Below are 72,089 nucleotides of genomic sequence, written 5' to 3' on the forward strand. Positions count from 1 at the left end.
CAGATATTTGAAAGGTACCACAAATCAAGCATTATGCTTTGGTGGTGCAAACATTTCTCTACAGGGATATGTTGATGCAGATATGGCAAGTGACAGGGATAACAGGAGGAGCACTACAGGATATGTATCTACTGTTGGTGGAACAACTGTCAGTTGGATTTCAAAAATCCAAAGTGTTGTTGCACTTTCAACAACAGAAGCAGAGTATGTTGCTGCTATAGAGGCTAGTAAAGAAATGATTTGGTTACAAAGGTTTATGGGTGAATTGGGTAAGGAGCATGATATGGGCATGTTATACAGTGATAGCCAAAGTGCCATTCATCTTTCAAAGATCTCAGCATTTCATTCCAGGACTAAACACATACAGCTCAAGTACCATTTCATACGATCAGTGTTGGAAGATGGAGAGTTGAAGCTGGAAAAGATACACACTAGCCAGAATCCTGCAGATATGCTAACAAAAGTTGTAACCAAGGAGAAACTGAGAATATGCTCAGTTTCAGTTGGTCTTCAAGGATGACGATGAAGATGAGAAACAACCAGGTCCAAAGTGGAGTCATTGTCCAGCAAATGGAGCAGCGGTGGAGTTGCTACAATCAGTATCCAAGTGGGAGATTGTTGGGTGTGGAGCCTGATTATCTTCTATATTCAAAGGTATCGCCACATAGGACCCCAGTTCGAAATGGCGTTTCCGCCCGTAAAATATTCGTTGCAGGGGGGGGTCCAGGGGGGGGCGACTGTGACCTTTGGGAGCCCCCCCCTGGCGGGGGGTTTCGGGGGTAGCGCCCCCGAAGCTAAAAACAACTGTAAAATTGCCTTGTAAAAGTAGAGTAATTTCTAGTCAATCTGGGCCGTTCATTAGGCGGATGATCTCACAGTAGAACTTGTGTTTAGTTTAGGGTTTTTTGCCCTAGAAGGCAACCCCTCTCTTTGTATGAGGGTATTGTATTTGAGGCTGTGTGATAGATGTGTATTCGGTGAGTGAGAAACAGAGAGGTGAGACTGTGAGAGAAAACAGAGGATATTACAGCGGATTTGCTGTAGGTTGTGTCTCTTCATTTTGCTGGATAATAGAAAGGAAGGACTGGCTGTTCGGGGTGGACGTAGCCCAAACTGGGTGAACCACGTATATCTGTGTCTCTCTTGTTTTGTGCGTTTTCTGTGTTTATATTTCTGCAATATTTTATGTGTTCCATTGCTCCGTAATATATAATTTTCTAACATCATCTGATTCACAGAATTACCTAGCTCCCTTACAAAGGGGAGGATCCAATGAATATCTCAGAGGGTAAGAGTGACGATTTGGCCATCGCGGAGGCCATGAAGGATAAATTCAAGCTGGAGAAGAATAAAAGAGGGTACGCGATCTCCAGCACCAACAATGTGGTGGTCAAAATTGCGACGCAAATACTGGCTAGGAAGGTTATGCGGAAGTGCCGCGTGGATGAGGTGCCCGTGCTAGTGGTTGCACTTGCCGCGCAATTCGTAGAAGGGGTCCAGTTTAACTGGGAGGATTACTTGTGTAGAGAGTTCCTAGAAATCTACCGTGAGGCACAGGAGCAAGGGAAGACTTTCCACTATGCATGGATTCTGCTATCCATAGTGCTAGTGGCTTTGGAATTTCCTGAGGATAGCCAGTTCCCAACAATTGCGTAGGATCTTCTGGAAGCAGCAAAGTATGCTTCCTGTGGGCAACCAGAGATGTGCAGAGGACTAGAGACAACAAGGTATTCTGGGTGTTCATGGAGATGAACATCAAAATGAGGATTACCGTAAGCCGTGGTTATTGCCCATGGTTTATAATAGTCTGCAGTGCTTTGCGAAGTTCAAGGTGGACTTCCATCACGTGTACATCAGGGCGAGGAAGGACCCCACGAAGGCATGGAAGGAGCTACCTTATCTGGCGACGGATGATGTCATATTCGACGTCCTTGAGTCGTGGCCACCAGAGTGGTGCACTCTAGCCAGCTCCGTGATGGAAGTGGAGAAGTCCGCTGCACAAAGGAAAAAGGAGGAGGAAAAATTGCGGATGGCGCAGTTGGCAGAGAAGAGAAGGAACGAAGCAGTAGGAGCCAACGCGCAGGAAGCATGGGACACCGCGAAGGCAGTAGAAGAGCAGCAGAAGGCAACAGAGAAGGAGCATGAAGGCCAGAAGTCGCCTTCACCCGAACAAGAAACAGATCCAGAGGAGGTGGCACAGACTCGTAGCTAGCATCCACACAGATGAAATGACAATTCCCAAGAGAGCAGGTGGGGCCGAAAAAGAAGTTTAAGGCCTCAAAAACTTCTTTTGACCTGATCACGCTCACTGAGGGGGATCTACATGACATTGGGGAAACAATGAGGGACGTCACTGTGGAGGCCCTCCAGTAGTTTGCGTAGGAACGCTAGACGGTGTTGGGGGCCCTCTAAGCGTAGATACATGAGTTGCAGGTGCGCACTCCACCGGTTGGTACTGTGTCAACCAGGCTCGCACTAGGCACGACAGTGACTGAGGAAATGTTGTGCGTCGCATGACCAACACTATAGTGCTATTAGAGGGAGCACTCGTGATATAAAATGAGCCCGATAGGCCTATGGTCAGCGGATTAAAGGGGATCAGGATAAACATGGCTCCGCTCCCTCGGGAGACACTCTATGTTTTGCAAGATGGAGTTACTGCAGAACTGCAAGCTAGGGAGGGTTGCATGCTCCAGGCCATGAGCGAGTAGCGCATCAACATTGAACATTTGAGCTTGCAGCACGACGAGGTAGTGGCGCAGAATCGATAGATTGTATAGGTGGTCGACGAAGCTTTCCAGATGGTTCTTGAGTTCGCCATCCAAGCAGAGCAACCAGTGAAGGCGTGCATCCAGAAACTAGCAGCAGGGATGCACAAGGTTAAGGAAGAGATGGCCAAGGTTCTGCTGGCGCTGAACCTTCAGATAACTGAGATACAATTGAAGGCGCAACCTTCAATGCCGCCAGAGGTTAAGGAATAGCGTGCCAACGCGATTACAACGGCCATAGTAGAGGTCAACAATGTAGTGAAACACTGCACCAGGCTATTTGAAGAGTCGTTCGAGGTTCTCACCACTCTGCAGGAGGAACCGAACATACAATGCTTAGAAACAGAGGTGCCCAAGCTGCAACAAAAATATGATGAGATAAAAGGGATCGCGCAGATGGTTGCCCTTACATACAGGTTGGCGTGAATGCAGCAGGCAAAAGCGCTCAAGGAGCAGGTGGATGCTGCTTGACACAAGGAAGCCATTTTGAAGGCGCGCATACAACCATGGTTTGATGAGGCATTCATCATTACAACCTCTATTGAAGCAAAGCTCGCGTAGATGCAGGGCACACAGGAATAGGTTCAGGGAAGAAGTTCAACTACAACTGTTTCTGAACAATGCGTCCAGGAAGTGTAGCAGGCAGCTGCTCAGTGCGCTGCCGATCTTGCAACAGTCCAGACAGAGTTGGGAGGTCTTTGTGCAAAGATCTCCGCACTGACAGAGTGACTCAAGGGCGAGTCACGATGTTTGTGTTGGGGGCCTGTTGGGCACGAGATCCCCCAAGGGAAGTTTTGGGGCTAAAAGCCTAGATTTTGGTCACAAATTATAACTTCGATGTAAAAGCTCTGCATTTTGTGGGTGTAGAGCATGTAGCTTGTAAATGAGTCATAGGGTTGTCCACCCTTAATTTTGTAATGTAAGGTCGGATATAGAGATTTACCCATGGTCCGCGGGCCATGGGATTGTATAAGTAGAGTGAGGCTGTAAGTTGTAAAAGAATCAATCTAAGAAGTCTAATGATGAAGAGTTGAGTCATGTCTAAAGTGTAAAGTCTAGTTTTGGTTCGTAGAGTAGGAGAAGGCTCTGTAGCTGAGTGCGCAGAGGCCTAGTAGTCCGCAGTTGAGTGCGCGGACCCCTGCAGCTGAGTGCGCAGGGCAGGTTGAGTCTGTAACCGTTGAAGCATTAATAAAGAGAAGTTTTATATCATTCCCGTGTATTTATCTCCTATTTTCTGCTTTGAATGTATTGGGTATAAATTACATTCCTGCTATTTATATGGTGCATGAACATGTATGAATATGTTGAATAAGTGAATGAAAGATCAAATATCTGTTTATGCGAAGTTAACTAACATTAGGAAGAAGATAAGTAAGATCTGTGGTATAATTTAGGGAAATAGTTCAGATCACCTTAGCCCCTGGTTAGGGCTGTGCAAAGGTGATTATAACAGATTGCGAAGGTCTTGCAGGTCATCACAGCGTACGAAGTGACCAGCGTGAAGGCAAGAATAGTTAGACTAAATCAACCCCTCAAACATCTCAAGGGTGAAAAAACTTGGTTCCAGCATCCCCCCATACTGCTTTGGGTGAGACTTCAGTCCGCGCTTTGCGCCCTGATGCCGAAAGGGATAGTAGTGTAGGGATTTTTTTGGCTAAATAACTCAGAACCTAGGTCAGGCCCCATCAAACCAACACAAGCCAAACTTAACAAGATCTCCTTTCCTCTCTCACCAAAATGGCAACATCTAAGCACAATTGAGCAGAAGAATGGAAACCAACAATGACCAACCCATTGAGGAAAGTGAAGAACAAATTTATAGTGAGGGAGAGGGAGTTAGAGATCCACCAAAGGGGGAAGAATGTCCTTCTCCCAAGGGTAAGATCCTTAAGGGAAGGATCAAAGTCTCTAAATGGTACTACTCGACCATATCTTCATCCAACAACTACCAGCTCACCGTTCTCGAGGCTTCTATTAAGAGAAGCTTCTGCACCATTTTTGGAGAAACTACCTAAAGAGAATTAGCACATATTTTCCTATCAATACCTGCACTAGTAGTTCTAGGTCAACAAGGTGCAACCTTCCATCAACACAGGCCAACAATGGAGCAAAGCACGCTGATCCTGAAAACTAGGGTTTCAGGCAAACTTCTCCAGAATTGAATGAGGGTAGTTTTTCTTCCATTCTTCAGGGATGTTTCTGTATGTGTTTCATGGTGAGTACACTTCATAGTTTTCATCATTTTGGTGCTCTAGGATGTGGAACAGGAAGTGTGATAAAATATTGTGTAACATATGCCCCCTAAAGCATGAAGGCAAAACAAGGAGTGATGGGTGAAATGCTTTACAAGTCAAGGCAAGGACCCAGAAAAACACTGTTAGGAGATCTGCAAATTAAACATGAGACAATATACATATCTGACATCTTTGGTATAAATATGCCTAATGGTACATCTTAGAATAGGCATATAACAATACATGAAACCATGACTTGGATGCAACCATCCGAATAAAGGGGATCATGTGTATGGATCGATGACATGGACACAACCATCCAAATAGAAAGAATCATATATATGGACCCACGATATGGTCACAACCATCTGTATAGAGGGAAACATGTGTACAATCATGAATAGCTCATAACTCCATGCAACCTGGATTTATCAGATGAAACCCAGGGTCTTCATCTCTGTCTCGATCTGATCAATGTACGAATTCTATCATGTGAATAGATGTGTCAGGGTCGAACATGATATAAAACCACCTGATTACTAGTCAATGATGTAAACCATTATTAGGAACGAGAGAAACCACCAATAATGAAAATGGTTCTCAAGGTACAACAACACAATCCATGAGTGTGAATAATTAAGTTGAAGTCGAACACTCACAGAATCATTCTATCAAAGGTCAATGATGTGAACCTATCGTTGAATGCGAATAACTTTCCATTGAGGCATGCAAGCTCCAGGGTACTGGAAGGGAGTTTCCAAATCATCTTCCTGGATAATGAGCTGAAGTCGACATGAAGTGATCCGTCGAAGGAGGACCATAATGTATCCCACATTATTGACAGAAAACAAAAGATATAGTAGAGTAGGTAAGTTTGATTCAAGATTGTGGAAGAAAGGTTAGACAATGTATAAGTGGTAAAAAATGCAAATGGGACTTCTCTTGAACATACCGACGACACGACTCCAAAGTTTGGAAGCATTTGACTCAACATAGGATCAGAGGTCATGATGAGAAGGAAATATAATTAGATGAGAGGCAAAATTGATTCCCAAAACCCAGGAAGACAACTGATGAAGTGAGGATAACCCAAACCCAACATGAGCAACAAATAAATGTCATGTTCAAGAGAAACCTGCTGCCTTTACACAAAATACAAGAGATGTTCAATTTCATTTCCCCCCATTATTTCTAGTGAGTACCTATTTATTTTTAATCACAAGCTTGAAGAAGATACCATATGTTTGTCGTATTAGTTCATCCTTCGGATGAATCCATCCTAGTAAGTTTAACGAGCCCTAGGAAGGAGTAGCTCGGTCTCGTCATGGTGACAAGTCCTGTGTCATTTAAGTTTTATGAGTTCTACGATGGGTTAAATTGACAACTTTTTCATGTTTAGAGAGTTTGAAAAAGAGGCAGAAAAGAAAACTCCAAAGGTCCCTTTTTGTAAATAGTCTCTTGAATCCGAAAAGGTAGAAAACGATATCCAATATAACCTCTTACCCATGTTCGACTAAGGTGTTATCTTTTCGTACAATAGTCTATCTCAGTCCAGAAAAGGGTTAAAATTATACTGAGTAGACATCTTTTCATTTACTTTTAGGAGATCGAAAATACAAGTGCTCGACAATCTTTTCATATTTCGAGATTTAGAAAAGAACCTAAAGATGACTCTGCTTGGAAGAATGAGTGGTATAAAATGATAGCAACTAGTGTTGGTCATGATGGAACTGCTAAAAAAATGTAAAGGTCAAGAGGCTGGCTAATAATACCACTCATTGCAGATGTTCCTCAGGCAAGGGTAAAACAACCAAGTGAAAGCATATGATCTGTCAAAGAGATGGTGACGATGGAATGGACAAACCAAGGCTCATATGGAAAAACAAGCTTATAAAGATGGCAATCACAAGAGGTAAAGTGGGAATGGTTTCAATTTTACACAAGCTTGAAACATGGGAAACTATGCTTGAGTATACTTGAAGATGGTTTCATTTTTTCACAAGCTTGAAACATGGGAAAAAACTATGCTTGGATTTGGTTTCATTTTTACACAAGCTTGAAAAAAAGATAAACTATGCTTGAGATAAGTTTGCATGTTGTTGGGAAAAATATTGAGAGGGGGGGTGAATCAGTATTTTCAAATAAATAAAATTTTCCATTTCATATTCAGATTTTGTACGTGACTTTACTAATTGAACCTGCGTGTAATAAATAGACCATCACACATAAGTAACACACATGAACACCAATATTTAAGGTGGAAACCCTATGGGGGAGAAAAATCACCTGTTGCTATTGTCTTTATCTTCTTTTTAATATAAAGAATAATTTGTTTACAATCTTGTACGGGTGCAAACTCATACTAGTATGCAGGAACCCACTCGCAGAAGGCTACAACCTTCTCTCGTTCTCTAGCTTCTACTGGAAGGGAGCTACAACCTCCTAGCTCTTGCACTAGCTGATATTATCAATAGTACGTAGGCACAAGACTACAGAAGACAACCACCTTCACTCATTCTCTAGCTACTACTGGAAGGGATCTCCAACCCCCTGATCTAATCACCAGCCACTACTGGCATGAAGCTTCAACTTCCTCACTGAAGGCTCCAACCCTCAGTATCCTTTAGGGACCATGTTTCATAAATTTTCAGACTGGATACTCCTTGTACACGTCAATACAAGATGAAGGCCACATTTCATCAATTTTTCATATTGGACCCATCAGTAACATTGAAGCTCAAAATCAATCATCACTACAATACAACCATCAAATACATCTGCATCAACCAATCACTAAAACTCAATCATCAATATCTGATATAACTGAAACCCAGTCACCAATCTCTGAATCAACCACAACTAAATCAATCCATCACTGAAACTCATCAACTTTGAAACTCAATCATCAATCTCTAAATCAACCACAACTGAATCAATCAATCACTGAAAACTCAATCAACCGACACTTAATCAAAATTCAACCAATCAACTAGAATAGACAGATCACTGTAACCAGTACACAGATCTGAACCTAGAACACTGCATCAACAACCAGAACCAACTGCAACCTCAGAAGTCATGTCAGAATATATACGCTACTTCAATTAAGCCAACCTGCGTCTATACACTACTTCCTTTAACCCAACCTGCATATACCTCTAAAGATACTGAATCATAAAACTTATGAACCATAAACTGTACTAATCAGTGACATTCTGAAGATCTACTGTCAAATTACAGAGTTCTAAACAGATAACTGTAAAGATCACCCTTCTTACTCAATCAATCAATCAACCAGACTCAATCTCCTTATACAATCAATTTTACTTTCAGATTGAAAGAATACATCATTGACAAACAACAATAAAATAACAACACTGATAAGATAGATTAGTCATCTCTGAACAACAAATTTTTCTTTTGCATACACTACTTGGAAGAGCTGAACCAACATGTATACGTGCCTTCATCAAGACGAACTAGCGTATAGATCTACAAATAATAACTTATAACTTCACGGCTATTCCAGACTTCAGTCATGCCGAGATAAAAACATTTATAGGATAAAACATGCGTTAGAATTCAGATCTAGCCCAGTAATTATCAGATCATACAATGATAAGTCATTTTAGGTTTCATGATCCCGATCCAACATTGTATCCAAGGGTGCACAAGATATTTCAGATCATATCATAACCATATCCCTTACAACATAAAATATTCTTCAGATAGAAGTATTCATGAAAGACCCTTTCACTTGCACACTTAGCCCTTTGATCTTCTCCTCCTTATATAGTTTTAGCCTTTCTCAATACCTCAGACCAAAACAACACATAGAACCTGTGGTATTCTTAGACGGGATCAAATAATTGTTATTCCACTCAATATTGTGGGTTAATACCATGGTATGGACCCTTGGTATTCATTTATCTTAATTTCCTTAATTTTTCATCTCATACGCACTTTTACTCTTGTGAAAGTGCATGCATACATATACACGCTTTTTGTTTAGTGAACTCGCTTGTATATGATACTTAGGCTAGGTGAACCAGCGTATACAACTTAATACAACTGAGAACATTATTTTTCTTCAATTTCTTGATTCTGATTTGTATTCCTTTGTTCCAACATCCTGTTCTTCTGTACCATTTCCCTGTTACCTTTGAATTTACCTGTTATAATGTGAGCCGCCCTTTATCAAATCTGAACTGACCTGTGAGTGGGTTGCCATCAAGGACAACACATTTACCATAATTCCAATACATGCCCCCAACAGAATGACTCAATTCAAGGTACATTACCCCAAAGCTTCATTTCATTCACCTAAGTAGACTACTGGGTAGTAATAAGTCGATGGATTGAAGGTTCATTTACAACATCAAGTGAAAGACTCGACTGGGAATTTACGAGATATAATCAAAGACTCGAATTGGAAGGGGATCTGTTTCATTTTTTAACGAGCTTGACACATGAAAAGAACCATGCTCATGACACCTTGTTTCATTTTTTACCGAGCTTGACACAAGTAAAGGAACTCTGCTCTGGAGACCTATTTCATTTTTTAATGAGGTTGACATAGTAAAAAAACTATCCTCATGGGAACCTATTTCATTTTTTAATGAGGTTGACATTGTAAAAGAACTATCCTCATGGGAACCTATTTTTTTTTTTAATGAGATTGATGATGAGCCCCAGTATTGCAACAAGGATACTGCAACTCCTAGGGTGACCAACTTATTTTATCAACTCGGGGTTCGTACAAACTTGGAGGTGACAATACTGATATGCACAACATATGCAACAATATACTCTTGTCTCTTCTCAATTGGGGTGATATACCACTAGGGTTTCTCAAACCAGTATTCTATTGTACAGAAGGAGGCTAACAACTAACAGTGAATGTAAAGCTATCCTTAATGCAGAAATTAAATGCTTTCCTATTTTAAGGAAATGAAAGTGCTCAATAGAAAGTGCTATGGAATGACATGAAATTACCTAGTTGTTGACGGTGTTGGACCCGCCAAAATGTAAGGGGATCTCCCCAGTAAGAAGTCCCAATTAGATCTCAGACCATTTGGTGTGGGAGTTCCAGCAGTGGGTCATACAGTAATGCCTTGACCGTGATTTTGTGCAGAGGCAAGTAAGATGTCCCTGTTGGTAGTAAGGGTGTGACAGCTGCAGTAAGTCAAGGAAGGTGCATGAGAGGTTCTAATGCACTGAGGGCGAAGTGAGTGTGCCCCTTGGAAACCTGTAATAATATGCAGCTTGGAAGGGAACACACAAGCGAAGATGCATCACAAGCTGGAAAGCAGGTTAGCAAGCAATCAAAAGTGATGGTTAAACAAACATCACATTTCAGAAAGATTCATACATACTTATACAGAATAGTCCATACATGCAGCGTAAGCAAGCCAATACATATATCATTTAGAGTAAACCAGATAGCATAAAATACAATTTAACATATGCATGAAACATAATGGCTTTGCTATATTAAGAAGTGTAAGTTCCATTCATACAATACATCCATGTCCAACCACTAGTTCTGACAGCGGAACGTTACAACCACAACCGCCTGCTCCTCCAAAGAGATGTACTAGCTCTGTGTTGTGGAGAAGCTGAGGCTCATTACAATACTGTCCAAGCTTTCTCTAAGATAGTCCTATCGGAAGCTTGGCTGACCAAAATCCTTTACAATGAGTTATGAGGTTATATTTATAGCAAAGGGTGGGGTGACCCTTGACATTCCCCTTTGTGACAGTTCATCTACTCTATGACTGTTACATCCAACTATCGACACTTGAAATTCCACTTGACAAGACATTACATTACAATGCACATGTGCCCATGTGAGATAAAATGGCTTGAGCAAGCCACGCAAGACATCATTGACATTCAGTCCGTTGTGAAGAGACCAAATTTTTGACATGCTTGTGATGGTGAAGGTGGTGAACTAATGCCAAGCTTGGTCTTCTGTGATGGTGTGCATGCGCTCCATGGTGACATCTTGCTAAAGCGAACTCTTGTCTCCGTTGCATCTCGGTGCATTGGTGTGGCTCCTCCATCCAACTCGTCTCCTAACATGCACTGGTCTTCTTAGGTGTGGCCAAGCTGGCAACACACTAATGCATAGTGTCTGTGCTAATATTCCAGTGTGTGATGGTGGCCATGCACATCAACTGTCAACTGCATGTTCAACTCCAGTCAATTGCTTCTTGTATTTTCCTTGGTGAGTGTTCCAAATGGGTTAGATCACATGCGTGCACACAATGACATGCATGCTACTGAATTCCCTTGCACGTGATTAACAACACTGCTCACCATGTCTGCTCTGTGTCAGCTGCTATGATGGATCTATAACTTGTACGGGCACAATTTCATCTGTGAGTGCATGTTGTGCCCATTGTTGTACCTGTTCCTGCTGCAACTCATTCTCTCGTCTATGCAACTCTTGTTCTTCCTTGAGTTGCTGCTTCAGCACATGTAACTCCTTCTCTATTCTGTTCTCTGTCTTCACACGATCTTCATGTCGCACCATCACCTCATAGGCTAAGCCTCCAAAGTTTCTTTTATCACAAGTGGATATGGCTGAGCTTGCGACTTTGTTCTACCTCTACGTTGTTAACAACCTTCCTCTTGCGTTTGTTACATTCGGTATGCTTCCTTCAGCTGATTTTGATGGTGCTTCTTACTGTGATGTTGCTGCCATCATATCTTGATGTCCTTGTCTATGAACAACTTGATGTCTTCGTGGGTAGGGAAGTTCATAGACACTTGATCGACTACATCCCCAAGTGTGCTCTAAATAGTGTCTTCGACTATGCTCTCCTGGAAACCATTGTACCTGTGCTGCTGAGAGGCAGATGAACACATGCGATACCTAGAGACATTGCAACACTCATGGAAAGCAATTTGAGTCGAAAGCCAAAACAAACTTGAGAACTAACTTGCAACATACTAGTGTGAATGATCATGAAGGTCGCACAATTTCCATCGGGAGGTCGGGAGACTGACTGCCAAAATTGTGCAAGGCACAGTCCAGGTTATCTGGAGGTTGACTGACTATTGGAACTACAAAATGCATAGTCCATATTGGCCTACTGAGGACTGAAACTACGCAATGCGCAATTTCAATCAGCAGTGACGTGGAACCAGAAAACTGCATTGCGAAGTTTCTGGGGCCAACAGGACACTGCCTCCAAGAATTGCACAATGCAAGCCTGGAGGTCAGTGCTTGGCTAGACTTGTGTAATTTCTGGTGGGAAGGCAAAGAATTTTCTTCTGGAAATGTGCAATACTAGTTAGGCAAGGCACGGTCTGGGCCAAGGCAGCCCATTCCGATAGACGGGTGACTGAAAACATGAGAAGTGCGAAATCATGATGAGATGAGTTAAACCAAGAGTGAATGATCATTCATGCAAACAAGAAGTGCAGGATTTGGAAAATGGGAAAGGATGCATGTGTGTGAAGTGAGTCGCTGCAATGGCGACCGTCTGTGCAAAATAGTGTCATGCATGCAACAACAGTGAGATGTTAACGAAAACTAAAACAGTGCTAGTACAAGCTAGTATGTATGAAAATGATAGCAAGCGCCAGAAACGCAGCACAAGACATGAAAAGCGGGCTTACCCCAAAAAAAATGAACTGAATGTGCTGACGACTCTTAGATGTAATGTGGGATGTCATAAATACAAGATCGATGCGAGAAATGAGCTCTACAGAGTTTAGTTGATGACTTTCGATAAAATAAAGGTTGCGACGCGCATGCCACAAATCTAGGGAAAGATACACTTGGTGGGAGGTTTCTAAAATGATCCTTGCATGTAACCTCCAACTGCTAAAAATAGATCCTTGAAACAAGAGATTCCTTTACATGATGCCTTGGGAGGAGAATCCCATGCATGAAAATCAGTTTTTCTCGGCCCCAGAGGGAACCAGTCAACTCAACTGCACATGCAATAGTCTGCTCAGCTGGGAGGAAAAAAATGTGCATTTCTGGGAGGGAGCTGGGCTGGCTGCCCAGAGGGATTGTGTAATTTTTGGGCAGAGCAGCTGACTGCTGCCCAAAGTTGCGCATTTTCTAGGTTGAGCAGCCCTGCTAGGAGGAATTGTGTAATTTTCTCAGTGAATAGTGATAGGTAGATTGGTGCAACTCTAGAGCCCAGCAAGCTTCCAGATAGAATTGCACAATTTCTGGAAGAAAGGTTGGTTGCCCTCCAAAATTGTGCAATTTCTTGAGGGAGCTGCTCAGCCTCCAGCTGGACTAAGTCTGGTGAAACAACCCGTGATGGTGATGCAACAAGCTTTGATGGACAAGCTATCATTCTGTAAGAAAATCACTGAATCTTGTGTACTTGACAAGATAAGACATGCTGTTGTGAAAGGTTGGTAGGGAGGCTCCAAAACGAAGCTAAGGAAAAATTTTGGAGGGTAGTTGTAGCCACTACAACACTAGCTAAGAATTATCACATATTACTTGTAGAAAAAACCTAATTTATCCTTGCATTCTATCATCTAGCTATTTGGACTAAGTAGGCATGGAAATTATCCTAACATTTCTATGACTGATGTATGCATGCACTAGCTAAACATTGTAGAAAAGATACTTTTGGTTTGCAATTTAGAAATGTAAATGCTAAGCTAATAATCCAATCTTTTGCAGAGGAGGAAGGTATGGGAAAGCTGGTCCAAAATGGCATTGAGGGGTATGGATGTCAAGTTGAAGGCCTACCCTAGACTTTGATCATCATTTATGCCCAAAATAGTCTAAAACAGGTTGCTACAGGGTTTCCTGTAGTTGTTACAAGATTTCCTGTAGTTACTACACGATGTCCTAATTTACTATAAGAAACTTAGCTGAAAGATGTAGGAAGGTAGGGAAGGTGAAAGAAAGTGTCGAGAGGATGTATGATGGTGGAATAAGGTATGGGGAAGGTGCACGCCACCCAAGGATCATCCCAAATCTCTAGGATGGTTAGATTCGCTCAAGGTGGCTAGCCACGGTGGCTACAAAATAGAAATCTGAATTAATTGTTGGTAGGATTGAGCAAGAGTTGGAGAATACTTAGATGAGGCTGGTGGAATGAGTTCCTCCCTGCAGATCAACAATTCCTGCAACAACACATATTCTCTTCTTGAATGAGTTCCTCCCTGCAGATCAACAACTCCTGCAACAACACATATTCTCTTCTTCATTCATGCACAAATTTATGTAAATGTGGAAAATATGAGTTGAATTTGAGAAACTAATTTATTTATGGCTAATCACTTAAATCTATGGAATGGAATGCTTTCTAGTCTACAAAAAACTCAAGAAACAAAAATGACAATTGCAGGTGCTTCGAAGGAATCATAAACAATGATCTACTCTACAAGAAATCCTAAGCTATGCAATGATCAAAAGATAAATTTGTTTTTGGGGCTATGAGAGTGGGGCTTTCAAACCATGATCCCATGAGGGAGATGAGGAAGAGGCCACTGTCACAAGATTTTCTGAAGCATTTTCTTTCATTACTGTCACACTGATCTACTTCTCCAACTAATGGAAGAAAAACTAACCAATCATTCAAAGACTTGTAAATCAAATAAAGTAGAGATAACTTTAGCAACTAATCTATGATTCTAATCTAAGAATACACGTACAAAAAGAGGAACTCTGCTGCTAGGGTTGGGACCTAAACCAAGATATTCAGCCCTTTGATTCAACTCAGTGATGGATCAAAGAAACCATTTTAATTATCATCAAAATGTCAAAAATAACATGAGAATAACAATCACAATATCTTAGCTCGAAATTGCCTCTTGGCTACATTAAAAATTTGAATCATAATGAGGCTCTAGGCCTTATTATTTATACAACTGAAGCTACCAACAACTTCCTAAAAATTAGGGAGGCTTGGCTCCCAAACTCGAGGAACCTGAGAAGGAGGCAGTTGTTTCCTTGACTGCCATAAGCACACCTGTCAAGTCAAAAGGGAAAAGACAAAGGAAGACTCCCCTGTATTTCAAAACAAGGAGGAGCACCAGGATCAAACAAGGACTAGGACTCCAATCATAATCGAGGATTCACAAAAAGAGCAAGAAAAGCTAGTTTCCCTAGACATGAAAGGTTAAGAGGGCACATCAAAACAATATTTAGCACATCCTCTGGGTTTTCTTCTTCCTTCTATTCTTCCTCCTCACTTTTCTCTTCTCCTTCTTATTATTTTGTTTCTTCTTCCTCTGTTTTATCTATTTCTGCTTCCTCTTCTTCCTCTAGTTCTTCTTCTTCCTCTTCAAGTTCTTCTTCATCTTCTTCTGCCTCCTCCTCACCACTAGAGATATTTTCCCTACCATATTCAAGGGCTTGTATTTAAATTACAACCTCTCTGTCCATGTCTCTAAATGTGGACCATTGAATAGGGATTCTTAGCCGGCCTCTAGTATTAGTTTAATAAGTCCATGGTGTGCCAATTGCTAATGTTTTCCCAGTGGACCTTTAGGCTCATGTTTATTATCGATTGCAACAAGAAGTAGGGTGTACTAAGTCTTCTGTCAATGGGTATCTCCTCTCCAAATATTAACTCATGGAGGAGTCTAAATTGGTAGCCATAGATTATATTGAGCCTCCCTTCACAAGAAATATATTTGAGAATATGATATCTCAACTCATTCCAAGGATAGGGAAGGATTTCCATTCTTATCCCATTTTTGTCCTCAATTGGCTCTTCATCCCTTAAGAAAAAGTTTTTCTTAGCAAAACTACTTGCAACCTTATCCTCTTTTCTCCATTGCATTCCCTAAGGAAGTGTAGTGATTCTTCTAATTACTTCCAGAGTAATTGTAATTGGCAGTCCTCTTACCATAGTAGTAGCATTGGTTCTATCTTGAGGGTTGAGTACCATCGAAAATTATTGAGCTACGCCATCATCATAGCCTCTAAGAAGCTCAAAGAATCCCAAACAGTTATGCCTTCTAAATATTTCTACCACAGGCAGATGGAGGTGTATCCCGGATGTCTTTGTGGGTTCCCTTCTGTTAAATCCTCTTGAGATGTCTCTTTTCTGGTTTGCTGACTGTAGGGAGGTTGGTATACTAAACTTAATGTTTCTAGGGCACCTAAGAGTTTATAATATTGGTGGATGATTTCAATTTCTTTCTATCTCCACACAAATTTTAAACTTCGTACAATTCAGTCTAAAACCCCAGGCCCACTGTAATCACTTAGAAAACTTAGTTTTTTTTTTTTTTTTTTTTTTTTTAGCTAGCAATTTCAAACATAGGAGATATGGACCACCTACCTTTCACTGTGATGCTTTGGATGAGGAGAATTGCTGAACCGCTGGACCCTAGGCACCCCCTTGGAGAGTTCTTTATGAATTTCCAATGCTTCCTGTAGCTCACTACGTTTCTTGTATTTTTTCATGTAGTTATGTTTCCTGTAGGGTGGCTAAAATAGGTTTGCTTCCTTGATGGATTTCCAAGGTAGTCCCGGTATTCTCTGATATCAAAATGAACAAATGGTGCATGCAAGTTTGGAATGTTTGCTTTTTTATGGTCAATTCCTTGGAGCGCTGAATTGGCTGACAGTGTATGCGATTTCTTATTTAGGATCATTGGCCCATCGTTGGTTATCATGTAACATACCCTCATAATCATCACCGACTCTCACAACTTAAATCGACCACCTTTTCGACCCATTCTCCTTGATGTGACATTGCAACGTGGCAGGCTGACTAGGAGTTCAATTTTTGTTTTCGAGCTGAGGGTGGCCAAGTTAACTGGCCACCTCCAGCTTATAAAATCAAAATTTTTCATACTCCTACACTTTTATCATATCGTACATAGGGAATAATTTGGGTGAGGTGCCATACCTGTGCCTTCCTTCGCTTGGTGGATGCATGATGGAGGGTGACTTTGCTGTGCTTCTTTTTTGTTTAGGTAAGTGCTTTTCCTTGGTCCCTTTTTTGTTGATTCTTCTAGCTGATGTAGTTGTCTTCTTTGTTGTTGTGTGTAGGTGCTTGGTCCCTGCTACTATTTTTGAGCTATGGATAGGTGTCATAATGTCTGCAGGGGTGTTGGAGCTCTTTACTTGCATGGATGGTGAAGGAGAATGCATGGAGAAACTAATATTGTGATAACACAGGTTGCTACAGGGTTTCCTGTAGTTACTACAGGAAATCCTGTAGCTGCCTTTTTTCATCATTTTTTTTCACTTGGAGGAGGGATGGGTGGTGATGTAGGAGTGAAATGATGGCAATGTAGGAGACGCAGTGGTAGGTGAGTGAGGCCAGTGATGGCATGTCCCTTGGACTTTTTTTTTTTTTTTTCTCTTTTTTTTGTGTGTGTATTTTTTCATTTTTTTTGAGTGGTTTTTGATGGACACAAAGGTTGGTATGGTCATGAGTTAGTGTTGGGTGAGAGGTGGGAGGTGTATGGGCCCCTCTTTCAACCTAGAATAGGCCCACATCATAATTTTCCAATTGGGACTTCATTCCTGTCGTGTTTCAAGGCATCATGTAGTACTATAGGAAACTCCTATAGTAACTACATGAAACCTTGTAGAAGTCAAAAAACTGCATAAAAAATGGTTTTTGGTGCCTAGAAGTGAGGATCGATGAAGGAGACATAGTAGGCATGGAAGATATAAGGTGAATGAAGGAATAATGGGGTGATTCTTGGCTTGATTTCCCTTGAAATATGAGTCCTTTGTTTCCTTTAAAAACTTGTAGAAATCATAGAATTTTATTAGTGGGCAGGTTTGAGGTCCCTGCCACGCATTTTGTTTTGTCTTTTCTCTATTTTATTTTGAAAGACACACAGGTTGCCTCAAAGGAGGTTTTCAACCTGTTTTCTTGCCCTGGGTGCCTCTTGGGAGGTTTTCACCCAAGGATATTTTTATTTCCTTTTTTTTCACTCTTGGGCTACCTCAAGGAGGTTTTCAACCCAAAAGTTGGCCTCAGGTGCCTCATAGAGGTTTTCACGTAGATCACTTATTGTTTTTTTCATTTTTTACAAAAGTAAAAAATTGTCTTCAAGAATTTGGTGAGATGGAAGATGAGACACTTCCAAGCACATTCACTTCCTTACTGATGAACTCATCCCTTGATAGAGGTCTTTTCTAGGCTTTCAATATGTATCCATTGACAAGCAAGGAGATACCTTCTTCATCAATGGTCCTTGTTTTCACATCCCATTGTCATGGAACTTTTCTATCATATATGGGCCCAACCACGTAGTCATTAATTTTCCTTTGAATTCCTTGAATCTAGAGTCATAGAGAAAAGCCCAATATCCTTCTTGAAAAACTTTGTCTTTGATGTTTTTTTTTCATGCCAAACCTTTCTTTGTACTTGAATAATTTCTGTGTAGAAGGGCCTACATATTGAATTCATCCAAACCATTGAGCTGGAGTAGCCTCTCTTGATGTGCCTTTGTAACATCCAAATCCAACTGTGATGCGATTCTCAAGGTGTTGTATTCAAAGTCAATGGAGAGTAGAGCCTTCTTTCCATAGACCAAGTCATAAGGGGTGAAGCTAGTGGTTGTCTTCCAGGTTGTATTGTAGGCCCAAGTGGCCTCCACTAGGCTGTTAGCCCAATATTTTTGTTGCTTCTCATAACCTTGGTGAGAATGCCTTCTAATGCTCTGTTAGTAACCTCTACTTGTCCATTGGCCTGAGGATGATAAGTAGTTGACTTCCTGTGTTTGATCTTATGTTGCCTCAACAAATTCTCAATCAGGTGTGATGTGAATTGAGCTCCCTGATCAGTGACTAGCTCTCTAGGGTACCCAAATTTGTAAAATACATTCTCCTTTAATAACTCATCCACTTTCTCTTATGTTTCTACCTTGACAACCTTGGTTTCAATCCACTTTTTCAAATAATCAGTGCATACAATTATGTACTTTTCTGCCCTAATGGTGGATCAAAGGGCCCAATGAAATCCATGCCCAACTTGTTAAATGGCACAATAGTCACTTGAGGTTGCAAAGGCATTTCATCCTTGGGAGTAGGTTTCCCCATTCTTTGGCACTGATCACATTAACTGGTGTATCTTCTTGCATCTTGGTGGAGATTGGGCCAGTAGTAGCCAACTTGCAGTACCTTGAAGGCTGTCCTCTTGGCTGTAAAGTGACCTCCACAAGGCCCATCATGACAGGTCAGAAGGATGTCAAATAATTCCTCATCCCTGACATATCTCCTCAAAGTTTGATTTGGGCCTTGAAGATATTTCCCCCAATCCAAGTGAATGGGGTGCTCTTTCTTATAAGTCTGCTTTTTTCCTTAGAGGACAGATTTGGAGGGAACTGTGAAACCACTAGGTAGTTGGCTATGTCAGCAAAACATAGAGAGAGAATTGAAATAGAAAATAAATTCTCATATTGCAGCTGATCATCAACCATTCCTTCCTCACCTATAGGAAAAACAAGTTTAGACAAAAAATTTGCAACTACATTTTCTCCACTAGGCTTATCAATGATAGTAAGGTCCAACTGTTGTAATAAAAGCAACCATCTAATGATTTTGGCATTCACACCAGGCTTGTTCATAAAATATTTAATAGCAGCATGGTTAATATCTAAAAAGGTCTGGTAACAAGTGACGTAGTGTCTAAATTTATTCAAGGAATGGACAACAGCTAGCAACTCTTTTCAGTCACAGTATAGTTCAACTCAGCCTTGGAATTTTTTTTTCTAATGAAGTAAATGGCATAAGGAAACTTCTCATCTATCTGGCGTAGAGATGCTCCTATAGCTTTGTCAAAGGCATCAACATGTATGTGGAAAAGAAGAGCCCAATTTTGGCCTCGAAGTATGGGTGCAGTAGTCAATTTGTACTTTTCAGTTTCCAGGGCCTCTTGGCAGCTTTCTGACCAACAAAATTCAGAGTCCTTGGCCAATAGTCCAAACAAAGGTGAGGCTAATTTTCTGAAGTCCTTTATGAATCTCCTATAGTATCTAGCTAAGCCCAAGAAACTTTTGACGTCCCTTTACTTCTAAGGAGTAGGGACCCTCTTTATGATAGAAATTTTATTTGGGTCCACTTGTAGTCCTTCCTGGGATATTGAGTGACCTAGAATAGTCCCTACATTCATCAAGAACTCACACTTCTCAGGACTAAGGGATAGGTTCATTTTAATGCACTTATTTAACACTTTCCCCAAGTTAGAGAGAGCCTCTAGGAAATCACACCCATAGGGAGTGAAATCATACATATAGATTTCTACAGAGTCATGGAATAGCTCTACAAAGATGCTCAGAACAACCCTATGAAAAGTGGAAAGGGCATTACATAACCCAAAGGGAAGGACCCTATAAGAAAAGGTACCCCAAGGACAAGTGAAGGTGGTTTTATCTTGGTCCTCTGGGCTGATCTAGATCTGATTATAACCACTGAATCCATCCAAGAAAGAGAAGAACTTCTTTCCTACAAGACCATCCAAGACTTGATCAATGAAAGGTAGAGGGAAATAGTCTTTCTTGGTGGCTTGTTTCACTCTCTATAGTCCGCACAGATCCTCCATTTTCCATTCTTTTTTGGGACCAGAACTAGAGGAAACACCTATTTACTATTTGAGATGGGATAAATGAACCGTGCATCCAACAACTTCTATAGTTCTTCTTTAACTATGTCTTTGAGGGAAGGGTTCATTCTCCTTTGAGGTTGGCACACTGACTTTCAGCCTTCCTTGATGTAAATGTGGTGAGTTCCGCTTTTTCTCAGTCAAATGCAACTGCTGGAGCAACTAGGTCAACAGCTACCAAAGCTACTAGTTCATATGGTATTGATGGTGGTGCGACTTCAATTTGTGTTGGTGATGCTTCCTAAACTTGGTCACACACCGAAGGGTGAAATCCATTAATTTCCTTATAATTCATGGCAAATGAATCCAGATGCTCTATTAGCATGCCACATAACTCCTTTTCCTGATGTGTAGAGAGAGAGGGGTTGATTTTCAATATTTTAGATAGACCAAATTATATCATCTTGACATGAGTAGGACTTGAGTCAGCTAGGCACAAATCAATCCAAGGGTTATCTTAAGATTTCTTTACTAACTCATCAAGAGATATGGTGTTGGGGGGTTGATTATGGAGGATTTGATCAATTAGGTTGTCTTCATCACGTTGCCCCCCTCCTATAGTAGCATATAGGGTATATATTGGGTAAGATGTGGCATATAAACTTCATATTCCTCCTCCTCTTCCAACTGTAAGGGTAAGTCATGTTCTAGAGATGGCTGAGTAGGAGGGTACAAGACCAATTGCTTGGACAAATGACCATTTTTAATGGTCATATTCCTGACCCAGCTACTTATGTAAGTATCATTAGTGGCTAGCCATGGCCTTCCAAGGATGAGACGATAACCATTAAATTTGGTCTTAGGTTGGAGAAATAAGAAGTCAGCAGGTTATTCCTAGAAATCAATGCAGACCATCACATCCTCAACAACTCCCTCAGGAGCTACTGTGGATCTGTCTACAAGCTGTAAGACTGTTGTGGTGTTCTTTAATGATTTTTGGAGATTCAGTTTAAGCATGGTATCCTTAGTCATCACATTGATGGCATACCCAAGATCAATCAAGGTATGGGGGAGAATGATACCGTCAATGTGCACATCTACCACAAGACTTCTAGGGTCTAGATACTTCAGGAAAATCACTCTCCCCAACATTAAGTCAAATAAATGTCCAATGACATTAATAGTAGGGGCGTATTTATTTATCCTCTCAGGATGTTTGAAGCATTTATCTGTGATTAACTTGTTGTATATGGGGACATCCTTGATAGCTTGGAGGAGTGGGATTTTAACACACAAAATTTTCAATTCACCCAGAAGTTCAGCCTCTTTTAGGGTGTGCTAGCTAGGATTGATTAGTCTTTTAGGAAAATGAAGTGGATTGGATTGGGGCACACTCTCTTCATTTTCCTCTTCAAGCTCCTCGAGTGGAGATGGAGGTTGGTTATATGGAAGCACTCTTCTAGACCCGAGGTTGATTTCTTGAATTTACACAACATAGGCAGGGTAGGATGTCTCTCCACTGTAAACCTATTGTGCCTGGTGTTATTCAAGTTCATATTTGGCTGAGCAGGAATATGAGGTTGCGTAGGTGAAGTAGGGTGAAGGAGATGTGGTTGAGATGGAGGTGGAGGTAGTAAGGCTGAAGATTGGTTGTATCGAGGCCTTGACCCCTATGATGGTGTATTCCACTGAGGTTGTGGGGGAGCATATGGCCGAAATGATTGATTGGCAGGTTGGGAATGGTATTGAGGTGCATAAGACCAGGGAGAAGGTATGGACCATGAAGGATGAGAAGGATGACACCAAGGATGAATGGATGAATTCTGGTTGGGGTTGTAATATGAATAGGATGCCCCTTGCATTCCAATTGGTATGGTTGAGGTCCTTGAGGCCTCCTTTGGTGGATATAGCAGAGTTGTTCAGTCACACTTTCAGTTCCTTGATACACAACTTTCAATCTAGGCAGAGAAGGGAACTTGTCTCGAGAGTGGTTTTCCCACAAACCGAGCAGATATCTATAATATTCAATGGAAATTCATTTCTAGGGTGCCTCATGGTGAAACTAGGGAAAACGATAGCTAAGGCTCTTTCTGCTTCCTCCTGCTTCTTCTTGATCTACATGGTGTCCATTTGCAGAGCAAGGGTATGAAACATTTCACTCTTAAAGTCTTCCAACATGTTTCCAATTTCACTTTTGATGGATGTGTTGGAGGAGGATGATCTGGCCAAAGCTTGACTAGCCCCTCCCTTCTTTCTGGCTGCCCTAGAATGATTTTTGAAAACTGTCTTGATATCATCAAAAGATAACTGGTGGATGTCCCCTCTCGACAACATGTTTAGGGTTTCTAGGAGATCTTCCTTGATCCATCTAAGAAGGAATAACTTGAGTGATTCAGGATCGAGGGTGCATTTGGCCCTTTTGTAGCTGAGTTGGAACCTTTCCTCATAATCTTCCAAAGATTCATCACGTCCCAAGGTCATTCTAAAGATGTCCTCTTTGGTGTCTTTGGACCTACAATAATCCTTGTACTTGTTATTGAAAACTTGCTGCATTTGAGCCTAGGTAGTGATGTTGTCCCCAAGTAAACCCATGAACCAGTGCAAGGCTACATCCTTAAGGGTGGATGGGAGCAATTTCAACTTCTGGTCATCAGATGTATAATTATAAGTTCTGTAGATGACAACAAACTCAAACAAAAGGGTATCAGGGTCCTCTGAGGTTGAGTCATGGAAGTGATGAAGGGCATAGGGGCTTATGTTTTTCATCCTAGCATCTCCATTAGTTTCTCTAATGGGAAAAGTACCCTCAGTTCTGTTTTCAGATCCATTTCTATTTTTAATCCCATTTATATTTTCAGCCATTGTGTAGGTTGGTGGAATGGTTTCTTCTTCTTCTTCCCCAATAGGCTCTTCAAAGATTTCAAGTTGTTTTCCTAATGGGTCCTCTAGCTCATAGCCACCGAAGAAGAGGGAAGGTTGGTTGTTTGATGGTGTGGGGGTATTTGGAAATTTTTTTCCGAAGTTTTCTCTACTCCTAGGAGGCATGGAATAAATTTGTTTTTTCTTTTAGGGTTTTCTTCATAACTACTTGCAGAATGGAAAGAAAGAAGAAATTGAATCTATTGGCTGAATGGAATTACTTGCATAATGGAAAGAAAGAAGAAATTGTAACTATCTATTGAATGAAAAACAAAAGGAAAGTAGAAATTACATCTATTTACTGAATGTCAAATAGAAAGGAAAGAAAAAATTACATCTATTTACCGAATGTCAAATAGAAAGGAAAGAAGAAATTACATCTACCTAGAAGCCAAAAAAGTGATGAGCCCTAGTATTGCAGCAAGGATGCTGCAACTCCTAGGGCGACCAACTTTACTTTATCAACCCGGGGTTCGTACAAACTTGGAGGTGACAATGCTATATGCACAGTAGATGCAACAATCTACTCTTATCACTTCCCAACTGGGGCGATAGACCACTAGGGTTTCTCAAACCAATCTTCTATTGAATAGAAGGAGGTTGACTACTGGCAGTGAATGTAAAGTTATCCTTAATGCAGAAAGTAAATTCTTACCTATTTTAAGGAAATGAAAGTGTTGAATAGAAAGTGCTATGGAATGACATGAAATTACCTAGCTAAGAATTAACACACATTACTTGTAGAAAAGACCTAATTTTAACCATGCATTCTATCATCTAGCTATCTTAACTAAGTAGGGAATGAAATTATCCTAGCATTGTTATGACTGATGTATGCATGCACTAGCTAAACATTGCAGAAAATAGTATTTTGGTTTTCAATTTGGAAATGTAAATACTAAGCTAATAATCCGATCTTTTGCAGAGGAGGAATGTATGGGAAAGTTGGTCCATAATGGCATTGAGGGGTATGGAAGTCAATTTGAAGGCCTACCCTAGGATCTAATCATCATTTCTACCCAAAACAATCTAAAATAGGTTGCTACATGGTTTCTTGTAGTTGTTACATGAATTCCTGTAGTTACTAAAAGATGTCCTGATTTACTATAGGAAACTTAGCTGAAAGTTGTAAGAAAGTAGGGAAGGTTAAAGAAAGTGTTGGGAGGATGTATGATGGTGGAATAAGGTATGGGGAAGGTGCACACCATCCAAGGACCAACCCAACTCTCCAAGATGGTTGGATTCGCTCAAGGTGGCTGTCCATGGTGGCTACAAAATATAAATTTGAATTAGTGGTTGGTAGTATTGGGTGAGAGGTGGGGAAGACTTAGATGAGGCTGGTGGAATGAGTTCCTCCCTACAGATTAGCAACTTCTTCAACAATACATATTCTCTTCTTCATTCATGCACAACTTCATGTAAATGTGGAAAAGATGAGTTGAATTTGAGAAACCGATTTATTGATGGCTAATGGCTTAAATCTATGGAATGGAATGCTTTCTAATCTAAAACAAACTCAAGAAAACAAAATAACAATTGCAGGTGCTTATAAGGAATCATAAACAATGATCTACTCTACAAGAAATCTTAAGCTATGTAATGATCAAAAGATAAATATGTTTTTGGGGTTGTGAGAGTGGGGCCCTCAAACCATGATCCCATGAGGGAGATGAGGAAGAGGCCAATGTCACAATATTTTCTAAATTATTTTACTTCACTATTGTCAAAATGATCTACTTCTCCAACTAATGGAAGGAAAACTAACCAATCATTCAAAGACTTGTAAATCAAGCAAAGAAGAGATAACTTCAGCAGCTAATCTATGATTCTAATATAAGAATACATGTACAAAAAGAGGAACCTCTGCTGCTAGGGCTAGGCCCTAACCCAAGAGCTTCAACCCTCTGAGTCAACTCAGTGCTAGATCAAAGAAACCCTTTTCATTATCATAAAAAGGCCAAAAATAACATGAGACTAACATTCACAGTATCTTAGCTCCAAATTGCCTCTTGGCTACATTAAAAATTCAAATCATAATAAGGCCCTAGGCCTTCTTATTTATGCAACTGAAGCTACCAACAAATTCCTAAAAATTTGGGATGCTTGGCTCCCAAACTTGAGGTTGACTTGTTTTCAACTATCACTAGCTTGGTTGCCAATGAACTCGGCTGGCTTGGCTTCTTGTAACTCCGAGCTGATGAGATCTAGTGGAGGAATCTTCGAGTGATTGAGGAGTTATGGAGGGAGACAAAATCTCCTAGAATCCCTCTTTCTTGTCCACTTTGAGTTCCTACACTTAAATTAGCCAAAAACTGCTCCAAATCCTATAATTAATTCACATTAGGCCACATGACATAACATCTCACCTTTACCCTTCTCACTAAGAAAAATATAATAAAATATATAAATAAATGTGAGAAAAGTTGATTTTAATAAGCTGGAGAGTGGCATTAAGGCCCATATAATTTACCTATTGATGAGCCTCATAAGTTGACATGGTAAAAGAACTATCCTCATGGGAACCTATTTCATTTTTAAATGAGGTTGACATGGTAAAAGAACTATCCTCATGACACCTTGATCATGGCCTATAAGAGGTCATAACTTCCAAGAGGTTCTCATCAGATGGGAGAACAACACTCTGGAAGGGATACATGTCAAGGGATCTAATGGAAAGATCAAGCTCCAATGCCCTCAGTACATGGTGTACTATATCACTGACTAGATCATTAGTAAACGTGGGCATGGAATAGGTGGCCACATAATTAACCTATGGCGGGGGTGATACCACTTGCATACAAGGACCATTTAGAGAATATGGTTGATCGGGAGTTAAATTAGGACCGACGAAAAAAATCTGAGCAATGGTCACAAGTCTTCCTTCATGCAGGAAACATATAACACAAAAGAGAGAAGAGACAAGAGCTCTTATGACATAAACATAGTCATGACCGAGGAGGAAATTAAAATCCAAATGGCCTTGAACAATCATCACATCGAGATAGATGATTTTTCCTCCCAAATTAATAGACAACTTAGGAATGATCCCTAACGGTTGACTGGTTCCTCTGTTAAAAGCTAACAGATTTTAGGTAATGGGCACAAGCTGCGAATAACGTAAAGCTTTCCAATTAGTTGAATATAGAATACTAACAAATGCGACTTCATCTATGATTGTGCCTGGTATGGGTATATTATAAGCGTGTAATGTGATCTAAAAAGGAACGTAAGAAGGAAGATGATATCCTGCCAACGACTCTAATAAAAAAAAGTGACTAAACTACTTGGAGAGGGTGCCATCGGAATGGGAGGACTGCCCACTTGCATTACGGGAACGAGAGGATCACCCCCCTATACTGTGGGAATAGGAATATCACCCCCCTGTACCATGGGAATAGGAGGATCGCCCCCTAACTATTTGGAATCTGAAGAAACTGAAAGAACTTGAGTGGTACAAACTTCACTCTCTACATGATAGACACGATCAACTGAAGGTGGAATCTAGTTGGCCATTTTCTTAATCAATGGTTGGTTGGGAATAAACTCATGGGATTCACTTTCAGAGAGAGTGGGATTTATTAGAGATGAACTTTGATCAATCAATTGATCAACTAGTGGAGGATCAGGGGAAAGCTTCTGATAAACAGTCGAAATATGAGATTGAGAAGCGGAAAGGTTATCCAATACTTTAGAGGTTTCATCCATATAAGGAAAAAGGTCAATAAGATGATTCCCTTCACATAACCTACAGGGAAGTTTGACCTTTCGCTTTTTCCCATGGGTTTTACTATCACTAGTTGAAGGTTTATCACCAGCATGATCTCCAAAGGTTGATGACAAAGGTTGATGTGAACCTATGGAGCACACTTCTAAGACCTTGGAAATACCAATACAATATCTAAGAAGGTGGTGACCCTTACATAACATGCAAGGGAATTTCACTTTCTGAGGCTGATTGGAAGATTTTTCAACATCAGCTGCATCGGTAGCAATGACTGCTTGGTTGGACTTTTTCTTATTTTTCTTCTTCTTAACCTTCCTTTTCTTATTCTTCTTATCCACTTGGTTAGTAACTTGCATGTTTCCACCAGACGAAGAAGAAGAAGAGGAGGAAGACTGAACGAGAGAAGAAGGAAACAGGTCAAACTTAAGATCAATTGGAGGAGAGCCTGGTTGAGAAGAAGTTTGGACATTTGGAACCATAGGGGTTGAAAATAACCAAACTGAGAAATCGATGGTAAATCTAGGAAGGGACAACATTGCCATATAGGGAGCACCAACATTTCCAAAAGAAGGAAAAGGACTAGTATTCCCATTAGAGGGGTTTCCTTGGTTGGTAGACTCAGGAAATATTGCCATTAGTCTCAACCTAAGATATACTAAGGAGTATTTCCATAGGAAGGATATTATTTCGCAGTCAATTGATTTTAGAAATTAACAACAAATAAATTAAAAAAGGGTAACTAAGCATGATGGTTTACCAAGCAACCATGAATTGCAATATACACCTTGGAAGAACCAAGAACTTAACTTACGTCAACCAATCTCTCCGAATTCTATGTTCAGTGTTGTAGGTTTTAACTCTGTACAGAAATTACTTGCATACTAATTCTAAAAAATAGAAAATAAACAAAGGCGAGAGCAGAACACATAAAACAAATATACACAGAGATTTTTCCCTGGATCCCAAAACCGGGACTACTAGCTTGATTTTTCATTATATTCTTTTCAATGTTACAATACATATATATACATGGTGAAGCATCCAATACCATGGACCGAAAACCATCACGTCCAAAACCATGTGCGAAAACCATGCACAAAACCATACGTAGGTCTGCCCAACCTAATATAGGGTCCACTTTCTTTTCCCCAGGGCATTGCCCCAGACCCCATAGAGGGGGGCTACCTACCCCCCCTCAAACCCCCTAGACAAGGGGGGCTGCCACCCCTTGTGACCCCCCACTGCGCAATTGGAACAACGAAGAGGGGGCTCCGCCGCCCCTCTAATCCCTCGGTTAACTAGGGTTGCTAGTCATGGAAAGAATATAACACAACCCAACATTCTCCCACTTGTTGTTTTCTTTCCACGGGGGGCCACAGGAAATCTTAGTTATTTATCCAGCCCTGCAATGCCCATTGTTTCTCTACACCAAGAGAACTTCTCAGAGCTCACATATTTTTTCAATGCATCTGTAGTATTCTTCAAAGTGTCCACCTTTACCAGCAACACTTTTTTGTCTTCTATCATATCCCTCACAAAGTGATACTGAACATCAATGTGCTTTGTCTTTGAATGGTAACCATGGTTCTTTGCCAAGAAAATTACACTTTGGCTATCACAGTCTATCCTTATAGCTCCCTGTACTAACCCCATACTTGAACACAATCTATGCAACCAAACTGCTTCCTTGCTTGCATGAGTGGCTGCCATGTATTCTGCCTCTGTAGTTGATATTTCCACTACAGATTGTTTCTTACTCATCCAACTGACTACACCTCCAAATAGGTTAAACACATACCCACTTGTAGATATTCTCTCATCCAGATCTCCAACCCAGTCTACATAAAAAAAGCCACGAATATCCAAAACTTTGTCCAATCTTGGTCTTCCTTGGTAGCACAAACCATAATCACTAATGCCACACAAATACCTGAAAACCCGCTTCACTGTTGTCCAATGCTACTTCCCTAATTTTGACATAAACTTGCTCAATACTCCCACTGCATGTGCAATGTTTGGTCTAGTACAAACCATCACATACATCAGTTTACCGACTGCACTTACATATGGAACATGGGACATGTGCTCTTACTCTTCCTGTGTCTTGGGACACTGTTTAGTAGATAATTTTACACCTATAGGAATAGGAACCTTCACCAGTTTACTATCCTGCATATTAAACCTCTACAATATTGTCTCAACATACTTCCTCTGGTTTTACCATAGCTTCCTCTTTGCCCGATCTCTTTTAATTTCCATGCCCAAAATATAGTTTGCAGCACCAAGATCTTTCATGTCGAATTTGGAGGACAATTGGGTCTTCAAATCCTGGATAATTTCTTTGTCATTTCCAACCAACAACATGTCATCCACATACAAGATCAGATAAATAACATGGTCACCAATTAATTTAAAATACACACAATGATCTGCTTTGCTTCTGGTGAAGCCAAGTCCCCGTATAAATGTATCAAATTTCTGATACCACATCCTTGGTGACTATTTTAGCCCATACAAAGACTTCTTTAACTTGCATACCAGTTATTTCTTACCCTTCACTGCAAAACCTTCAGGTTGCTTCGTGTAGATCTCCTCTTCCAAATCCTTGTGAAGAAATGTTGTCTTCACATTCATTTGTTCTACCTCAAAATCAAAAGCAACAACAACAAATAAAAATAATCTAATAGAAGCTACCTTGTCAACAGGAGAAAAAATATAACCAAAATCAATTCTTGGCACCTGGGAATAACCTTTTGCTACCAACCGAGCTTTTTATTTCTCCACCTCTCCTTCTGCATTTGTCTTCTTCTTGAACACCCATTTTTTGCCAATGGGTTTCCTTCCAGCTGGAAACTCCACAAGATCCCAAGCCTCATTTTTGTGCAAAGATGCCATTTCATCAACCATGGCCTTTTTTCAGAGTTTTCCATCCTCTGAATCTACTGCTTCCTTCACAGTTTTGGGATCATCATTAGTAATAGATAAAGAAAAATTTAAACAGAAAGCAAATAGATTATACCTTTCTGGCTACCTTCTTTCTTGAATTGATCTTCTCACAATTGGAGTTTGTGGCTTTTCATCTTCTGATTCCTCTTCTGCTGTAGAGTTTGATTCTTCCTCCTTTAACTCAAGCTCTATCTTCTCAGATTCTTTTGATAGGAATTCATGTTTAATAACATTTTTCACCTCTCTGAACACCACATCTCAGCTGTACACAACCTTCCTTGTTACTGGGTTCCAAAGCTTATAACCCTTTAAACCATCCTTATACCTAATAAAGATGCACTTTTTAGATTTGCTATCCAACTTTGTTCTTTTCTCCTTTGGAACATGTACATATGCATCACATCAAAATACCCTCAGATGTGGAAGAGAGGGTTTCTTACAAGTCCATACCTCTTGTGGAGTCTTATCCTCCAACACTGATGAAGGTGATCTGTTGACCAGGTAACATGCTATCTCCATTGCCTCTGCCTAGAATTCCTGTCCTAACGCGACACCATTGAGCATGCTTCTTTCCCTTTCCATCAATGTCTTGTTCATTCTTTCCGCAACTCCATTTTTCTTAGGTGTGTATGGAGTAGTATTATGTCATGCTATACCACACTTCTTACAGAATTCTTCAAATTCCTTGCTGCAAAACTTTCCACCGTTATCTATCCTCAGCACCTTTATCTTCTTCTTTGTCTGGTTTTCCACCAGTGCCTTAAATTCTTTAAACCTGTCAAAGACTTCAGATTTCTTCTTGAGGAAATATATCCATGTATTCCTTGAGAACTCATCTATAAATGATACATAGCACATAGACTTACCCAGTGATGGAACCTTCACAGGTCCAAACACATCATTGTGCACAAGCTCTAATATCTGTTTCACCTTTTTACCACTAGAGGGGAAACTCGCCCAATTTTTCTTCCCATATACACAATTTTCACAGAAATCAAAATGCAGAGAGCTATTAGTCATACCTTCTACCATACCTTTACCATGAAGTGTTCAAAGGACCTGTTAGGATATTCCGACACATAGGAAATAGTTAAGTTCAACTTGGTCTAGTATAGAGTTAGGTAAAGTGTGTTTCTTTACCGTTGTACATTTTGTAACTTACAATCCGACGGTCACGATATGTAGTGATCCGACGGTTCATTCTCTCCTCGGTATTACCGACACTTGATCCGTGGCTTGACACCCGATTGGTCCATGAGTTCTATTTAAAGCGCATGGAGGGTCATTGTTCGGGTAATCCGTGCATGAGAGAAGCTTATGTAAATTTTCATTCTTTGATTAATAAATTGCCTGTAGTACCCACGTTGGGACAGGCCGTGGACTGTTTCCCTCTTTGAGGGTTTTAACCACGTCAAAAATACTGGTGTATTGATCTGTGATCTGGTTGTGAGCGGTGTCCTTTTGGTATTCTTTCTGAGGAACTTACCCTGTAAATTCCTACATGGTATCAGAGCTATTTGAGGGCCGCGTCCATTGGTGATCCAAATCTGAAGCCGGTAGAATTGCATGCGGTTGTCGTTTCCTAGATCTGCTGTTTCTGACTACTTTCGGGCCGAGAGGACTGCTCTGTTGCGTTCAGAGCATTTGTTCCAGTGAGGAACCCCTTTCGTTTCACACGAAAAGGTTTCCGGTAGCCCTAGCTGCGTCATTTTTCAGATCGAGAGGTATACAGTGTTTTTTGCAGTTTACTGTTATTTTCACTCTGCTTATTTCGGTTTCGGTTTATTTAGCCTTTTTTTTTAAACGGATCTATACCTTTCATTTCTGCGCATGCTCTTTGCCCTGCGACTCTGTGCGATCTGGGCAAATCAGAAATAGAAAGGAAGGATTTTTCTCATGCGTATGCTCTTTTCCCTGCACCTTTAGTGTGATCTCGGAAAATCAGAAACATTGAGAAAAATATTTAGTTTTTCGGCTAAAGCTAACTTTGAGATTTTTTTTAAAAATTTCTAGTTTTTTGGCTAAAGCTAACTTCGAGCCGCAAGGTTCTTTTTTCTTTGCATATTCGTGTTGGGTTTTGTGTTTTGTGTTTTGTAGGGAAAAAGAGCTTTCTCAAGGCAAGCACGCAAACCAAGGCTCCCCCCCTCTCTCTCTCTCTCTCTCTCTCTCTCAAATTTTTTGTATAGATCAATTGGTTCAAAGCTATTTTAAGAGAGTAGAGGTCTTGGGTTCAAGTCTCCATTTTGTGGGGGCGGATTTTTTCATTCCCGCACATTCGCGCACTTTGCCGGCAACGTCAACAATTTTTTTTCAAAAAGCCATAACTTCTTTATCCGGAAGCCTTTTTCAGAGGTTTTTTTTTTTAAAACTGCCTATTTTTTCGAGATCTATCCATTGGAACACTTACTTTCAGCATCTTCAGCTTCAGTTTTTTAAAAAAAAATGGGAAGTCCATGCCAAGTCATTCTTGACAGCACTAACTACTTCCAATGGGTAGCCTACATGGAAGATTTACTTAGAAGTAAAGGTCTCTTCAGAATAGCCACAGACCAAGAGAAGAAACCAAAAGATGAAGACAAGGCTGCAAAATGGGAAAATAGACAAGATCAAGCACGTGGTTTGATAGGGATGTCTATTTCTCCTGATCTTAGATTCCACATTGCAGAACTTGAGACTCCTCATGAAGCATTAGAAAAACTCGCTAAAGTTTTTGGGATTAAAAATGAAATTAGAGCCCATCAACTTGAAAATGAGTTGCTTACTTTGGATCCTAATAATTTTTCTTGCATTGAAGATTTCTTGTCCAAATTCAAGACCCTTAGATATCTCTTGGAAGGTGTTAAAGTTAAGAAAGAAGATGGTAACCTTATTTATTCCATCCTTACTAAGTTGGGACCAGCCTACTCTGTATTTGTTTCCACTTTCCATTCTACAAGGGAAGCTTTCATTTGTCAAGGAAAAGACTACAAGGCCCCTTCCTTTGACTCCTTTTGTGATTCCTTAATAAGAGAACAAGAAAAACTCTTACACCTTGGTCTTCTTAATCTTGGAAACTCTTCCACGAAAGTGTTAGCCGCCCAGCAGCAACCAAATTCAAAGAATCCTAAGAAGTCATATACTCAAAAGAATGGTCCTAAACCAACTCAGCCTCAAAATGAAAGATCATTTCAGCAAAATGATAAGACCAATAAAAACAAATGGAAAAAGACTGATAGACATTGTAACTTTTGTAATCGAGATGGCCACTTAGAATCTAAATGCTTTAAGAAGCTGGAAGGCTTGGAAGCCGCAATGAAGAAACATAACATCCATGTGGAGCCTACTTCAACTTCAACTTCCAGAATGGCACTTTCTGCATGTCGTTGTCAATCATCTCAGTCTGGTTATGCATTAAATGTATCCTCTCCTTCTTCTCATTCTCATGAGTGGCTCATTGATTCAGGAGCCTCTTATCACATGGCCAAAAACCAAGCCATGTTTTCTTCTTTAAATGATTGTAACACCAAAAATATATATGTTGGTGATGATAGATCTCTTAATGTTGTAGGGACTGGAACTGTTCATCTAGACAATGGTTAGTTTAATGATGTATTATGTGTTCCAACCTTATCCTGCAACCTTCTATCTGTCTATCAGATAACTCATTCAGGTGAAGGTAAAATTGTTGAATTTTCACCTCATGATGTTGTAATCAAGGATCTAAAAGATCCTAAACAGATTCTAGCTACTGGTCTTGCTGATGATTCCACAAGGTTGTATACGTTTCACAACTTTGGGTCATCAAATCTTCCCTCAGTATTTGTTGCTCATAATGATGAAGTGAGCAAACTTTGGCATGAGCGATTTGGTCACTTAAACTATCGCTCCCTTCAGCATCTATGTAAAGAAAATATGGTGACAGGTCTTCCTATGGTATCTTGCAGAGATGGTGTTTGTTCCGGATGTGTACTCGGAAAACATCATCGGGACAGTTTTGACAAACGTGCCTCTTGGCACGCCTCAGCCCCTTTACAGCTTGTGCACAGTGATTTATGTGGTCCTCTTCCTATTGCTTCATTCTCTAGCTGCAAGTACTTCTTAACTTTCATTGATGATTTCTCCAGACGCACTTGGGTATACTTCTTAAAACTCAAGAGCGAAGTATTTAACACATTTTTGGCCTTCAAAGCCTTTGTTGAAAAACAATCTGGACATCAAATTCTTAAGCTAAGAACTGATAATGGTGGAGAATATGTTAAAAACACATTCATCAACTTTTGCACCGAAAATGGAATTCAAATGCAACATACTGTTCCATACACTCCACAACAAAATGGTGTAGCTGAAAGGAAAAATCGCACCTTAAAGGAAATGGCAAATTGTATGCTGCAATCTAAAGGACTCAGTCTTAGTTTTTGGGCCGAAGCAATTAATTGTGCAAATTATATAATCAATCGCACTCCTACTAAGGTTCTAGAGAATATCACTCCAGAAGAAGCTTGGAGTTCCATTAAACCAGATGTAAGTCACTTTCGTGTGTTTGGAAGTGAAGCATGGGCCCATATTCCAGATGAAAAGCATAAAGCTTTAGAACCTAAGAGTGAGAAATGTACTTTTGTTGGATATTCTGAAGATGTAAAAGGTTATAGACTTATTCCATTTAAGTCCAAAAATGTTATCATTAGAAGAGATGTAAAATTTGATGAAAATAAATCGGCCTGCGAGCCTAGTCCGGCGGATGTGCCACCTCTTCCTATCTCTTCTACTTTTGAAAACATTTCTTCTTCAGATGATGAAAGCGAGGATGATAATCCTCCCCCACCTTCTCAGGATCCTCAACTTCCAATATGGGTCCGTGCTACTCAGGATGCAGCAGGTGATCTTGCCGGTGATCCTACAGATCAGCGACGTACACGTTCTCAGTTTGAAAGAGCCTCTTCTTTACTGGCTCAAGCTCCAGTAAATCATGATCCTGACACTTTTGCAGAAGCTTCAGGCCATCCACATTGGGAAGCAGCTATGAATGAAGAATATCATTCATTGATGACAAATGATACATGGGATCTTGTTCCTCTACCAAAGGGACGCAAACTTGTTAGATGTAAATGGGTTTACAGAACCAAGTATGGACCAGATGGGAAAGTTGATAAACATAAAGCTCGTCTCGTTGCTAAGGGCTTTTCACAGATTGAAGGCATTGACTACACTGAAACCTTCTCCCCTGTTGCCAAAATGAACTCTATCCGCCTTGTTCTTTCCCTTGCTACCTCTTTAAAATGGGAAGTCCATCAGATGGATGTTAAATCTGCCTTCTTGCATGGGGACTTGCAGGAAGAAATCTATATGGAACAACCCATTGGCTTCATACAAACAGACTCTAGCCTTGTTTGTCGACTTAAGAAATCCGTTTATGGCCTCAAGCAAGCTCCTCGGGCTTGGTATGCCAAAATGGATAGGTTTCTTTTAGAATCCGGCTTTTCTAGGTGTCATTCTGACAATACTGTCTACACCAAGAAAGTGGGCAACTCTCTTATCATCCTTGTTCTTTATGTTGATGATCTTATTCTTACTGGTAGTGATCCCAACCTTATAAACCATGTGAAGTCTAGCCTTAAAAAGAAATTTGAAATGACAGACTTAGGACACTTACACTATTTTCTCGGTCTTCAAGTCTTGCAATCCAAGGAGGGTATTTTCCTTTCCCAGTCCAAGTATGCTTGTGATATTCTTCGTCATTTTCACATGGAAGACTGTAAGCCAGCCCCTTCTCCCTTTCAGTCTGGAGTCAAACTTTCAGTCTCTTGTACTTCTCCTGAATTTGATGCTACCTTATACCGTCAACTTGTAGGAAAACTCTTGTATTTAACCCATACTCGTCCTGATCTATCCTTTGCTGTTGGCCTTGTTGCTCGTTTTATGCAAAACCCCCGTGAAAGTCAATGGAAAGCAGCTAGAAGAATACTTCGTTATGTTCGAGGTACAGTACAGTTTGGGATTCATTACAATGCCAAAGCAGCTCCTCTGTTAGTTGGTTTCACTGATTCTGATTGGGCTGGTGACCCTGATGATCGGAAGTCTACTGCCGGTTATGTCTTCACTCTTGGTTCAGGACCTATTACATGGGCTTGTAAGAAACAGGCTGCCATTTCTCTTTCGTCAGCAGAAGCAGAGTATCGTGGTGCCGTGGAAGCCAGTAAGGAAGCCTTGTGGCTTCGTCAGATCCTATCAGAGTTTGGCTTTGAGCAGCAGCATCCAACCACACTTTGGTGTGATAATCAAAGTGCCATTCAGCTATGCAAAGATCCAGTCCAGCATCAGCGCAGCAAACACATTGAACTACACATGCACTTCATCAGAAAGCTCATTCATGACCATGTTCTTGAAGTGCAATATTGTTCAACAGATGATCAGGTTGCAGACATCTTCACAAAGGCTCTCACAGAGGCGAAGTTCACTAAACTTCGATATATGCTTGGAGTTCAGGAAGTTGTCACTAAGGGGGGATAGGCTCTAGTGCCTCCTTCCTTCTCCTATTGTGTCATATTTGTAGATCCTTCAATCCTATCCCAAGTTGTTCTTAAGGGGGGATGTTAGGATATTCCGACACATAGGAAATAGTTAAGTTCAACTTGGTCTAGTATAGAGTTAGGTGTAGAGTTAGGTAAAGTGTGTTTCTTTACCGTTGTACATTTTGTAACTTACAATCCGACGGTCACGATATGTAGTGATCCGACGGTTCATTCTCTCCTCGGTATTACCGACACTTGATCCGTGGCTTGACACCCGATTGGTCCATGAGTTCTATTTAAAGCGCATGGAGGGTCATTGTTCGGGTAATCCGTGCATGAGAGAAGCTTATGTAAATTTTCATTCTTTGATTAATAAATTGCCTGTAGTACCCACGTTGGGACAGGCCGTGGACTGTTTCCCTCTTTGAGGGTTTTAACCACGTCAAAAATACTGGTGTATTGATCTGTGATCTGGTTGTGAGCGGTGTCCTTTTAGTATTCTTTCTAAGGAACTTACCCTGTAAATTCCTACAGGACCTTCACTCCAATATGTCCAAGCCTTTGATGCCATAGCATGGTGTTTTCTCCAGAGACCACTAGATTTTCTGCTCCACTTCCAGGAACCACAGAATTGTTGCACCCATCAATAATAGTGCTACCTTGCAGCTTGTACAGAGTTCCAATCCAAACTCCCCGCATCCATACCAGTGTTCCCCGAACCATCTTGCAGGTATCTTTCTCAAACACCATTTTTTACACTTGCATCATCCAGCTTGCTTACAGAAATAAGATTTTTGGCTAATGCAGGAATATGCAGAACACTTGGAAGTGTTCTAATCCTTCCACCTTGCACCTTCAACTTAACTTTTCCGCAACCAATGATTCTAGCCTTCCTATCATCCCCCAAGAAGACATAACCACCATCATATTTCTCATACTCGCAGAACCACTCTCTATGGGGAGTGAAGTGAAAGGATGCACGTGAGTCAATCAACCATGCCTCATGATCTACATGTGTACTTGAAGAAGCCAAATACACATCCCCACCTTCATCTGAGGTGGTTTTTTCTTATGCAGAAAGAGCATCATTAGATCCCTTTCCTTCGTCCAGAGCTTTAGATTTACAGTCCATTTTGTAGTGTCCTTCCTTTCCACATTTCTAGCACACCTTTACAGGTTTTCTTAGAGATTTAGGTCTCCCTCTAGATTTAGATCTCCCACTCGATGACTTATTTTTGTTTCTGTTCTGGGACCGTCCTCATACATACAAGGCATCACCATTCTAGCTCTCCATATTTTTCCATCTCATCTCCTACGTCAGCAGGGATGAGACTATTTCATCAAACTTCAAGGCAGTTGCATTGCTACCTATTGCAATAACCAAACTATCCCATGAATCTGGTAGAGAACACAACAAACTGATGCACTTATCTTCATCTAAAATTTTAATATCAATAGATAATAACTGAATTACCACATTATTATATGCGTTTAGATGCTCTGTCACCGAGTCTCCATATTTCATCCTTAGGTTATATAGCTTTTTCCATAGGAACAGTTTATTCACCAGAGACTTAGATTGGTACAAAGTCCGTAACTTCTCCCACAAAGCCTTTGTTGTAGCTTCCCTTGATACATTCAGCAATACTGAATCTGAGACACACAGTCGTATTGTGCTCTTTGCCTTTCGATCCAACTTCTTCCATTCTTCATCAAACACTCCCATTGGTTTAGTACCCAGATCTATCGCGATCCACTGATCTTTGTCCAGCAATGAATCCTCCATCTTGAGTTTCCACAACTAAAAAATCTGACCATTAAATTTCGCGATCTCTATCTTTCCACTACTCGCCATCTTCTTTCACCACCATAATCAATCCCGCAGATCTCCCACTAAACAGGGTCTACCACAGGCCCAAACGAAACCCCTCAACAACAAAGATGTCCCCTTGGAGCCAAAATAACTTTGATACCAAATGTAGATTTTGACCCCGTACAGAAATTGCCTGCATACGAGTTCTAAAAAACAGAAAATAAACAAAAGCGAGAGCATAACACATAAAGCAAATATACATAGAGGTTTTCCCATAGATCCCAAAACCGGGACTACCAACTTGATTTTTCATTATATTCCTTCCAATGTTACAATACATATATACATGCTGAAGCATCCAATACCATAGACCGAAAACCATTGCATCCAAAATCATGAGAAAAAACCATGCACAAAACCATAGGTAGGTCCGCCCAATCTAATATAGGGTCCAAATTTTTTTTCCCTATGGTGTTGCCCCGGAACCCGTAGAGGGGGGCTGCCCGCCCCCCTCAAATCCCCTGTGAACCCCTCGCTGCGCAATCGGCACTAAGGTAGCTAGTCATAAAAAGAATATAACACAACCCAACAAGTGTATCATGGTATACAAGGCGGAATACTCAGTTACATGTGGCTTCATGATAGCAACCTAGTGGGGTCTCCCAATATATATGCGATGGTACATGGGAGCACAATATGTGTTAGCGTTGTCTAATGCATAACCATTCGATGAGAGCGTTCCCATATACTTTCCATACGTGGAGATCCTTTGATATATCCGAAAGTACTGGAGAATGATCCTATATACTTTTGTACATGGAACAAAATATCACCCTCGGGATACAATGCTGGAAAATAATGACAGCTGCTAGGTTTATAGACATCGGAACACGTCTCTAGCCTAGACCTTTAAATGTTTGTGTTAAGTTCCAAATGCTCCTTAGATTAATTGAGGTAAATTTTAAGTTTATCTTCAATTAAGTTTTTGTTTTAAGGCTCAAAATGATGTCACCTGAAAACCCTATGATGCAACTATATAAGAAAAGGAAACTTTCCGATTCGATGAAAGCTAGACTAGTCAGGGAAATAATCTCAAACAAAGATGCAACAAATAGTAATGTAGCAAACAAAGTGCCCCTAACTAGCTTTTCACTTTTTTCTTTCCAAATTCAGTTAGAAGTAAAAATAATTTCACTTTTCACTAAAATGCACTTATATGAATTATGCTTTTCTTTTGATTTTTAAATGATCTAATGCAACTAATGCATCAACCAAATCAATATGAAAATTGATTCAAAAGCACCTAAATGAAAATATTTTCACTTTTATTTTTGAACAAACTATGATGCACTTGTTTCATCTTGAAAATCAAATAATGTAATCTATGCTTGATTAAAAACAAAAATGACTTTTCCAATGCAAATAACCTAATACAACTTGAAAAGAAACGTTTGAAAAACAAGCAAAAGAAAATGAAAGATGATATTTCTCAATTATTTCCACTAAAAAAAAGAACACTTAATTAATCAGAAAACCAATATATCAAGGACACAAACAAGCATCGAGCGATGACCAATTGACTAGAAACCCTAGAACTTAATAATATTTTCACTCCTAGTACTCAAAGGCAATGAGACAAATTTCATAAATTAATCAAGAAAATCAGATAATACACTGACAAATCTAAGCATACAGGATAGGGAAAGACCTTAGAGGTAAAGCAACATTTGACCCTTTGACAAAAACCCTAAATTTTCTCAATTCTCAAGGATCAACGTGATTGTTTATAGTCAAATCCGTGCTGACAGGGGTTTTAGTGTGGATGTTATTAAGAAAAACACGCTGGCAGCATGACTCTTCTAGGCAAAAGCACTCTAGATGAGAACATTTGGGAACAATAAAGAGAATTCCAACAAGCAGTTCAGACTTAACACTCTAAAGCAGTGATCATTCAAGGTGCAGACCTATACAGGCTCAAAATGACCGGTAATTCGACGGTTGGTCAGATTGATCAAAAGACCAAATGGAAGGAAGAGATGAAAAGGCTATAGGCTCCCTTGCGGGGTCACCAATTTGTTATCTAGGCAATCCCTTCTATGGATAGAAGCGACCCCTCTAGCCCAAGGTGTGGGTCTAGTAACAACCATGACAAAACAAGCAAACTTCCCTAACCTAAATCAGAATGACAATTGAGAAAGGGACATGGCCAACCTCTCTCCTATGCGCTCGACCTTTGACGATGATATCGATCCCTTAGCTCCTAGGTTTTCTCCTCGCTATTCCTTGCATCCAAATACCTACAAGAGAGATCAAAAGACAACAAAAGAAGAGATCATAACATATGCATTTCAATATAAGTTATACAACATATCAAGGAGTATTGTACTAAGCAAACCATCATAGACAAGCTTATGGGAAGTAAAAAATCCTTTGTATTAATGATTAAATCAAAGAGGGAATCATATAGCCGGTGCCTTGATGTTGACAACCTCCTTCAGGATGGTTCCAAGTCCAATCCAAATTTAACAAGCTCTCCTTTCCTCTCTCACCAAAATGGCAACATCTAAGCACAATTGAGCAGAAGAATGGCAACCAATAATGACCAACCCATTGAGGAAAGTGAAGAACAAATTTATAGTGAGGGAGAGGGAGTTAGAGATCCACCAAAGGGGGAATAAGGTCCTTATCCCAAAGGTAATATCCCTAAAGGTAAGATCAAGGGATCTAAATGGTAGTACGCAATCATATCTTCATCCAAAAACTACCAGCTCACTGTTCTAAAGGATTCTAGTAAGAGAAGCTTCTGCTCCATTTTTGGAGAAACTGCCTAAAGAAGACCAACACGAATTTTCCTATCAAAACCCTCGCTGGCAGCGCTAGGTCAACAAGGTGAAACCTACCATCAACATGGGCCAACAGTGGTTGCAAAGCACATTGATCCTGAAAACTAGGGTTTCAGGCAAACTTCTCTAGAATTGACTCAGGGCAGTTTTGATTCCACTCTTCAGGGATGTTTCTATATGTGTTTCATGGTGAGTACACTTCATAGTTTTCATCATTTTGGTGCTTCAAGGTGTGGAACATGAAGCGAATAGTAAGTGTGATAAAATATTGTGTAACATGGATTCCTGTGCAGCTAAGAGCTGCTCGACTCACCACTGATGCAACTTTTTTGTTGGAGATAAAGGGCACTCTTGGGGGTCATGTTAATGGTGATAATGTGCTACTTTCAACATGGAAGGTTTCAATCCCACTCTGTTAATGGAGGGGAGTCCAATGGATAAAGGTAGATAGAACACATCTCAACTGGAAAGAAGAAATATCACTCTATACAGAGACCCATCAATATTTGCCTACACTATTGAAGTTCCTGCAGCTGGGCCCATAGGAACAATACCCTAAGAGCTAGCAGGGATATCTAGCTTGTAGAGTATTTATTTGAATATTAAAATTCTCATAGGCCCTATACCTTTAGATATCTTCAATAGCTTGAGCCTTGCAATCTTGTCACTGATCCAAAATAGACTCAATAACAACATACCACATTCACTATGGGATCTGTATGGCCACCTGGTCGAGCTTGACCTTGAGAATAATGAAGTTGTTGGTGTCCATACCAGACCTTTCTCTGCCAAACATAACATGCTCAAGTCTGTAAAAAATTTATTTTAGTGATAACACTAAAAAATAATTTCTTGCTTGGGTTCATTCTCCTAATTTGGTTAAATACTGACTATTTGAGATCCCTGATTAGCAATGATCACTTTTGGGAATTTTTTTGCTAGTTAGGTCCATTTGACACTGAGTTTAAATTTTCATCTAATTAGGGGCCATTAACATAGATGGGTAAATGATACTGTGACCTTGTTATTTCTCGTGTTGAATCTGCATTATTCCTCTTTATGCAGGTTTGCAACAGTTACACCCTTTCTGGTTAGCTTTCCCAGTAATTTGATGGGTAAAAGATACTGCGACCTTGCTATTTCTCATGTTGAATCTGCATTGTTCCCCTTTATGCAGGTTTGCAGCAGTTACACCCTCTTATGTTGGCCTTTCGAATAATTTGAAAACTAAAAAATTACAAATCCCAAGATGGCGTAGAGTGCTTCTGAAAATAAATGGGACTACTTTAGAAGGGAATGCATAAAATGTTGACCCAGATATATACCAATATTTCATGGATGCTTCTTAAAATCACTTCGTAGATGGTTGAATGGAATGCAGATACTATTGTTGTACAATTGTCTATTTGAAGGAGATTACCCTCTTCATTGCCTTAATATTAAGGGGCTTAGTGTTCATGGAAACTGATTGACAATTGGAACTTATGACATCATCAATAGCCAGAGAAATTGCAGTAGTTAATTGCCTTGGTGTAGAGGTATATTAGTTTTTAACATTTACATAATTTTTGCATTTTCTCCAAATCCTACAAACACATCTATAGTGGAGGAGGGAATGTTAATAATTATTCCTTTAGTTTCATTTTTCTTATACAAACACATGGTGACATGCATGTTTCTTTTGATTCCTTTTATGGAACCAACACATCCATTCTGTAAAGACATTCAGTGGTGGGAAAGACTACTGTACAATGTTATATACATTTCATGCTTGCTAGTTGACTCAAAATGTAATGATCTTTCTCAGGTTGCAATTGTTGTAAGAGGGAGGAACTTCTTTTGTGGAGATTCATGGGTGCGATCTATAGGTCTGGATAGAGCTTCTGCAGATCAGATAGTGTGATGTAAAATTACCTCCCTTTATTCTAGTTTTGTTGTGTTTTCTTGTGGATAGTTATATTTTGAAGTCATATTTTTCTATATTTATTAAATTTCATTTTGCTTTGAATTTTGATTTTCCTTATAAAACTGTCTAAAGAATACAGAACATGTGTTAAAGTATCAACAACCTAGCAATTTTTTTTAGTCAGGCTGTAATATTTCTTGTTTATGTTTTACTGCAGATAATTGTATATAGAACATCTTATTGCTAGTTAAATGAGATGCATGGATTGTATTTGTCATTTTGCCAAGAGGCTTATAAAATTAAATTCACAATAGCCAAAAATTTTAAAGGATATTGATTCATGTGTTTGAACTTTGACATTATTTAGTACATCTTTTGATGGCACTTAGTGTCTAGACCCATGTTATTTTAGAAAGTTTTCCAACTCCATGTGATTGAACCCATAATCTGGCAGATGGAATATTTTATTGATTGAGACCACAACATGTTATATTTGGTGTCATTGCTCAAAGGGTATTCATATTCTTTGTCTCTGCATGCCAATGTTTTAAAACTCAGAGTTGGCCTTGGAATCGGTCAAGGGTCAAATTGGACTTGGACTTCGAATCAAATTGACTAAGGTTTATATGATTTCAATGACTTGGTATTACTAAAAAATATGTAAATTTTAATGATTTTTTTTAAATATTTCAAACCATTAGAGACAAAAAATGAAAAGTCTACTCATGTATATACCATGCTAGGTTGAATAAATCAAAATGACTAAGTGCAATACATATCAACAAGAAAACACATAATCAATGAGACTTTGCCTCTCCAAGTGGCCTCAAAAGTCCAAAAAACACGCAACAGGCTATTGGAGTCTGGCCTACTACATAATAAGTTATTACATAGTACCTATCATTGATCAACATGATCAACCATCAAACTCATCACCATTGTTGGGAATGGGATTCTCAAGAGGAGCTACAAAATCATTCTCTACCTCAGAGTCTTCAGACTCCTCAAGGATATCTGCAATTTCAGTGGTTATAGTAGTACTAGTAGAAGCACGATAGTTGAGCTGCACAGCTAGTGCTTACATGTGCCATGCTTGGTGCTACATCTGCTCTTACTAGTGGATCTAGATCCAAACCAATTCCCCCCAACTCCAAGTGATCAATATCAAAATCAAGATCAAACTCTACTAAGTGAGACTCCTCTACCCATTCTGAGGTTGGATCAATATCATCCAACATAATGGGATATGTATCATGTCTTTTGTTTAGCAATTGGTTGTCTTAGTTGAAGGTTGTATTGCATGAATATGAGATCATTTAACTGTTTTTGTTCCAAATGGTTTCTCTTTTTTGTGTGAATCCACTCAAAGACAAACCAATTATGCTCACACCTAGAAGCATCACAAGTTAGGCTTCGAACTCGAACTACAAACTTTTGCAATTTAGGACACTAGCTACAAATGGAATCCCACTAATGTGTTGCAAAGACAAAGCTAGTTCAACAAGTTAGATTGTTACTATGGCTAAAAAGTCAAGTATATAGATTTTAAAAAACTGACCTTAAAAATACTTTAGAATTGCTTACGTAGTTGGTCCACATCTTTTGTAATCCTTTTTAGGTTTTTTCCAAAGTTACCCAAATCGTTGTAGCGTGGGTACTGATGCATCAATGTACTTCCAGTTATTTTTTCTCATTAGGGACCATGCGCTCCAAAAACTAGTTTAATCCATCTTTGGCCTCTGTAGTCTGATCTTCCCCTAAGTGAGCTTTGTAATGTATCTTGTGTTTAACAAATACTCAACTGCATGTATAGTTGATGGAATTGATTGTTCCATTTGTCATCAATGATGTCCTAGATAGGCCCATACTTAGCTACTCTATCTTTATAGGTTGTCCTTATTTCTCTTTTTCTTGATCCATAGCCTCATAGAAGTATCCCATGGCCAACTTTTCCCCATCCACCAATTGCAACACCTTAATAAGAGGCTCGCCAATTTCCACAAATTTATGATTGTACGATTCTTTCCATCAATCCATCCATATGACATATGGTACAACTTGGTCAAATGAAGCTTTAAAATCCTTCAAGTATTCCTCTATGGATGAGATCGGTTTTTCAAAAGAAATTCTCTCAAGTCATGCAAACCAGGGCCTTTGAAGCCTTTCTTGCTGCAATAACAAAATATCACATAGGCTGGTAGTAAGGAGAGCAAGAAGCATTGAAGGGGATATCTACATTATACCACCATCTTGTTATGTATTCACAAGAAGCATCTTTGTATTTCTTATTCTAATGGGTATCTAAGGTGGGATGAGTTTGAATTGGTTGAGAGCCACTAGCAGAGCTGGGGGTTGGTGTGACATAACTTTGAATGTTCTTTGTTAGGCTACCTAACAACACTAGTAGGGGAAGGAACATAATGGAAGGGGTCCAAGACATTGGTATAGGGGATAGAGGAAGAGTCTTCAATCTCAAATTCAAAACCAACATTTTCTCCCATTGCAACAAGTTGCCTCTTCTTCTATATTTCATTATTTATCTCCTTTTGCCTAGCCTTGTCTTCTTCAATTTTTTCAAACTGACTTTGCATCCTCATTTTAATCTTTCCAATCTCCTCTAATGGTGCCTTGCATGGGGAAACATGGCCTCTTATATCAACCAAGTGTTGTTTTAGCCTATGAATCCCTGTGTTTCTTGCAAAAGTTGTTGTACATCTCATTATCAAAAACATTAGCATGGATCTATGTAGGGTCTTTCACTCTTGGGGTCATGGTAAATGGAAAGAAATCTCCAAATATGCAACATTGAAAACCTACTTTAAACTTCAAAGTTCAAGTTTCAAACTAGTATAACTATGAACCATAGAAGGCTGAAAGTACAAAAATGCAAAGACGGATTTGAAATATGCATTTTAAGGGAAAAAAAAAATAGGGACAAACATAAAATCCACATTTTAAGGAGAGAAAAAAGTAGGGACAAACTTGTCATTTGGCTGTTTACATACTACTTGGGAATAAGAAGAATGGACAGTGGGCTTGTACCCTTCCCCCTTAGATGCCAAATATCCACCACAAACAACCCAATATCATTGCAAAACAAGGTGTAGCCTCCAATATCAATATAACCCACTTCTCTTGAATGTTTCTCAATGTTATCAGAATCGAACCAGTGACCAAATTGGCCGACCCCTTGAACTAGGAAGGGAATAAATTAGACCAAAAAATTGGTTGGCCAAAAAATTTAAAAATATATAATATATTCAAATTTTAAATAAAAACATATATAGTCATGTGCATCCAAACTATTTATACACAAAGTAAATGGAAAGAAATCTCCAAACATGCAACATTGAAAACCTACTTTAAACTTCAAAGTTCAAGTTTCAAACTATTATAACTATGAACCATAGAAGTTCGAAAGTACACAAATGCAAAGACAAATTTGAAATCTACATTTTAAGGAGAGAAAAATAGGGACAAACATCAAATCCACATTTTAAGGAGAGAGAAAACAGGGACAAACTAGTCATTTGACTGTTTACATACTTGGGAATAAGAAGAATGGACAGTGGGCTCCTCCAAGCTTGAAAATGGGTTGTACCCTCCTCCCTTAGATGCCAAATATCCACCACAAATAACCCAATATCATTGAAAAGCAAGGTTTAGCCTCCAATCTCACTCTAACTCACTGTGCTTGAATGCTGCTCAATGTTATTAGAATCAAACCAGTGACCAAATTGGTTGACCCCTTGAACTTGGAAGGGAAAAAACTAGACCAAAACAAAGGTTGACTAAAAAATTTTAAAAATATATAAAATATTCAAATTGTAAAGAAAAACATATATATTCATGTGCATCCACATGAATCCAAACTATTTATACACAAATATGCAAAAGTTCTCATTTATATGACAAGTAAGAGTGCATAGTAATTTAGTGCCTTTGAGGGCATTTTATGAGGGAAAAAGAGGAGAAAAGTTGTTGGCCTATGATTATATGCCCAAAGGTAACTTGGTCGATCTTCTTCATGGTTTGGGCAAACAACATATAAGTTCGGCTCATTGGTAAAACATTTCTTTTGGAGTAGCCTGTGGGCTCACCCATTTGTGTACATGGCTTGAAACACTATGTATCCCATCTCACAGATTTTGGGTTGTCTAGGATGACGAGTCCTAATGCTGTGGCCGAGATGATGGAAGTTGCAAGTCTAGAAGACTACAAGGCTTCTCAACTTTCGAAAATGAAGAAGGCTAATGCCACAACTGATATCTACAACTTCGGTATTTTTCTTTTGGAAATATTGATGGGAAAGAGGCCAGGTAAGAATGCTTCAAATGAGATTGTGGATTTTCCTGAAGGCTGCAGTGCTTGAAAAATGCACCATGCAGATATTCAACATTGAAATTTTGAGGGGAATTAGGAGCCTGATAGATGATGGATTGCTTCATGCTCTTCAGCTTGTAATGGGTTTTGTGCACCTTCACCTGTTGTGAGGCCAGATATTAAGGAAGTTGTAAAACAATTGGAGGAATTAAGACCTAAAATGCATTCTCCAATTATACACACCTAGGAGCCCTGCTCTAGATTAGGCATCTACTTGTTTTGGATTTGATTGCAATCCCCAATGGCATTATGTTTATTAGATCCTTGTGATGTTCCTGTACTAACCCCCTTGGTATGAGAGTGAGGCCCATACACCAATACATGTCTTGTTAGTATAAGATACATAACAACTAGTTAAGTGTGTTTATGATGAATATTGTTGGCTTATTGATTGCATTGCTTACACATTCATATTTAGTAACTATTTCACAGGGAATTTCATTCCAAGCTTGGGACAGACTAGCCTTACAACCCCTCCAAGGGAAAAAATTTTCATTCTTGGAAATGGAAATTCCAAAGGTTTGATGGACCATTAATTTATGTCCACAATTTATTATATCCTTGAATGCAAGTGTGAATCAGTTGAATATATTGTGAATATGTAACTATGTTTATGCTTGAGGAAGATGTTGCAACATACACAATCAACGCAATGGATGATATTAGAACTTTGAATAAGAATCATTGAAATATTTCCAACCTTGATGATAGTATATACAATCTGGCTCATATTGTCAGTACAGGAAGAGACTGGATTTTAACCTTTTTTCTGCATCTTGCATGTGGGGATTATCTTGATTTATTGAAATATGTATGCTTCAAGAGGTCCAAGAAGGGAAATACACTGGGGATGGGTCTATGGATATCCATGGAAGGCCATCTGTGAGGAAAAACATAGGAAACTGGAGAGCTTTCCCATTTGTTTTAGGTTCTCCCTCACCCTTGTCTTGTTTGTGTTTGAATTTGGGGAAATTCAGGAAAATATTGCCACACTATATCATTACAACATACCCATTACAGATGATCTGATATGAACTGTAGGGAATGACTGTTGTGAGGGACATGCATACTATGGTATAACATAAATTTGGCAACTTATTTGATTACAAAATTACATGCGGGAAATGCAGATGCTGCAAAGAATGTAAACAATTTGTCAAGCATGTGCTATCTCACACCACTTTTGGGGGCAGTTTTGGCTGATGCATACTGGGGATGATACTGACAATTTTTGTTTTCTAAAAATTTTACTTTATTGTATGTTGAAACCTTTTCAACTTTTCTCTGGTTTAAAAGAATTTACTTTGCTGTATACTTAAATATCCCCCAATTTTTTCTGGTTTTCAAAGCATGTTCAATTCTATTTTTATCTTTTATTGTTTCAAAAAGTGGATGGACATAGATTGGAAAAAGGTCCCAAGTATGAGGGGTATCTATTTATCTAAGGTGCCAGAGAGGTAATTATTTGGCTAAGGTGTGAGGTCTGAGGGGATTGGGATATCTATTATGCGAATGTTGCTCGAGACCTATACTTGGTCTCACCACATGGAAACTTATGCCATGCACTGATGGGGTAGACCACAATAAGAATGGAGCCTCCGAGATGGCTTAACACTTTGCTTCCTTGAACAATGAACCAAATCCCCAACATGTATGGAGCCTAGTGAATTGCTTAACACTTTGTTGCCCTGAATAGTGAACTAACTCCCTGCTGGCTTATTTGCTTACAATTAATCGATTAATATCTGACTGTTGACCATACTTTAACATTTGCAGGGAATGGTAAAATTGACAATTTCAACCTATGTTTCTGCCTTGAAACTTCCATCCCGCACATACAGTGTCTGCCCAAAGGCAACAACACTTGAATATGATGTATTTTTCCTTGGACTTTACCTGATTGCATTAGGAAATGGAGGCATTAATCCCTGCATGTATTCTTTTGGGCATTGTTTTATTTCATTCATATTATAAAATGTTCAAGAGTATTCCCTGAAGCCATGCCAATATGGAGAGATAATTATTGTTGTGAAACTGTTACAGATTATCACTTTTCCATTTTGCTGCACTTCTTTATGTCATTTAGGTCATCGTAGTTTGGAATTGAAGGGAGCATATTAGTACCAAACCGAAATGTTTTGGTTCCTATGCAGTGAAAAGTCAAAAGTTCTTAATAACCATTTATTTCTATTTGTTTTGTTTTTCAACACATAAACTATTATGCAAAGGGTATTTTAAGTTGTTTCTTATTTTTACATAATACATCCACTATTACAATACAAGATATGTTTTGGATCATATATAATGAACAATGAAGCACTGGAACATTTATGTCGTTGGTTTTAAACATTTATTTCTTTCTTTAATTAATATATTGAAAATCGTTGTAGTGCCTAGAAAACTTTTGTCTTTGGACTGAATGTTAACCCCGTGCATGTCATGCCATTCATACAGAACATTGATGAGAAGATAATTGTATTGACATTTTGAAAACTTTGTTACATTGCATGATATTGTGGTGTACGTTCATCACCTGCTAGTAATTTAAGAGTTTTATTTGGCAGTTTAAAATTTTGATTCAAGGCTCATGGTTCTAAAATTATCATTTTTTATACTTGGATTTTATATGTTTATAATTTCATAACATTAAATCAATTTAGGTTAGAGTCCTTATAGTTGACACTGGATTGTCTGGATAGCATGCCTTTGTTTTGTTGTGTTGTCAAATGATCATGAGCCATTTATTTCTTTCTTTTATTAATGTATTGGAAATTAAAGATAATTGTAGTGTCTGAAAAACTTTTGTCCTTGGACTAAATGTTGATCATGTGCCTATCATGCCATTTATACAAAACATTGCTGAGAATATCATTGTATTGACATTTTGAGACCTTTGTTACATTGCATGATTTTGCGGTGTGCATTCAGAACCTGCTAGTAATCTGAGAGTTTTATTTGGGAGTTTTATATTTTGATTCAAGGCTTGTGGTTATGAAATCATCTTATTTTATGCTTGGATTTTATATGTTTATAATTTCAGAACATTAATTCAATTAAGGTTAGAGTCCTTATAGACAATGTGTTAGGATATTCTGACACATAGGAAATAGTTAAGTTCAACTTGGTCTAGTATAGAGTTAGGTAAAGTGTGTTTCTTTACCGTTGTACATTTTGTAACTTACAATCCGACGGTCACGATATGTAGTGATCCGATGGTTCACTCTCTCCTCGGTATTACCGACACTTGATCCGTGGCTTGACACTCGATTGGTCCATGAGTTCTATTTAAAGCGCATGGAGGGTCATTGTTCGGGTAATCCATCTATGAGAGAAAGCTTATGTAAATTTTCATTCTTTGATTAATAAATTGCCTGAAGTGGCCACGTTGGCTCAGGCCGTGGACTGTTTCCCTCTTTGAGGGTTTTAAAAACGTCAAAAATACTGGTGTATTGATTTGAGATCTGGTTGTGAGCGGTGTCCTTTTGGTTTTCTTTCTGAGGAACTTACCCTGTAAATTCCTACATGGTATCGGAGCTATTTGAGGGCCGCGTCCGTTGGTGATCCAAATCTGAAGCCGGTAGAACTGCATGCGGCTGTCGTTTCCTAGATCTACTATTTCTGACTGCTTTCGGGCCGATAGGACTGCTCTGTTGTGTTCGGAGCATCTGTTCCAGTGAGGAACCCCTTTCGTTTCACGCGAAAAGGTTTCCGGTAGCCCTATCTGCGTCATTTTTAAGATCTGGAGGTATACAGTGTTTATCTGCAGTTTACTGTTATTTTCTCTCTGGTTATTTCGGTTTCTGTTTATTTAGCTTTTTTTTATTATCGGATCTATACCTTTTATTTCTGTTTATGCTCTTTGCCCTGCGACTCTGTGCGATCTGGGTAAATCAGAAACAGAAAGGAAGTTTTTTTTCTCATGCGTATGCTCTTTTCCTGCACCTTAGTGTGATCTTGGAAAATCAGAAATATTGAGAAAAATATTTAGTTTCCAGCTAAAGCTAACTTCGAGCCGTAAGGTTCGTTTTTTTATGCATATTCGTGTTGGGTTTTGTGTTTTTGTTTTGTAGGAAAAGAGAGCTTTCTCAAGGCAAGCACGCAACCCAAGGCCCCCCCCCCCCCCCCCCCCTCTCTCTCTCTCAAATTTTTTGTATAGCTCAATTGGTTCAAAGGTATTTTAAGAGAGTAGAGGTCTTGGGTTGAAATCTCCATTTTGTGGGGGCGTTTTTTTTCATTCCCACACATTCGCACACTTTGCCGGCAACTTCAACAATTTTTTTTCAAAAAGCCATAACTTCTTCATCCGGAAGCCTTTTTCAGAGCCGTTTTTTTTTAAAACAGCCTAATTTTTCGAGATCTATCCATTGGAACACTTACTTTCAGCATCTTCAGATTCAGTTTTTTTTTAAAATGGAAAGTCCATGCCAAGTCATTCTTGATAGCACTAACTACTTCCAATGGATAGCCTACATGGAAGATTTACTTAGAAGTAAAGGTCTCTACAGAATAGCCACAGGCCAAGAGAAGAAACCAAAAGATGAAGACAAGGATGCAAAATGGGAAAATAGACAAGATCAAGCACGTGGTTTGATAGGGATGTCTATTTCTCCTGATCTTAGATTCCATATTGTAGAACTTGATACTCCTCATGAAGCATTGGAACAAATCACTAAAGTTTTTGGGATTAAAAATGAAATTAGAGCCCATCAACTTGAAAATGAGTTGCTTACATTGGATCCTAATAATTTTTCTTGCATTGAAGATTTCTTGTCCAAATTCAAGACCCTTAGATATCTCTTGGAAGGTGTTAAGGTTAAGAAAGAAGATAATAACCTTATTTATTCCATCCTTACTAAGTTGGGACCAGCCTACTCTGTATTTGTTTCCACCTTCCATTCTACAAGGGAAGCTTTCATTTGTCAAGGAAAAGACTACAAGGCCCCTTCCTTTGACTCTTTTTGTGATTCTTTAATAAGAGAACAAGAAAAACTCTTACACCTTGGTCTTCTTAATCTTGGAAACTCTTCCAAGAAAGCGTTAGCCGCCCAACAACAACCAAATTCAAAGAATCCTAAGAAGTCATATCCTAAAAAGAATGGTCCTAAACCAAACAAGTGTCCTAAGCAAACTCACCCTCAAAATGAAAGATCATTTCAGCAACATGATAAGACCAATAAAAACAAATGGAAGAAGACTGATAGACATTGTAACTTTTGTAATCGAGATGGCCACTTAGAATCTAAATGCTTTAAGAAGATGGAAGCCTTGGAAGTCGCAATGAAGAAACATAACATCCATGTGGAGCATTCTTCAACTTCAACTTCAACTTCATCTTCAGGAATGGCACTTTCTGCATGTCGTTGTCAATCATCTCAGTCTGGTTATGCATTAAATGTATCTTCTTCTTCTCATTCTCATGAGTGGTTCATTGATTCTGGAGCCTCTTATCACATGGCCAAAAACAAAGCCATGTTTTCTTCTTTAAATGATTGTAACACCAAAAATATATATGTTGGTGATGATAGATCTCTTAATGTTGTAGGGACTGGAACTGTTAATCTAGATAATGGTCAGTTTAATGATGTACTACGTGTTCCAACCTTATCCTGCAACCTTCTATCTGTATATCAGATAACTCATTCAGGTGAAGGTAAAATTGTTGAATTTTCACCTCATGATGTTGTAATCAAGGATCTAAGAGATCCTAAACAGATTCTAGCTACTGGTATTGCTGATGATTCCACAAGGTTGTATAAGTTTCACAACTTTGGGTCATCAAATCTTCCCTCAGTATTTGTTGCTCATAATGATGAAGTGAGCAAACTTTGGCATGAGCGATTTGGTCACTTAAACTATCGCTCCCTTCAGCATCTATGTAAAGAAAATATGGTGACAGGTCTTCCTATGGTATCTTGCAGAGATGGTGTTTGTTCCGGATGTGTACTCGGAAAACATCATCGGGACAGTTTTGAAAAACGTGCCTCTTGGCACGCCTCAGCCCCTTTACAGCTTGTGCACAGTGATTTATGTGGTCCACTTCCCGTTGCTTCATTCTCTGGCTGTATTTCTTAACTTTCATTGATGATTTCTCCAGATGCACTTGGGTATACTTCTTAAAACTCAAGAGCGAAGTATTTAACACATTTTTGGCCTTCAAAGCCTTTGTTGAAAAACAATCTGGACATCAAATTCTTAAGCTAAGCACTGATAATGGTGGAGAATATGTTAAAAACACATTCATCAACTTTTGCACCGAAAATGGAATTCAAATGCAACATACTGTTCCATACACTCCACAACAAAATGGTGTAGCTGAAAGGAAAAATCTCACCTTAAAGGAAATGGCTAATTGTATGCTGCAATCTAAAGGACTCAGTCTTAGTTTTTGGGCCGAAGCAATTAATTGTGCAAATTATATAATCAATCGCACTCCTACTAAGGTTCTAAAGAATATCACTCCAGAAGAAGCTTGGAGTTCCATTAAACCAGATGTAAGTCACTTTCGTGTTTGTGGAAGTGAAGCATAGGCCCATATTCCAGATGAAAAGCATAAAGCTTTAGAACCTAAGAGTGAGAAATGTACTTTTGTTGGATATTCTGAAGATGTAAAAGGTTATAGACTTATTCCATTTAAGTCCAAAAATGTTATCATTAGAAGAGATGTAAAATTTGATGAAAATAAATCAGCCTGCGAGCCTAGTCCGGCGGATGTGCCACCTCTTCCTCTCTCTTCTACTTTTGAAAACATTTCTTCTTCAGATGATGAAAGTGAGGATGACAATCCTCCCCCACCTTCTCAGGATCCTCAACTTCCAAGATGGGTCCGTGCTACTCGGGATGCAGCAGGTGATCTTGCCGGTGATCCTACAGATCAGCGACGTACACGTTCTCAGTTTGAAAGAGCCTCTTCTTTACTGGCTCAAGCTCTAGTAAATCATGATCCTGACACTTTTGCAGAAGCTTCAGGCCATCCAAATTGGGAAGCAGCTATGAATGAAGAATATCATTCATTGTTGGCAAATGATACATGGGATCTTGTTCCTCTACCAAAGGGACGCAAACTTGTTAGATGTAAATGGGTTTACAGAACCAAGTATGGACCAGATGGGAAAGTAGATAAACATAAAGCTCGTCTTGTTTCTAAGGGCTTTTCACAGGTTGAAGGCATTGACTACACTGAAACCTTCTCCCCTGTTGCCAAAATGAACTCTATCTGCCTTGTTCTTTCCCTTGCTGCCTCTTTAAAATGGGAATTCCATCAGATGGATGTTAAATCTGCCTTCTTGCATGGGGACTTGCATGAAGAAATCTATATGGAACAACCCATTGGCTTCATCCAAACAGACTCCAGCCTTGTATGTCGACTTAAGAAATCCCTTTATGGTCTCAAGCAAGCTCCTCGGGCTTGGTATGCCAAAATGGATAGCTTTCTTTTAGAATCTGGCTTTTCTAGGTGTTATTCTGACAATACTGTCTACACCAAGAAAGTGGGCAACTCTCTTATCATCCTTGTTCTTTATGTTGATGATCTTATTCTTACTGGTAGTGATCCCAACCTTATAAACCATGTGAAGTCCAGCCTTAAAAAGAAATTTTAAATGACAGACTTAGGACACTTACACTATTTTCTCGGTCTTCAAGTCTTGCAATCCAAGGAGGGTATTTCCCTTTCCCAGTCCAAGTATGCTTGTGATATTCTTCGTCATTTTCACATGGAAGACTGTAAGCCAGTGCCTTCTCCTTTTCAGTCTGGAGTCAAACTTTCAGTCTCTTGTACTTCTCCTGAAGTTGATGCTACCTTATACCGTCAACTTGTAGGAAAACTATTGTATTTAACCCATACTCGTCCTGACCTTTCCTTTGTTGTTGGCCTTGTTGCTCGTTTTATGCAAAACCCCCGTGAAAGTCATTGGAAAGCAGCTAAAAGAATACTTCGTTATGTTCGAGGTACAGTACAGTTTGGGATTCATTACAGTGCTAAAGCAGCTCCTCTATTAGTTGGTTTCACTGATTCTGATTGGGCTGGTGACCCTGATGATCGGAAGTCTACTGCCGGTTATGTCTTCACTCTTGGTTCAGGACCTATTACATGGGCTTGTAAGAAACAGGCTGCCATTTCTCTTTCGTCAGCAGAAGCAGAGTATCGTGGTGCCGTGGAAGCCAGTAAGGAAGCCTTGTGGCTTTGTCAGATCCTATCAGAGTTTGGCTTTGAGCAGCAGCATCCAACCACACTTTGGTGTGATAATCAAAGTGCCATTCAGCTATGCAAAGATCCAGTCCAGCATCAGCGCAGCAAACACATTGAACTACACATGCACTTCATCAGAAAGCTCATTCATGACCATGTTCTTGAAGTGCAATATTGTTCAACAGATGATCAGGTTGCAGACATCTTCACAAAGGCTCTCACAGAGGCGAAGTTCACTAAACTTCGATATATGCTTGGAGTTCAGGAAGTTGTCACTAAGGGGGGATAGGCTCTAGTGCCTCCTTCCTTCTCCTATTGTGTCATATTTGTAAATCCTTCAATCCTATCCTAAGTTGTTCTTAAGGGGGGATGTTAGGATATTCCGACACATAGGAAATAGTTAAGTTCAACTTGGTCTAGTATAGAGTTAGGTATAGAGTTAGGTAAAGTGTGTTTCTTTACCGTTGTACATTTTGTAACTTACAATCCGATGGTAATGATATGTAGTGATCCAACGGTTCACTCTCTCCTCGGTATTACCGACACTTGATCCGTGGCTTGACACTCGATTGGTCCATGAGTTCTATTTAAAGCGCATGGAGGGTCATTGTTCGGGTAATCCGTCTATGAGAGAAAGCTTATGTAAATTTTCATTCTTTGATTAATAAATTGCCTAAAGTGGCCATGTTGGCTCAGGCCGTGGACTGTTTCCCTCTTTGAGGGTTTTAACCACGTCAAAAATACTGGTGTATTGATTTGAGATCTGGTTGTCAGCGGTGTCCTTTTGGTGTTCTTTCTGAGGAACTTACCCTGTAAATTCCTACACAATGCTAGATCGTCTGGATAACATACCTTTGTTTTGTTGTGTCGTCAAATGATCATGAAAATAACGTAGTTATTTATAAATTAGACTTCCTCATTACTCATTACTTTCAAGAGATTTTGCTAGCACATGGCCATAGTTGCACCAAGTACATGTATCATTGAACTTGCTCTTTAGCATAAAAGTCAAAATAGTCATGACCAAATTATAGGTGACTGAAAACAAGCACCACCTTTCTTTTGATATCCTACTTGAGAGTTGAGTTTTAGGTTAGCAATCTCATTTTCTGCCGCATATTGTAGACCTAAACTATTAGTATGAAATTGAAACTTTAGTTTTCATTTTTCACAGATCCAACAACATAGAATTTTATAAATGTAAAAAAATGATAATCTACAAGATGCTTCCTTATGCAATGTTTTTCATCTTTTGAACTTGTGGGAAATAGCCACAAAACTAAATATTAGGTTAGTTGCAACTGTGCATTTGATTATTTCTGGGAGTAAGCATGCCTCTTTAAACATTTCAATTGTCATTCACTAAATTTTGTGTATTTTTTCGAGTCCAAAAGCCACTGAATCAGTATGTAAAACTAATATGTGATGGTATTTAGTGTTTTTATTGAAACTACTAAGTTTTATTAGCATGACATGCAAAATGAATGACTTTTACTTTGGATGCATGGACAAAATGATGTTTGAAGAATGTGGGTTTGTAGAAACACTTGTTTCCTTGGAAGTATTAATTCTCTTCTTTGAAATGAGAACACTAAAATGACTCAGGTTACATGTTTAACATTCCCTTTTATTTCAAAACAATATTCTGTTAAGATATTTATCTATAGTATGAATAGGCAATTGCAAGGAGATGATCATTTTAGCTAATAATAACAGAAAAAAATCAAGTTATGCATACCATGTATGCCAATAAGTTATGGCCTTCTCCCATGAAATTTTGAGATGTCGCATGAAACCCAAAAGTTATTCAATAATGGTAACAACTAATTTGCAAGAGGTTTGGCTTTGGACTTGAAAATTAGAGGGTTGCATAATAACGTAACAATTGTCACATTGACATTTTCATTTAGTCTTATTGTAATTATTTTACTGGAGTTTGATTGAGATAAAACTTTTATTTTTTTATTTTTGAATTTTATTTTGGACCAAAGGGGCACTTTCCTAAGGGGTGAGGTTGGCCCTATTTTCAGGGCATGCAAGGGTGAGGTAAATACTATTCACTTTGTTTTTCATAAGCTTGAATCCATTTTTTTTGGAAGAGAAGGTGATGTCAAGCGTGTCTAGAGTCACAGGATGAGATTCAAAGTTTTCTGCAAGTGGCTAGGACAAACCTTCAAATTCATGGTGATGAAGGATGTACTTATGATAATCAGAGAGTTATGTTTGAACTCAGTGTTTGTAGCTTCAATTGGTTTTACTTCTTAATTGATGTTGGGGCTCTTGTTTCCAACAACACTATCATATGGATTGAAGACAATGTTGGGTGGGGATGGGGGTTTGCTATTCATACCATTTTTATGGGATTAGCCGTAATAAGTTTCTTTTATGGGACACCATTATATAGAATCCAGAAACCTGGAGGAAGTTCCCTCACACGGTTAGGTTGAGTAATACTTGCATCATCACGTAAATCACAAAAGGAAGTCCCTCGAGATAGTTAAATGTTGTACGAGGTGGAAGACAAGCATTATGTTATTCAAGGAAGCCGAGAGATAGATCATACAAATGATCTCAAGTACTCCTCTTACCTTTTTTCTTAACTTTGAGGGTTGGTTTTATATGATTCTTTTATTTACCAAAATAATTGCATTGAAATGAGCAGTGTAAATCAGAAAGTTTCAAGAGTCTAGAACTACAAGTTGACATAATTACAATATAAGCAAAATGATATATATATATATATATATATATATATATATATATATATATATATATTCGCCCATTAATATTAAGGATTCAACTTAAAATGGTTATAGTTGTCTTAACAAAGCAACTGTAATAATATATGATGATAATCAGGATAGTGGATTTTCCAATCCTTGGTACCATGAACCAAGTGGAGGCACTGAAGATTTTGATCTGTATGTTTCCATATGGGTGAGTGACATTGTATTATCTGATGTTTATGCTAAATGTCAAAAATGTTTGTCGAACAGGGAATGACCATGGACACCAGCATTGGTTTCTTTGAAATTCCTGCAACATCGTTATCTATATTTGATATACTCTGTGTCATGATATGGGTTCCAGTTTATGATCACATAATTGTGCATATTGATTGCAAGTACACTAGAAAAGGGAGGGGGTTTATTGAGTTACAATGAATGGGTATTGGGCTAGTTATATCAATAATTTCTATGGCAATAGCTACCTTGGTTGAAATCAAGCATTTTGATATTGTTAGAACTCTCAATTTGGTCCAGGATAGTCACACCAAATCCCATGACCATTTTTTTGAAAATTCCCCCGTATTTCTTAGTTGGTGCTTCATAAGTTTTTTTCTTTATAGGCAGCTGGAGTTTTTCTATGATTAGTCTCCTGACGAAATGCACAATTTATGCAATTCTCTTTCTCTTCTTACAACAACATGAGGAAGCTATTTAAGCACCTTAACTGTTACCATTGTCACTTTTGTTGGTATACATCACTTATGTACAAAAATACTAGTACAAGAAACCCAACTAGGGCTAAATTCCAAATTCTTTGTGATGCATTACAATTAACCATGAGTCATTTCTCTTTGCTAAAGTGATTACATAGTTTTCTTTAGCATTATATTGACCAGTAAAATGTTTAGTCAAATGTAATTAACCATTTATCAGTGTTACACTATTAGATATATTGGTTATAGTACTAGTTTTTCATTAATATTGATCATGGAATTTTCTTATATCTTTACTATTAGGTTCTGTTTTCAAATTGAAACAGAAAAAGGAACTTAAGTTGGAAACATTGGAATAAATTGGAGAATGGCCTAGAGGATATGCAAGCTTTTTGTTGCTTAGTTATACTATGGGTAGATGTTCATATTATACATTGATGTTATGCCCAGATACTGTGCTTACAATTTTAACATTTGTAACAAATATTAGCTAAACTTTGTGCTTACAATTTTAACATTTGTTTAGCCGTTATATTTCAGGATCATTTTTATTGATCGTTGTATTTTGACATATTGAATTAATTAAAAATAAGAATCTCTCCCAATTATTTTTCTAGACCCCATAGCTAGTAGGATTCAAGCATGTAGCTCATTATTCATAATTACATCATGTATACTCACAGTTTTTTACTTTGGCATGCAAATTAGTCTTTTAGAGGCAATTTTTTATGCTATCACAACGGATTTACATGATTCACAAGGAGATAAATCAATCTATGGTGTAATTGCAGATTTTGGGATTGATAATTATAGGTCATTGATAGGCTATAAATGTCTTCAAAGTTTCACCTCTAATTGAGTATTCAACTGAACATATTGAGTGCTTTGTAAATGACTATTTTTTCTTCCACCCACTTTTCATAACTTCCATAACCATTGGGTAGGGACCTAAATTTTCGATGTTCTTTTGTTTGTTTAGTAAAATATTTTCCAAAACTTTAAAAAGTTTTATATTTTATTGAAAGTTGTAGAATTTACAATTTGTGAAGTTCGAAGGTCTAATTTTTTAAAGTCTGATTCCTTAAACAATGCTATCTCAATGGAAGAGCACCTTCTTTACAAGCAGGAGGTTGGTGGTTTGATTCCATCGTGCCCTGATATTCATATGGAATGACGACTATTAATTTTTGGTGTGGGGGATTTTTTGGCCATCACCAATGAGCTTATCGTGACATTTTTTGACCCTCACCAAAATATGAAATGGTGATGGTCAATGAATGCCACCATATATATGCGTCAATATTGATAGTCATAAAATGGCCATCACCATAAATCACATTTGTTCATATGAAATGGTGACGATCACTATATGTCATTATAATCATTATTTGTGACAAACCTTGAATGTCAGCACAACAACTATACTTTTGGAAATATGACCTTTAGTGACAGTCATTTTTTGATCACGAAGGCTCTTTTGACCATCACTAATGAGCCTATGGTGACATTTTTGGACCCTCACCAAAATATGAAATGGTGATCGTCAATGAACGTCACCATATATATATATATGCATGAATAGTGAAGGGCATGGAAGGTCCATCACAATAAATCATTGTTGTTCATATGAAATGGTGACGGTCACTATCCATCATTATAATAATTATTTGTGACAGACCTTGAATGTCACCACAAAACTTATACTTTTGGTGACACCACTTTGGTGACATTCGATTTTTTAGTGACAGAGGCTAAGGCCCATAACCATTGCTCATATGAAATGGTAAAGGTCACTATTCGTCATTATAAATCATTATTGGCGACAAACCTTGAATGTCACCACAACACCTATAGCTTTGGCAATGCCACCTTTTATGACGTTCATTTTTTGGTGACGAAGTCTCTTTTGAGTGTCACCAATGAGGTTATGGTGACATTTTTCGATCCTCACCAATGTCCTTTTTTCTTGTAGTGCGATTTTCGATTTCCGACATGCTAATCCTCCTGATTTCCAATTTCCGATATGCCAATCCCTCTGATCTCCGATTTCAAATATGTTAATCCTTTTGACCTCCAATAATCATATTTCCCTGATCTCCGATCTTTGATATTCCCAAACCTATGATTCTTCGAGAAATCCCTCATATCCATATCAGAACTTCCATATCAAAACTTCTTATCGGCTTTCACTCCTTTAAACCTCTGATCCAAGACCTCCGATAACTACAATGCTTTGATAAGTTAGACCTGATATGAATATTAATGTTGGTATAATCAGAATACCATGTCGGCCTGTATATTAGAACGTTTAAATGGTAATAATTATAAAACTCCTAATATCAAATCTCCGATACAAGGCTCCGATATAATGGGGTTGATAAATTTGTTAAAGGGAGTTGAATATTGTTGGTGTTCAGATATGAATTATGAATTGCAACCTTCTTCACATTTATTGTCAACCCGGGGTTCGTTAATTATTTCAAGGCTACCATGAAAAATCTATGCAGGCCACATGTTCCCTACCTAGCATTGAGCATTCACAAAGCACAAGGTCCAATAAGCACAATAAATGAAGTAACAACAACTTAATTATAGTAACAACAAATTGCAGTAAAAACAATTTGAATTCACAACAACTCAAAAATCTAATAAATCATTAACAACAATAGAAAAAGCAATCATAACAACACAACCAACACAAATCTATGCACACAATTAATCCAACAACACCTAGTCAGGAGAGTGGGCCCGACTCTCCGATCAAGGTGATCGGACTGTCGCAGAGAGTGAAGATCACGCAAAGTTCAGGAAATCAGACTTTGCATTAATCAAGAAGAAAACAATAGAAGTCTACTGTTACACCTCTCAGATAAATTATGCATTTCTACTCTGTTAACCCTTACTTATACATTGTATCATTACATAAATAGTGTTCAAAAAACTCAGGAATTATGGTAGCCCTTTCTGCTCACAAATATATAATAATCATTTGAACAGAAACAAAATTCAAAAGATAGTAATCATGTTGATCTATCAACTCCACATTGGTTGAACATCATTACAGTCCCTATCCTAGAATAGCATAGAAATCTCACTAACAATCATTGCGTCGATTCCTATCATGCTGGTTTTCATTATCTTGATTATGAAAAGGAACTTTAGATAGGAATTTGTATAAGCATCGTTCCCCTAGGACTACATTTCATTAATCAATATTTCAAAAAGACATGCCAAATGGATATACCTTCATTATTTTGAGACATGAATTGACCTCACAAAATCTATGGAATGGATAAGGTGAAATCGATAAGAGTAAGTGAATGGGAAATTTTATCGACCAACATCTCCCCCCAACTAGCTTGGTTGAATGTCCTCATGCAAATCGTTTCCTATGAAGATCAAGTTTAGATCCACTGTGCTTGACATTGGGTTATGTAAGATCATACTGTTTGGAAATTTTTGTCTCGGGATGTTTAAACCCATTTGAGTGAATGATATCCTTCTACCAGTCTTCATTTGCCTCATAAGCTGATCCATACTGCTTATAAGGCAACCATATAATGGGAAATTGGAAACTCAACCCTATCCAACAGACCCCACAATGTTGTATGCAAGCGATATAACGTGGAATTATTTTCAGTGCTTTGGCAAAATTGTGGGCCCCAAAAAGTTCTCGCGCTTGTACTGCTGATGATGAGAGCATCCAGCACTTTTGACAAGCATCATTGGCTTCCTCCTAACAGGTGCATATCTACCTCATACACATGTCAACACACCACTGTTGTGTCCTCAACATCTAGTCTATTCATCCTTCTAGTTGAAGGAACCTTTGATGTCTATTATAAATATCCACAGACTGGAAGTGCTCCATTTTGATCATAAGTGGGCAACTTGCTTGGTTTTCCTCGAATGTTTTGAAGCCCTTCTTCCACTTAACTTGATTAATCATGAAGTACATGAAGGCTCTTAACTGAATGTCTCCCACATATGGTATTGGATTAAACGACTGGTCAGTTTCCAGAATGTAATTATGCATATATAACTCACAGAACAAATGTTGATTTATTTGATTGTGAGTTCTCAAAATCCTCAGGAACTGCATGGAGTCTTCTATATCATGGCTTATCTCCTGGTGGGTACTTTCCAGACATAAAAAAATATATTTCTCATGGAGGAAAAGGGCACAACATTTAGCAGGGGGCCTGTCTGCCATTATCTATTGCATTAGGGTAAATATCTTGTCCTTATATGCTTTCAATAACTAGACCCATCCCTGCAATTCTTCAATATTCTTCTATAGCTTTTCCTGCTACCGCTTTCCCTTCTCCACATGGGTGATATGATTGCCCACCACTCTTACTTCTTGCTCCTAGATTTCCTTTACTTCTTTTCAGTGATATTCTATGGGAATTGATCCTCGCTGAAAACTAGAAGCAGTGGCCTTCTATTTTTGAATCTCTGCTATCAATAGGAACTCACGAGCCTCTACAACATGGAGAAGAAACTTAGTTTTCATAGATCATGAGGTTGTCTCCTTATCCTTTGTCTATACTACCACTGAAGCTGTTTTGTTGATTCTTAGGGTTGGGGTAGCTTGACCAACATTAATTTTTTTCTTTCTTTCCCATTTCCACGACCATATTACGTGTTTCCTTAATTTAGAAATTTCCATTTTTAATTGAATTTTTTCTTTGAAAAACAATCAATACCAACTCTGGATGGAGTCTTTCCTTTTCACAAGATCCTCGATAAATCCTTGTTTTACGAGGACCTCCTCCATTTGTCTCGGGGTTGGTATTGTGTTTAGTGGAGTAACATCAATAATTTGACCGATTAGTTCCTGCTTTACTACCACTTCCTCTACTCATTCAAATATCGGTACTGGTGGGGTGGTTTCAGTGCCCCCTTCTGCAAATTCTGGTACCGTCAAATTTCTCTCTAATTGCTCACGATTCGGTATTAATTCCTACAGAGTAGTACCATCAGTATCTCCTTCCTGTGGTCGTTCTGAGGCCATAATATATTCTTCGACTTGGTCATGAATTGACACTAATTCTTGTGGAACTATGTAAACAATTATTCTTTCTTCTATTCATTCAGTGGTTGACACTAGTTCTTGTGGAGCAGTTTCAACAATAATTTCCCCTTCCATTTTCTCAAAAATCGACATTTGTTCTTGTGGAGCAGTGTTGAGGGTGGCCTCTTCCTCCATTTGTTCAACAGTTGACACTAGTTCTTATGGAGCAGTATCAAGGGTGGATCTTTCTTCTCTAATTACCCCAACAAGCCTAAATTGTGGAGGAAATATCTTTTCTTTTGATACGCAGGTAGAAGAGAGGAATTTCCTCGCCCCTCTCAGTAGGGAGGCAAGGAGTGGAGAACGAGGGGTAACCTCCTCAATTTACATTCTATTCACATCCTCTGCTTCAGTTCCCTCATCTCCACCTCCATTCCCCACATCATCTTGCTGGTTTATCATCTCTTCATCCCCCTCTTTCTCTACTCCCTCCAGTACTTGTTCCATCACTTCCTCCTCCAACAGTTCTTCTTTGGCCCTTACTGGAATCATGGCTACGACTTCCTCTTCTGCTAGCTCAACCAGCTGTTTCCAAGTCACAGGGGTTTGTAAGAGGGCATGTATCACCAATAATCTGATGAGTCCATGATTTGTAAGGAATGCCAATGAGCGGGCCATTAATTGAAGATTGTTCCAAAGGAAAAACAAAATATCTAAGGGATGCGTTTGGAAAAATCGAAGATATGCTAAAATACTAAAATGATACAAAGTATGAAACCTTTGCCCAAGTTTGTGGAAACAATCTCCAGTCATAACCTTTCCCTTTTTTACCACATTCTCCCCTACTTGCAATAACAATTTCAGAAATTTTGGCATGGGTGTTTTCCGGGCGAACCACTTCTGCCCCCCTTGTGGCAATCTGCCATAGTCGAAATGACTTCTTCTATGACCTCAATTTCTAGTCCCCAAACCCTGGAGTGATTACCTTCCAAATTTAGCGCAAACTCAATTGGCACCCCTTCATTGAACCCCTATAACCTTTCAAAGTAAATGTTTTGCCAATTTAATGTCTTTAAATTGTCATTCATAAATTGTCAACCAGGGTATGTATACTAATGAAGTATAGGTGCACTATATGTGCTAGAAGTTATTTCTTATGTCGTTATGTTCTTGTTAGGGTCTAAACTTAAGATTAGTATGGATATGGTGTCGTTAATTATATTAATGTCTCAATCCCTAAAGTTATCAGCTAATTTCTTAGGAGTTATTCTCTATTGAATCAGTTTATGGATGATATGAGAGTGATTTTAGATTCTTCTTGTGTTAGGCTATTTTGGATTTTTAACTTGAATTTTTATGCCGCAGCTCTAATTTACTAAGTGCAAGAGAAATCTATTCTATCAAACTATAGAGGAATATTGTTAGAATTCAATTGTTAAGGAGAAGACTCTCACTCTTTTACTTATTCAATTTCATCGAAACAAGATATTCTGAATAACAACTATACTATGAAGTAAACACAGTTGGACTACACTAGATAAAAATAAAATGAAATAACCATGTTGTACCAGATAAAAATAAATTCAAATAGCAGATTAAACTAGCTATAAAGCAAAGGGATGTGCTCATGGATATAACGATTCACTCTCAAACTCATCATATTACATTTCTTCACACAAAAATAGAGTATTCAAGGAATGAAAAGAAATGTAATTGCAATTGGTTAAAGACCTGTCACTTGTCATAGGGGCCCTCCACGAATTAGTCCATAATCTCCAATCAACGCATTTCATACAAACATCAAACCAAGTGTATTACCTGCAAAATGAAATTCAACAAACAATTTCAAAAATTACATCATGCGGCACACAAAAATCACAGTGCGGCCATAGTTTTATAATAAGTCTTTGGCATAAAAGCATGAGGATTTTAAGCCTAAATATCTTTATTTCAACTAAACTATATCGCTAAATGTTGTAGGGAAAAGTATCCGACTCGGATGACCCTATCCCACTCTAAGGGTGATAGTACCTCAGCAACAACTGTAAAGAAAACTACTTAAGGTTTACTTCTTTATGAAAGCAAGAGAGAATGAAGAAATGCACTAACCGTTGCCTTGCGCTTAATGTCGAATCCAAATTCTTCTCTTTGCTTGCTTGCTCCCAGCTCCTTGCTCTTTTGCTGGCCCAGCTACAATGAGATCCTGCAAAATAATCAAGAAGGGAACTACAAGAAGCATGCAATCATAACTGATTCAAGGATTAGCATAAATCAAATATACAATTATCACAACATATCATTGAAACAAGTGCATATAGAAGAACCTCAATAGCTTTTATTAATAGAAGAAGTAAAGTTCTGAGAGTGTTACAACCATTGAAGGCCCCAATCCATCAACACCTCCCAGCAGAAATAATTTCTCCTCTTCACCTCCTTCAAGCAATCACCCAATAGCTCTATAGTGAAACCAACAGCATATCATTACTTTGCACAAAATTCCAGCCTCCTGAGCTCATAGGAGAGAGCTCAATATATAGATGAATTGAGAAAGGATGAGTCAGCTTGCAACTGATGTGTAGCTGCCTTGTGTCCTCTCCCTCTTCAGTTGATCTTCAGTTCTTGAGTCCACTTGGAGAACCTTGCTTCCACTTGGAGAAACATAGCCTCTGACTCATCACAAGGCGAAATCCCTGATCCAAGTGTCATTTTTGGAAGATTCCAGAGCAATGACTCAGTGTGCCACTTGTCCCATCTCGCTCAGCGCAGGTGGCCTTTGTTCTACCTGCTTTGCAACGCAGGTACACCATGGAGGAGTTGAGTTTCAGCGCAGAAGCCTAGTGGAGCACCTGCTTTGATTTCAGGATTGCTTGTTTTTGAGTGTTTTCAGGTGGAGAACTGATCTGAGAGCTGTTGGTTTGCTGACCTTGTTCCTCTAGGGGTAGGAACATCATGTTTAGGGACTTTGGATCCCTTGGATTATTGACAATTCATGCCTGATGCTGCAAGGCACAAAATTGTCTATAACAGATGCCCCCTAAAGTATGAGGTCGTTTATCGGGTGAAATGCTTTATTAGGAGGATCCGAAGTTCATTCAATCTGCTGAGAAGTGTCCTGTAATAAGATACAATACAATACATTATTTTTCATACTTTTTCATGATCTAGCTGAGGCGGGCATTCCCATGCTCAGCTTTATAAATTCATTTTGGTACATAGAACAGACGATCGTCTGATGTTAGACTGATAATTCTCTGCTGAAATTATCATCCTTTGAGAAGGATGATCATCTGCTGCAATGATGTACACATCAAATGTCTTTATATCCTGAATATATATCGCAGCCCGGATGGATGAAACTAGATCCGGGGTCTTCAATCTCTTCCGATCTTCACTCAATGTACAAGTCGATCCATGTGAGAATTTCTTGAAGTCGAACACGGAAAGACATCGCTTGATTACCGGTCAATGATGTAAACCGTTAACAAGCGCGAGAGGAATCACCGATAAGGATGATGACCCTCAAGGTACAGCAGTACAATTCACATGGTGGGAATAAAGGACTTGGCGTCGACCACCATGCAAAATCCTCTGGTCGAAGGTCATTGATGTATACCTGTCGCCGGAAGTGAGAAACTTGCCATTGAGGCATGCAAGCTTCAAAGTACTGAAGGGGTTGTTCCTAGATCAACTCCTTGGATAATGAGCTGATGTCGACAAGGAGCGATCCGTCAAAGGAGGGCCTTAATGAATCCCACATCATTGACACGGAACGGAGCTAGTGATTGTGATGAGGTGAAAACAAACTGTGATGTATGATTCAGGGTGGCGGTCATGAAATGGATGAAGGACAATGTATGGCAGTGGATGGGACACGGTTGACTCTTTGCAGAACAACATCTCTTGAACATATAACGACACTGATGTGATGGATCGGTAGCATTACCCCAACTGTGGATGGTGTGGCGAGGACCATGGTGATGAGACCGATGAATGAAACAACCCAACCCGATGTGATACGGAGGACAAAGTGTCATGTTCAAGAGCGACTTGCTACCATTAAAGCTATGAGGTTCTCCCAATTTTTCTCTAGTCATTGCTGACCAGTACCTCTTTATTTTTGTCAAGCTTGAGGAGGATAACATATGCTTGTTCTATAACCTGCCCTTCGGGCAAGCCCATCGCTATGTTTTAACGAGCCTAGCGATAGGGAAACTCGTTCTTGTCTAAAGACAAGTTTGTCGCTATTTAATGAATTTAACGAGTCTAACGACAAGGATAACTCGGTCCTTTTAATTTTTAGAGAGTCTGAAAAGGTACATAAAGTCAACTCCAGAATTCCTTTTTCGTCATCTAATCCCTTAAGTCCGAAAAAGTATAAAACAATACAGAAGGGATGAGTTTTCGGTACTTTTAACGAGCCGAACAAAACAAGCGCTCGATCTTTTTGTGCAATAATCCCTCAGGTCCAAAAAGATTAAAATCTAGAGGAGGGATAGCGTTCCGGTCGCTTTAACGAGCTGGAAGGCCAAAACTCGGCAAACTTTTCATATTTTACGAGTCAGTGAAAAGAGCTCAAAGAAGACTCGTCTTTTGAGGAACGAGTGATAAACAGGGTAGCAGCAGATTCCAGGTACAGGTTGGAATATTCCAATCACGGCAGTGTCACAAGGATGGCTTAGTGAAATCACTCTTCGCAGCTGTTCCTCAAAAGAAGGTAAACAATCATATGGAGATGAACGATTGGCCAAATGAACTGATGGAGGTGATGGCATATAAACACGACCAAGGGCTTTTAATATGGCAGTCAAAGGTTACATTTACCAAGGTTATTTACCGGTTCATTTTTCTGGGTGAGCTTGAACTCTGGGGGAAGATTGCTCACAACTTATGTTTATTTTTTAACGAGCATGAACTATGTGCTAAAACTGCTCGGATCTTGCGTTTATTTTTTAACGAGCATGAACATTGCTAAAACTGCTCGATGATGGCTTCATTTTTTAACGAGCTTGAAAGCGATCAAACCTTGCTCAATTATACCAGTCTTAATACAAGGAACGCCTTAGGTGAGGTAGTCATTTTTAAGGAGCTATACCTCACTAGTTACTCCACCTTGGCAAGTTTTAACTTTTGCCCCACATCCTTTCTTTATGCAAGCTGGAAACGGCTAATCCTACGAGTTTAACGGGTTAGACCTACAGGTTTAAAGGGAGGACCTAAAAATTTAAAAAATAAATAGTCGTCCCGTGCTTGCATTCCAAAAGGTTTGCATGCCCCCAGGTATAAAGTATAATTTCAAGGCTACCCCTCCTCTGTCCCACCTCTGTTTTTCTACTTGTCGTCTTGCTATATTTTTAACGATACTTGTCTTCTCGTTATTTTTCGGTGCCGACGGTACTTGTCTTCCCATCAGTTCACTTTTTGATTTTTGCAAGATCGCAACAGATAAAACATTGGTGTTACGGAGGGAGGTTTGACTCTTACTTATTATCCGAAAAATGGTTTTATTTGCTGCCGCAAACTAAACTCTTTTTCTCGGCGATGTCTAACATTAGGTTACTAAAGATGGCGACCACTTGTTGCAGCAATAGAATCTCTTTCTTTGGAGGATGCCCCTACTTATCCTTCAAAACATATGTTTCAATGGGTGAGGCTTGTCTTCAAAGATGGTTACTACTTGCTACCGCAAATGGTCCTCTTCCTCGGTATCCTGATTGTCTAGACAAGGGGAGCGAGAAGCTGATTATCTCACTCACATAACTTTGACAAAAGAATCTTATTCTAGAACAACCCACTCTTCCTTCCTTCGGACGGGGTACGGACTAGTCATATTCTTCTGCGGAAATTAACTTTATACCCAAGGTTTCCTCTGCCCAAGGCAGGCCAGGGTGCATGCCCCCTGGGTCCCAGTTCTTTCTTCCGAATCACTCGCACTCATCGGGAAGTAGAACCGGGGGTGGAGGCATTCCTTGATTGAATAAACCGTTAAGGGATGGTATTTGACTATTTGCGATGCGTGATCCTGGAAATGAAAGTTGGTCTACGAGCTTGACCATTCTTCCTTCGTGCGGAAAACACATAACTCTGAAGAGTGAGGACACTATTGCCTCCATGCAATATATATAGTCTCGTCCAAGGAGTAAGTTATAAACCAAGGGTCCTTGGACGACCATGACGTTCATATGAACTGTCTTCCCCTTCAATGTAATGGGAACATTGGGGAGAATCCCTAACGGGCGACTGGTTCCTTTATCAAAACCTGATAGATTTCTCATCTCAGGTAAAAGCGCCGGGGAACCCAGTGCTTTCCAAGCAATAGAGGAAAGGATACTCACAGATGCCCCTTCATCAATGATGGTTCCAGCCATTACCATTCTATAGATTTGGACAATGATTCTGAATGGTATACTGGCTGGTAACCGGGGTCTGCCTAGTTGATTCCAATCAAAGGATACAACTAGGTTGCTTGGTGGTGGGACCGAATACACGGCCGGATACGACCCTGACGATGTTCCTTCCTGCGATAAAGGAATGGGCGCATTGCCCTGATGCTCATCAGAGTCTGTGTTGATGAAAAGAATATGGACGGTGTCATCCTTATCCTCTTCAGTGAGGGTGTCATTTGAAGATGGATCTTCAATGACGGAGTCATTTGAGGATGAAACCTCTGAAGGAAGAACTGGGTCAACTGCCGTATCGACCTTTAGACTTTCGTCTGGTCTGGATTTAGTTGGTTCATTCTCAATGACTGACACTTCAGCTGACCACTTGAGCGGGCCAGCTGGATTTTCAACTATCGAGGGATTAGGCACGAGTTTTTGGTATCCAGGAGGAAGTCGTAACGGTGATACCGGACGATCTTCCAAAACTCTCTTCGCCTCATCTAAGAATGGACATCAGTGGATGGCGTGATCGCCTTCACACAACATACAGGGTGATCTTGGTCTCCCTTTTCGTCCTTCACTCTCGCTAGTTGATGGACTGCAATCAACATGACTACCAGAGGTTGATGCTACCGGATTGTGCAACCTGGGGGACCAGTCCCTTAGTATCCGGGGAATACAAGGACAATCACGATGGAAGTGGGTCCCTTTGCAAATGACACATGGCGATTTAGGCCCGGTCGGTGCAGTGTGTGGATTTTTGTCAGATGTCTTTTGCCTGCCCCCAGTCGCCTTCGCCATAGGCCCCTTCTGCTTCTTTTCCTTCTTCTTCTTTTCCTTTTTCTCCTTGGGAGGCTGACTTTTGCTGGCTCTACCTTGCGAAGATGAAGGATCAGAGGAAGAATTGTAAGAAGTGGAAGGCTGGTGGGTAGCTCTAGACTGGTCTGACTGTTGATTCGACTGCTCAGGATTAGTGGCGATTTGAACTACATTAGTTGAAAAGAGCCATACAGGTAGGCCAATTGTCAATCCTGGAAGTGACAATGTGGCCATATGAGGCGCACCAACATCTCCCCAAGAGGAGAAGGGATTGGGACTTCCGCCAAGGTGACTTCCTTGGTTGGTGGGCTCCATACTTTTCAACTGAAAGATCAACGTGGGAATAACAGGTGATTATGTTCCGATTAAAATAAATTTTATTAACGATGCTTTAGACACAACTTTGCTTTTTCATGTTTTAAGAGTCGAGAAAAAGCTAAAGATGACTCTAGTCTCCTTCGATGTATTAATGAGCCCGAAGTGACAAATGCTCGGTTGGACTTTTTCAGTTATAGAGTTTGAAAAAGGCCAAAAGAAACTGCTCTGGAGTTCTAGGCAGAGGGTGTGCCAAACCTTTTGCGAAACCACAGAATACGTTTTACGGTACGGGTGGTCGATCTTCGTGAATGCTGTGTTCACTGCATCGCGATCAGTAGGGCGGCCGACACGGCTTCCTATGGATAAAGGCTTTGTTCCTATAGGGGTCTCCCAAT

The 72,089-nt window shown here is 39.3% G+C and overlaps 3 pseudogenes; all 3 read left to right on the forward strand.

The window, feature by feature from the left end:
* The first annotated feature begins 2,801 nt into the window (after positions 1 to 2,801).
* Positions 2,802 to 42,709, forward strand: LOC149262694 (putative kinase-like protein TMKL1; annotated as a pseudogene).
* A 16-nt stretch (positions 42,710 to 42,725) lies between these two features.
* LOC149262695 (protein NRT1/ PTR FAMILY 8.3-like) lies at positions 42,726 to 59,519 on the forward strand (annotated as a pseudogene).
* On the forward strand, positions 46,738 to 47,736 carry LOC149262696 (putative kinase-like protein TMKL1 pseudogene; annotated as a pseudogene).
* Positions 59,520 to 72,089: the final 12,570 nt, after the last annotated feature.

The sequence above is a fragment of the Pinus tabuliformis genome, chromosome 6, assembly GCF_031772625.1.
Source record: "Pinus tabuliformis cultivar Carrire ecotype Pingquan chromosome 6, CPIR1, whole genome shotgun sequence".
In the NCBI taxonomy this organism is placed as follows: domain Eukaryota; kingdom Viridiplantae; phylum Streptophyta; class Pinopsida; order Pinales; family Pinaceae; genus Pinus; species Pinus tabuliformis.